This window comes from Lactuca virosa, chromosome 8, assembly GCF_052849685.1.
Source record: "Lactuca virosa cultivar CGN04683 chromosome 8, Lactuca_virosa_CGN04683_v6, whole genome shotgun sequence".
NCBI lineage: Eukaryota > Viridiplantae > Streptophyta > Magnoliopsida > Asterales > Asteraceae > Lactuca > Lactuca virosa.
The window spans coordinates 23,489,584-23,561,672 of record NC_136433.1 but is presented as its reverse complement, the minus strand read 5'-3'; the positions used below and the strand labels follow the sequence as shown (position 1 = coordinate 23,561,672).

Sequence of the window (72,089 nt, the reverse complement as noted above, 5' to 3'; positions counted from 1 at the left end):
TCAAATGGTGTACCCTTGCAAGTGAGAGAAGTAAGCGGTAAAGCAATCTTTGAGAAATTTGAAATGAAACGCCGGTAATAGCCGGCTAAACCAAGGAAGGACCGAATTTCCTTGGGGGTACGGGGGGCTTTCCAATTCTGGACTGCTTCAACTTTTGCGGGATCGACTAAAATACCCTTGTCACTTACAATATGACCAAGGAATTGTACCTCATTTAACCAAAACTCGCATTTCGAAAATTTGGCGTAGAGCCGATTTCCTTGCAACGTTTGGAGAGTTAGGCGAAGGTGTCTTTCATGCTCTGCCCTTGTCTTTGAGTAAGTGAGGATGTCATCAATAAAGACGATAACAAAACGGTCGAGATAAGGTTTAAATACCCTATTCATCAAGTCCATGAATACGGCAGGGGCATTTGTTAGGCCGAAAGGCATAACGGTGAACTCGTAATGACCATAGCGGGTTCGGAAAGCAGTTTTGGGGATGTCTTCTTCCCGTACTCGAAGTTGGTGATAACCCGAGCGAAGGTCAATTTTTGAGAAGCATGAAGCTCCTTGAAGCTGATCAAAAAGGTCGTCGATCCGAGGTAACGGATATCGGTTCTTGATGGTTAATTTATTTAACTCCCGATAATCGATACACATACGAAACGAACCATCTTTCTTTTTAATGAAGAGAACCGGGGCTCCCCAGGGTGAAGTACTAGGGCGGATAAATCCCTTATCGGTTAGTTCTTGGAGCTGACTTGCCAATTCTTGCATCTCGGTTGGAGCCAACCGATATGGAGACTTGGCTATGGGAGTAGCCTTAGGAACAAGATCGATGCGGAACTCTAGCTCACGTACTGGAGGGAGTCCAGATACGTCATCGGGAAAGATGTCGGGAAAGTCTCGTACTATCGGAATATCTTCAATCTTCTTTTCTTTGACCTTTGTTTCCACTACATGGGCTAAGAAAGCCATGTATTCTTTTCGTAGATATGATCGAGCTTGAGTACATGACATAAGACTAAGCTTTTTCGAATGAGTCTCGCCATAAATACGAAGACTTTGACCGTCGGCGAGAGGAATACGAATGAACTTATCGTAACATACTATTTCAGCATGGTTTTGGGATAGCCAATCCATTCCTACGATGATGTCGAAGCTACCAAGTTCCATAGGAACTAAATTGACAGAAAATTTATGACCGGAAAAATCGAAAGTGCAATCTTGGATGACTGCATTGAGTGAAACGTATTTTCCATCGGCGACTTCTACGGTAAAGTACTCATTAAGAATCGTGCGAGGTGTGTGAAGTATGGGCTCAAATTCCAAAGACACAAAACTTTTATCGGCACCTGAATCAAAAAGTACTGACGCGTAGCAGTTATTTATGAGAAACGTACCATTTACGACCTTGTTATCGGTCTTTGCTTGGGTTGCGGTAATGACAAAGGCTCGGCCTTTGGGAGCTGGAACCTGCATTGTTGGATTTGCCTGGGCTTGGGTGTTGATGATATTGACTAACCTAGGACACACGTTTTTGAAATGGGTGGGGTCACCACAGTTGAAGCATGTTCCAGTTGGATACCGGGTTTGTGTTTGCTGATTTGAGGGTAGATAGAGTGGTCGCTGAGTTTTTGGTGCACGACATGTGTCCGCCAAGTGGCCATAGCGACCACAATTCGTACAGAGGCGACACAGGCTAGTGGTCATATGGTGATAGTTACAGTGGTTACAGAGGGGGTGAGGTCCGGTATACGGCTTTTTATTTGGTTGGGCTGGTGGGGTGACTTGGGTGATAGGTGTAGCAGGGGTAATAACAGCATGGTTGTGGTGATGACTTTTCCGCTTCTTTTTGTCATGTCGGTGGGAGGACTCGGACTTGACAATTTGGGGGGTCTCAGGGGTCGACTTTTCAGTTGACATCTTTGAACCCTTGCGTGGGAGGACACCATCGTTCACATTGTCCTCGTTGAGTTGACCTGCTAATTCAATGGCGGATTCTAGGGTAGATGGCCTGCTGCTGGTCACCGAATCACGGATCTGGCGTGGTAACCCTTTGATGTAGCGGCGTATTGCAGTTTTCATAGGTTGAACCATGTGAGGTAGGAGTCTCGAGAGATCATGGAATCTATTGGTGTAGGTCGCGTTGTCGCCTCCCTCCTGTTTGAGATTCCAGAATTCATCCTCGAGAGTTTGCAATTCGCTGTCAGGGCAGAACTTCTCCATCATGCGTTCTTTTAGTTTTGACCAGGTTATTCCCAAGGTAACAGCCTCTCCCTTTGCCCGTTTTTCTAGGTTCCACCATGTGAGAGCATGACCTAGGAGGCACCCTGTAGCATGACGGACCATCAGGTCCTCAGGACACTCGCTATGGATGAAAGTACTCTCCATTTCTTCAATCCATGTGAGGAGTGCGGTGGCACCATCGGTGCCTTTGAAGTAAGGCGGATTGCAGTTACGAAAGTGCTTGAACGAGCAACGAGGAGTTGTTGCTGGAGCTTGTGGCTGAAGAGAATGAAGTTGGGTTGCAATTGTTGGGATGACGTTTGCTACCTCCTTGGCGACCAGGGCAGCTAGCCTTCTGTTGTTGCGAGCAGCGTATGGGGGTCGTAATGCCATCTACGAGAAACACGCATATGGACTTGTGAGTTATTTGTAAATTGATTATGGAAATAAAGTTTTTAGACATTGTTGGGTAAAATAATTGTAAAACACTTGTTGGGCCATGGTTAGGAGTGTTGGGCACCTTTTGGGCTTTCCATGGTTACTAAATGTGAAACATGTAGCACTTGCGTGGGCCCCCACAAAACTAAGTTTTCACATTTCTTTCCCACTTCTAGGCCCATTAGGGAACTTAATAGTCCAATGAGTTGGCCATTTTGGAGTGTATCCTTTCAGATACGTTTGATAAGGTCGGGTATTTTGATGGCTCAAAAGTAATGTGAATGACGCGCTTTGGCCTATAGGTTTGGGAACTCTCGCCTTTGGTCCCCAGATAAGCAAACTGGTCCCTCGGTTGATTGGGATGTATACGAATGCTTACCTAGTCAGGACTTTCGGGCTACCGGCACCTCCCCCTTCCAGTTACTATGCGTCCATTACTATGATCCTACCCAACTAGAGTGGATGACTTTGAATTTCCTATGAGCTCTAAGGAATACATATATGTATATACATTTTGTTAAACAACTTGAGTATGTGTGTGATTTTCAGAGAAAGTGGACAATATTCACAAGTGTATGCACACATATAAGTGTCAGGAGTAATACGTATGCACATAAGGGAGCAATTAACACACAAAGGTATTCCTAGGATTTTCTAAGTGCGAATTGCATACAGTTGTGTGTGCATTTTATAAACTAGCATACGAGAGGACCCTAGAGGCTATAGACTAGGTCAAGGCAATTAACCTAATTCCCTATAGTCAAGGGCTCTGATACCAATCTGTCACACCCCGATCCTTGTCGGAATCGATCAAGGCGTGATATATTGTTCAAAGTCTCATGACAACTAGGTTATAATGTGATTAGATTCAATTAAGTACTAAGTATGCAAACAAGATCCACAACATACAAGTACAAATACAAATGCAAACCACATTTATTACATCAAATTTAAATTGTCTTGTGGATTTCTAAGGCACAACCTATTTTTCATCATTCTTCATTCTTCAAATCTGCATCATGGGTAAAAACAGGTCAACTACGAGAGTTGGTGAGTAATCAAATTTTAGTAGAGAAAATTGTGAAGTTGAAACATTTATAATTTGAAATCTGTTTTCTTTTGAAGTCGCCAAACAATTGTATTTGAGATAACGGTTTATAAATCAAAAATTGATTAACAATTGATAACAACAACAATAAGTCCTCACCCTATATATATACATATGTATATATATAAATATATATAGGATGGAGCATCTAATCATCATACACACTCAACCACGTGTGATCAATCACCTTAGCGTCCCAAGGCGGGGTGGTCAACCCAATAGCGCTATTATTGTCCATAACGTACCTCAAGAATACGGGCATAGTCATGGAGATTAGACTAAAAATGATAATGCACTACAAGTACATGTAGCGTAAACGAACAATAGTTATACAATTAATGACTCACGTATAAATGTCCCAACAATGTCTCAATTGTGATAAAACAATAAAATGAAGTTGGAACATATTAGAACCACATGATACACCCCAAAAGTATTGAAAATTATAAAGTATGGGGTAGATTACTCACTTTAGTCCCAAAACGAAATGTGTGTGTCGTACGATAGACGATTCGGGTCAAAATGGCGTAGAACCTAATATAATTAATAGTTTTGGTTTAGGAACTGCTAAACAAGAATGGAGTATTAATACAAATAATTAGACACGTATTCTTATATTAGATGAATTAACAATAATTCATTTTGATTATAATATTAAGGTATTTATTTGTTAAATGAATTTTAAATTGAATTACTTACTTTGCATAATTAATTTATATTTTCAATTTAGGCCAGATTTTAATAATTTCTTATTAAAATAATAACTTGCCCAATTATAATTATTTACAGATTTTAACAATTATTTATATGAAATAATCATTAAAATGCATTTTTACATGCTTAAATACTTAGGAAAATAGTTTTAAATAGTAAACAGTATTGAAAAATTATGAAATTATTAGGAAATCATTATTTCATACAATATGAATTACTGTAAAATTTGTATATTTTTCTGAATTGTTTTAGTATTTATTTAATATTTTAATGATTAAACAACACAAAATTTGGGAAAAATAGTAAATGATTCTCAAAAAATCTGTAAAATTAACCATAGTTTTATAACATGATGTAGAGCCCAGTGTATAAGTTTCAGATATTTGTGACTATGGGAAGTATTTTTTATATATTTCATTATTAATTAATCAATAAAATCATAAATAATAGTAAACAGTAATATAAATGCATGAAACTTCATATATCATGTTTAATCAGTATACAGGTCATCCCAGAATTTTCTCAGAATTTATTGAATGCAACAAGTATTCTATGTGAATTATTGCCCTACTTTATTGAAATAATTATGATAATTCAATAAAAATAAGTTATTTTCTGAAAATTTCCAGAACTTCTTATTTTATTGATGGTATTCTGAGAAAAATCAGGTTTATGAAAAAAATGGGTTTTAGATATTTTGGTGGATTTAATTTGTTTCTTGTATGAATTTGAAACTTTTAACAACATACCTTGATGAATGCTTCAAGAGGGATGAAGATTTGAGTATAATAGATTGTTCTTGGATGGAATATGAGTATTCTTGGAGGAAATTTCAAGATTGAGAGTGAGAGCAAGAATAGAGAAGATTTAAGTGGTGAAGAGAATAATGTGTTGGGAGAAAAAGGAAAGGAAAGTGGATGGGAGGTGTGAGTGGGAGACCATGGGAATAATCTTTTTGCTTTTGGTGGTCTTCATAATTTCCCACTAATACAAGCATCTTTTACATAATTAATATATGAGTTTTATAAAATTTAAAGTAAAGTTTATAAAAAATAGAGTTTTATAAAATTTAATGTAAAGTTTATAAAAATGGAGTTTTATAAAAGATAGGTTATTATTTGATTATAACAATCTACTTTGATTTGAAGTTTAATTAGAGAATTCAAGTTTGATTCTTTTAATTTAATTAGAGCATTATACTTTGATTTGATTTTAATATGGTATCATAATTTACTTTGATTATAGTTATAACGTTGTACAATACTATGTTGCTATTAACGTCAAGTTATATCGTATTGTATGGGTTTTGATCCTATTAGCGTCAAGTAATCTTGAGTAGGGTTTATTAAATTTCCAATTGGGTTGGGTTGACCCGAATCCATTTTAGGCGGATGTCACATCAATATCCTTATCCCTAGGATATAGGCAGCTTCCCCAAGGTCCTTCATAGCAAAACACTTCCGAAGCCAGGACTTAACCTCCTGCAAGGTTGGGATGTCATTTCGTATGAGTAGTATGTCATCCACATACAACACCAAGAAGCTAACTATACTCCCACTAGTCCTAAAATATACACAGGACTCATCCTCACTCCTCGAAAATACAAACTCTTTGACTTTCTCATCGAAGCAAAGATTCCATCTACGAGGTGCTTGTTTCAATCCATAGATGGATTTCTCAAGCTTACACACCTTATTACGGTACTATGTGCTGACAAAACCCTCTGGCAGACTCATGTAAACATCCTTAGCCAACTTTCCATTAAGGAAAGTGGTTTTGACATCCATTCTCCATATTTCATAGTCATGAAATGCAGCAATGGCTAACATAACCCTAATAGACTTAATCTTTGCTACTGGTGAAAAGGTCTCATCATAATCAACTCCCGGAGTTTGAGAATAGCCCTTTGCAACCAGTCGCGCCTTATAAGTGTGTACATTACCATCCATGTCGGTCTTCTTCTTGAAGATCCATTTGCACCCGATTGTCTTACGACCGGGTACATTGTCAACCAAGTTCCAAACTTGATTGTCATACATGGACTGTATCTCGATGTTGATAGCCTCTTTCCATTTAGCCGCCTCAGGGCCTGCCATGGCTTCCGTGTAGCTGTTAGGTTCATCCAGACCTACCAGTGTACTATCACTGATAAGTGTATCACCTTCTGCAGTAATATGGAAACCATAGTAATGCTCAGGTGCATTCCTAACTCTCGTGGAACGCCTCCGAGGTATGGGCTCATCAGTCGGATCAACAGGAGTTTCGTCCTCAGGTTGATTACTAGGGTTTGAGGTTCCTTCACCACTTGACTCTTGAATTTCTTCAAGGTCAATTTGCCTCCTACTGTTTCCTTGGCTTATGAACTCTCTCTCACGAAAGACTCCTCTTCTAGCTACAAAGACCACATTCTCACTAGGTCTGTAGAAGAGGTAACCAAAGGATCTTTGTGGGTAGCCGATGAAAATACACCTCTCACATCAAGGTTCGAGCTTATCATGAGACTCACGCCTCACGAATGCCTTGCAACCCCAAATCTTGATGTGGTCCAAATTGGGAACTTTCCCAGTCCACATCTCATGAGGTGTTTTGGCAACCTTTTTAGTAGGGACTAGATTCAGGATATGGGCGGCAGTCTCTAAGGCATACCCCCAGAATAAGATTGGTAACGAAGCTCGACTCATCATGGAACGAACCATGTCCAATAAGGTTTGATTGCGCCTCTCAGCTACACCATTCAGCTGTGGTGTCCTAGGAGGTGTCAATTGTGAGACAATCCCACATTCCTTAAGATAGTCAAGGAACTTGATACTAAGATACTCTCCTCCCCCATCGGATCGGAGCATCTTGATGTTCCTGCCCAGTTGATTATCCACTTCCTGATTAAACTCTTTGAATTTCTCAAAGGTCTCTGACTTATGCTTGATTAAATAGATATATCCATATCTACTATAATCATCAGTAAAAGTCACATAATACCGATTAGCATCTCTTGTGGCGATTTTGAAGGGTCCACACACATCAGTGTGTATGAGGTCCAAAAAACCCTCACCCCTCTCACAAGTACCAGTGAAGAGTGACTTTGTTATTTTTCCAAGTAAAGAATACTCACAACTATCATCCGACTTTAGGTCAAATGATTCCAAAACTCCAGCCTTTTGGAGCTGGCCTATGCGCTTCTTGTTGACATGTCCAAGACGAAAATGCCACAAGGATGCTTTGTCTAAGCTATTTGAAGAATCAATACACAACACATTATTTCCTAGATTATCTACAACATTCACAACTTCATAAACACCATCACAAGGTAATGCTTTAAAGTAAAATACATCATTGTAATAAACATTAATAGCACCATTATCATTATCAAATGAAAAGGAAAACCCTTGTCTGTACAAGCCATGAAAGGAAATAATATTTCTTGCCATTTTAGACGAGTAACAACATTTATTCAAATCTAACATTAACCCATTATTAAGCAATAAATAAATAACTCCTATCTTGGTAACAGGTGATGCTTTCCTATTCCCCATGATTAAGTTTATCTTCCCGTGCTCCACTTTCTCACTTCTTCTTAGGCCCTGCGAATCAGTACAAATGTGAATACCACAACCTGTATCAAGCACCCCAAGAGTTAGTTTTCAATGAGTTATTAGACAATATAGTGTAAATACATGCATGGGTGGGTTTAACTTTCCCATCCTTTACATCCTGCAAGTATTTGGGGCATCTTCGCTTCCAGTGCCCCTTTTCCTGGCAGTAAAAGCATTGAGCTTCCTTTGGGTTTGAAGAAGGAGGAATGGAACCTTTATTGGTTCCACTTGAAGAGGAGCCATCAAGATACTTTCCCTTGGTACCCTTCGAAGGGGTCTTTCTCTTCTTCCCCTTTCCCTGCCCAATTGCTAAGACAGGAGCAGTAGTAGGAGTAGGAGTAACAGCTGATTTAAGGCCAATTTCAGCGATCCTTAAAAGTCCTTGAAGATTACTTAGTGTGACTTCCTCCTTGTTCATATGATAAGTCATACGAAACTGATCATAACTTGGAGGTAAGGAATGGAGACCGATGTCAATCGCCATATCCTCAGGAAAGTCCACATTAAGCTTCAATAACCGGTCCACGAACCTTTGCATTTTCTGCAAGTGGCCGGTGAGGGATTCTCCCTCTTTCATCCTAGCTGTTATCATGGAGGAAATGATTTCATACCTCTCCTGACGAGCACTCTGATGGTACCTATCCATCATATCCATGTGCATCTCAAAAGGGTAGAAATCTTCATAGGATTTCTGGAGTTCTGCTGTCATTGTGCCCAACATGATGCAAGACACCTTAGTGTCATCTTTCTCATGGATAGTGTACTCAGCAATCTCCTCAGGAGTAGCAGTTGACTCATCGATAACCTTTAGCTCCTTATCGAGGACATACTCTTTGCCCTCATAGCGAGTAATCATTTTGATGTACCTAATCCATTCATTGAAATTTGAACCATCAAAAATGATTTTCCCACACAAGTTCATTAGGGAAAAGGAGCCTGTAGGGTTTGAGCCAGTAGCAGTGTTGGAAAACATCTAAAAAGAAAGAAAGACAAGTTTTATTAGATAAAGAGTCCTTAATAAGTCACCCAAATGAAGTATTAAGGCTAGGACCCAACAAACTATTTATAGTTGGAAGAGGGATGTCGTAATCCAAGCTATAAAATATTTGAAGGTAGGTAAATGACGATTTACCAATTTCCACCACAAAAACGAAATAGATTATTAAGTTTTATTGGATTTGAAATTCCTAAATCTTTTGAGATACATTGAACTTTCAATGGCATGTTTGAATCTCGATTGTGCCCTCTCAAGTTTGTGACTGGGATGCCGAGGATCACAAACAAGGTGTGAATAACCATGCAAATTGACTTGGTACCCTTAACCTTTTATCACCTAGTCGATGTGCCGGTTAACCACACGCGCTCTACCGATCTATGATAAAATTATGTTACCATTTGCCACTCTTACTAGTCCTTGTTAGTGTGCCGGTTAACCACACACGCTCCACTAACGACTTGGTAAGGTACAAAGTGTCATCTCATGGGTTAGCACCTATTTCACATTTTCCTAAAGTAACTAAGATTGGGAATTATTAAAGTGTAGTTACTTTATAATTTCATTATACTTTTAATGAAGATTTAAAGTCCTTGTCCTACCCGTTCGGCTAACGACCCTCCACCAGTCAAGGAAGCGGTGGGTGAGAGTGGACACCCATTAAGTTGTCATTTTATAGGCAACAACCTTATACCCCCCCTTTATAGACCGCTTTCGTGAATGAGGCCTACTAACGGTAAGACTGACTTATTCTTATACATATCTATATATTTAAACTTTTAATATAATAATAGTATAAGGGTTGAATTTTAAACTTTTAAAATTCTAAGGTTCAATTTGGAAATTAAAGTATTAGGGTGTAAGACTTTACAAATTCCAAAACTTGAGGGCAAGTATTGAAACTATTCAAGACCTTTCATTTCATAACTTATGAGCTTAATGGTTCATTAAAATGAAGACTCTTCATTTTTATGTAACCTCTTATTCTTTAATGACACTTTTAAAGAAGTGACTTTTGGTTATCCATAACTTGAGGACAAGTTATGGACTCCATGATTAGCCATTAAGATCAAGAATCATACTTACAAGCAAGTTACACATAATTCCTATGATCTTCTAAAACTCATAAGAACATGAACATTCATATCAAAATTTCAAGAATCATATTAACACATATAAAACATGGAATTTTTTATATTAGCCATTGTAAATGGATTAGCATAAGCATTACACCATCTAAAACAAGTTTTAAAACACCAAAACAGTTTAGGGTAATGTTTCTAGTCCTTTTCCAGCAGCAAAACTCGAAAATCTGCATTCAGGGGCTCCTACTCGTCGAGTGCAAGAACCTACTCGACGAGTAGGATGAATTTCCTCATGGGCTCGTCGAGTCCCCCCATGGACTCGGCGAGTTCATGCTGCAGAGTCCTATTTTTGTGAGGTTTTTCAACAAGTTTGCATCAAGTATCAAGAAAACAAGCATAGGCTCTGATACCACTGTTGGGTTTTGAGCATTCTAACACTCATATGGTGTACATGCAACCCTAGAAACCTTGGATCTGAGTTTTCTCTAAATACATGCAAATTTGATTTTCCAAGGTTTACTTCCTATCTAGCATGTTATGGGGAACTTGTAATACAAAATTCAAGTAGAATAACATACCTTTTAGAAGCTTGGATTCCTTGATGACTTTGTGAGCCTAGCACCCCAAATGTGTTGCCTCAAATGCTTCACACAACACCACAATTCTTAGAATAACCTTGAGAGAAGTTCACTATACTCAAAATTCGGCTAGCCCTCTTACTTGTTTGTAGTAGTGCCCATTTTGCTAGACAAGTAGTCCTTATATAGTTGTGACACAATTTGGGTTACACCATGTAAACCCTAATTGTCTTGGCTTTCCATATTCCATGATCCATGGGTTTGTAACCCCCATGGACTATCCATGGAGCACCTTATGGGTTTTAACCCAATCCATACAAACCATGGATCATTAGCCCACTATACAAGAAAAGATTATTTACATAATCAACCCCATATATTTAATTAGTCTCTTTTTGATCACTTAATTAATTCAAGATTAATTCTTTGATCAATACTAATTAAATAATATTATTAATATATTAGTACTTATAATATATTAATAAACCTTAAGTGTCCTTTCTCTCATTTTGGTCTATCTAAGTATTGCAATGCCATGCAACCCAAATGGACCATGTAGGGTCGGGTCAAGTACATACCAAATATAGTTATGGACTTAGACACTATATCCAACATGTACGCCCAACGTACTCCGCTACCACCTTTTTCAAGTAAAGGAATTATCCTGCCATAGCTTCAAACTTCCATTGCTTCCTCAATATAACTATGTTTCCAATGAATCTCATATCCTCGGAAAGGTGTCGAGATGCTCTACGCTTCCAGCAACTCTTCGCAACCCCGAGAGTTCCTCATGCTCGGGTTGTAGCCAACTAACTCTAATCTCAGACGATCTGAAACAGGATGTTACAACTCTCCCGTCTCCCCTACTTGAATTTGATTTCGCCATCGAAATCGCTCCTTATCAACACATTGATCGAACCCAATAAAAATTCCCAATACTAAAAATGGACAGGCCTATCTGCCGCTGCGGTACTCGTTCTGTCTCTTCAGAATTTGAAAATCTTAGTGGTCTGTCCCCCTGCCATACCACCCTCGCAAATATCATCTTGTTAACCGCTCATTGATTAACAGACTCTATGAACACTCTACAACTCTGATTCTCTAATCGACCCCGGTCGTAACTCAAAAGGAACGGAAAGGTCATATCCACCAAGGACCCACCGCCTGAGAAGCTATCAGAACTCTTCTGAAGGAGTGATCCTCAAACTCCAATAATCATATGCCCCAGTTCTTCTCAAATGTTCCTTCCGACACTGAACACCAGGTTAACCCCCGACCCGACGGTTGGACCTTCAAGGCTACTCATTGCATATCAAGGACGTCTTACCAACTTCCTTCTCACAATAACTATCTCGTCTCATTGCGGCACACAAGTCACGAAGTTCGCTTTACCCCAAACAAATACTACAATTCACCTGAAAGCGTTTCACTTTCGACCTCTGTTGTCTACCACTTACTAGTTCCGTGTGTCTCGCGGTCCTTCCCAAACCAACGAACTAGCTCACTCAAGTCTAAAACATTAGATGGAAAAACATCCCCCTCAGAATGAGATCCACCCGCAATCTCAAACTGCTCGTCCTCCACACAGATAGAACCAACTCACCCACCAGAGTCTGGGCCGACACAGAATTGGAACCACTCGTCCCAATCTAGCACTCAAATCATGACCCATGTTCCACGATTATACGCATGCCTTACACCTCGATCCGACCGATTTGCGACAACCCCGTTCTATCTCAAAACACAACGGTTCTCGATCACTACTGAGATCCCATTCTCGCCTTTGGTTCGGTCACCAGGTTCTCATAGACTCCTCTGGTAAGGCTACCCATGCCTAAAAGTCGCTCTGCGTCATACCCTGACTAATAAGCTTGCGGCTCCCCACAGTTATACAACACTTTCTCTCACTGACTATCACGTGTTACGGTTCCCCGTAGTCCTATGGCACTCTCTCATTGCCTCGCAAATGCTATGCCCCCCCCCCCCCGCAGTCTTGCGATATTCTCTCTTTCTCTCTCGCTAGCTCACGAATGTTTCCGCTCCCCGCAGTCTCACAATACTCTCTCTGACTCATGTATGCTACGGCTCCCCGCAGTCACACGATACCCTTTCTCCCACTGACTCATGGATGCTACGGCTCCCCGTAGTCTTACAACACTCTCTTACTCACTGACTCACCATGGGCTCACTTCATGGGTTCTCCCTAATAATCCTAAGTGATTACCCCCACTCAGATCCACTCGCTCTCTTATCACCTCATAATCTCATCATCAAGCCATCACTACACTGAGTGCACTAACTCATGCTCCACAACCCAACATAGATAGGTGCACACACCCACTCAGCTTATGCACCACCACTCCTGACGTAAATTTTCGTAATCCATACACTTTTCTCAACACAGGTACACCCTTAGACGGTCTTGCTCTGGCGACAATTAGCTAATGGGTTCCCACTGGAACAACAGTCACTCGGTACTCCACTTGCAAACTCAAACCTCAAAAGAATCCAAAAATTTAAGGCGTCATACTCAGATACCCCGGTACACCATCACAAAATCTCACGATGTCTTGTCTCATACACTGATCTTCCACTCACGGCATCATACTCGGATACCACAATACGCCCTCTCAAAATCTCACAATGTCTTGTCTCATACACTGATCTTCCACTCACGGCATCATACTCGGATACCACAATACACCATCTCAGAATCTCACAATGTCTTTTCTCATACACTGATCTTCCACTCGCACAGCTCGGAACCTCGAAATACTCCAACTCACAACTTGAAACACGGAGGAATCGCCAATGTCAAGACCACGTTGACGACCATCCGATACCCCATCCTCTTACGGCTCAAAACCCATGCGGGAATACTCATACCGACTCTAAAGTTGACTGCCAAACAACTGTTTCCCCTTCCTGGAGTGCATATAATAACCCATATATTGAACTAGAAATTCTCCGCATTCGAAACCGGACCTCAACGAGCAAACCGCCTCGAATCTCAACCACTACCACTTGAAGAGCTCCTAACCACGGTAAAATCCCTAGCCAACGGCTACTTACTGTGGTTGCATTATCTCACTCTGCACCTCATCTCATCCATAAATGAATCAAGTCTCATAATTCCTGCATCGCAGATCTCCATAATCAGTTCTCAGACCGTAACTGAACAAATCTCTAATCCTCTTAATAAAATATTCAGTTCTCCCCCACTAAGGGTTCGAACCATCACCAATTGGCACACCAACAGTCTACTTCCACAAACTGTTTCACCAGGCACATCACACTTGACTCTTGGATTCGTACAACGTAACACTTGATGATCTTCCGATGAAAACCAAACAACTCTAAGTATCCCGTAACTCAAACAAAAATCTCAGAATCCTCTCAACTTGACTGCCTCTATTCATCTCGAAGCCTCAGACCGACACACCGCCGGATACCCCAACTGTTCCGAGACAGTCGTGACTCTCAATCTGGAAATAATGCACTATCACACACCTCGTCTCTGATTCCTCGACCAGCCTCCCATCGCAGAAGCCATCATAAAAGCAAGAGACCTCACTATCACAGTCGATATACAATGTAGACAATGAGGGCCACCGCCCCAGTATACTCATCTTGATCACTTGAAACTGCTGCTAAAAGTATGCCTGACTCGACTAAGGAATCTCCTTGTCCTCATCTTAGCCTCCACTAATAGCTCTCTCGTGGTATATGGAATACCTCACAGCAATATACTGCCTAAATACTCTGGTGAAAAGGTTGCAACCCTATGCTACCCCACGGGGTTTACCTCCAACTCTGAAACCGGAATCTCAATATCTCATTTTGCTTCTCCCAGGAAACGGAAACAGCGCAACTCTTGTCACAGAAAGTGATATCTCAACTATCAGCCGATTGCTCAACTCAGGCCGCAATTCTCCATAAAGTTTCATCTCTACTCATCCCTGTGTCTTGCGACTCCAACTGGCATCTCACCAATGATAATCTCTCAAAACTAACTCGATTTCCCTCTCCAGGTATGTCCTATTGAAACTCGTTCAACATGGCCCTTTAGCCCCACACTCTATGACATCTGATCCCAGTAATCACAACGGAACAATTGGAAAAGTCGGAAGTACTATCCGCTACGAATCATGGTGCTTGAACCATGTTTTCTCTTCTCAATCTGCTACAATCATGGTACTCGAACCATGTTAACTCTCTTCTCGATCTGTTATGAATCATGGTACTCGAACCATGTTATCTCCCTTCTCAATCTGCTACGAATCACGGTACTTGAACCATGCTATCTTTCTTCTCGATCTACTACTTAGAACCTCTGGGATTCTCCCTATTTCGAGTACGGGTCCTCTGCTTTCAGTAGTACGGGCCCATACTACCTGCCACATCTACCCATTCCTTCCACACGGATCGTCCCATATTTCCTATGTAGCTGCTCAACCTCCTCGATCACCAATCCCGATATACCTAGTCGCTATCCAGCGCATACTCTCCTCTATCAGCGTACTCTTATGACTAAAGTCACTCCCCATGCTCTTCCTAGGTTCTCACACTTCTCTGCCATCAGCTGCTGAAGAACTGCTCATGATACCAACCATCTACCTCCTGAATTTCTTCATATTCACTCGGTAGCTGACTCCTATCATCAAGAGTTCCACAAAGCACAAAGCAAGCAACATTCGAGCATCGAATAATCTCCACCAACACGTAAAACCACTCTAGGTTACAACTCCACTTGCTCTACTCATACTCAAAAGGTATCACCGCACTCAAGCAACTCTACCTCTCGCAGGTATCTAACTACTCCCTCAGTAGGCTCCTCAATGCTCATCTAGGTATCCCTCCTAGATTATCACTCAACTCATAACTCTCTCTAGGTGATTCCTGCTAAATACTCTTACTCAACTCATACTCAAAAGCACATCTCAAATAGCAGCAACTCCTAGACTAAGGTGGTGTTTGTTTTTTGTCTGCAGATTTACGTGGCCTCTTCTGTCTGCGCCGCGCAGACCACGCGCAAACATTAGCCTTTGCAGACTGTTTGTTTTTTTTGAAGACTGCAGACCTAAAAATGTATGCGCGCCCTCTTCTTGGCGCAGATGTGGACCAGAGTCTTCTAACATCTTCAGACATCTTCTAGCTTAAAAAAAACACATATATCTTCATTATTTTTAAGTTTTTTTTTATTTATATTTTTTCCAACTTTATTAATGATAAACAATTTGAAAAAAAAAATTACAAAACTTAAAAAAAAAACGTTCGACAATATCTCGAGAAAATATTTATGGTATGTTTTTAATGGATTTAATTGAAAAAATCGAAGTTTATTTCCATCCATTTATGTATCAAATTTTTTGATCCCTAATTATAATGTTTAGTTATAACTTGACAACCAAAGTTGTTGGTTTTTATCAAATATATACGTTAATTCATACCATTTTTATTTTTATTTTTTATACAATAATTGATAAAAGTTGATCTAGATTTGTTAATTATTTATAACAAAGTCATAAAATTATTAAAAAATCACTTTGAAGTTGATCTAGATTTGCAACCAAAGTACTGGAACTTACGCTTCGCGTACGCCCAATTTTGCTTAGTCCATTCTCTTGGTCTTAACCCGTTAAGACCTTAGCTCATTTCTCAGATCTAGTCTTCCTAATAGCTCTTACTCAATAAAGTCAGTGACTTTAAGCCTTTGCATGGCTGATAAGGTCACAAACATACAAAACTCTTATTCTTTTAACTTAAAATGCTCATATCTCATGCATGGGCTGATTCTCACGTTCAAGACCTCATTTTTATGGATCCTCTCCACTAGAAATACTTAAAAGGACAGATATTAAGCTCTGGAGTGAAACAACTCATAAAGCCTCAAGCTTTGGGACCAAAAAACCTAAAATGGACCATATCATGCACAAAACAAAGCAATGAGAAAGCTTTAAGCTTTATACCTTCAAATGAAGCTCCAACCATAGGAAAGCTCTGATCCAAAGCTTGGACTCCAACTCCATTCTCTTCCATGCTCCTTCTTCACTCCAATAATCCCACAAGAACACTTAAAAGCTCACAATGGTCACACACAAGCTCAAGAACGAGGATTAGGGTTTGAGAGGGTTTATTGACTGAGGATGGTGGCCAGGAATGAGGCCATCTCATTCTTTATATAGGGACACTCCTCACAATTAGGGTTTTCCTTCTGTGCCTAGTACGCCCAGCGTACCCTCTGGTACGCCCAGCGTACTAGGTGGCTCCGCTTAAAAGTCACGCACATGAGTACGCTAAGCGTACACACATGTACGCCCAGCGTACTCCGCTGCCACCTTTTTCAAATAAAGGACTTATCCTGCCATAACTTCAAAATTCCATTGCTTCCTCAATATAACTCCGTTTCCAATGAATCTCATATCCTTGAAAAGGTGTCGAGATGCTCTACGCTTCCAGTAACTCTTCGCAACCCCGAGACTTCCTCATGCCCGGGTTGCAGCCAACAAACTCTAATCTTAGACGATCTGACACAGGATGTTACAAATGGTCCATGTGGTATAGGCTAATTTAGTCCTATTGTTTCCATGGTCGCAACTTATTTAGCACTTGGACTTTTTAATATGTGAAATTTACAAAAAAAAAAGGTCCCTTAGAAAGCAAAAAATAAATGAAAGATACCTATTAAACGAAATTCCGAAAGTTAGTTAGGCTAGAAGGCCCCATTAAATAGAGGGTTAGACTATCACTTTATAGAAACTTAAAGGCCTCATTTTGACGCCGTCTGACAGAGGCACCATTTGTAATTTCGAAATAACACAAGGACCGAGTTTTTCTATTTTACTAAAGTTGTACTATAGCTGCCTATTATGCCATACCACAGGAACCATTTTTGTAATTTTCTCTAAATTTAATTAATCCAATGTCATCTTCTTAATTGTCTTTATCATGTCTACAAATATTGGATCTTGAGGGAAAAGCGAAATGTTGGGATCAAAATAAGAGAATAACATTGATATGAAAGCCTTTTTTTAATATGAATTCTGCTATAAATCACTTATATATGGAATAATATAAAAAAAACTTCTTTGGAAAACTCAGATTATCATGCAATGTAAATAATTAAGAACCAAAGAGGGACGAACAACTACACTATCACTTACTAGTTCAATGGGATCTCCATTCTCACTCAGTCTCAGTTGCAATACGTGTACATGAAAGGCAATGAAACAACATGAAATAGAAAGAGGATTGAATATCTCACTTCAATACCGATCTATCGGACTATATACCTTCAATATCGAACTTCTTCGAGTAGTTCTAATGTCATACCGATGGAAGTCCTATCCAGTAGTAAACTTCGATAGCAAAGACCATTTCACTTGTCTACATGGCCACATCTAAACTTGTACTTATATGCAATACCGAAATAAGTCAGGAAGTGCCCGCGATGGACTTGCCTTTTCCGGCTAAGTACTTGGCTTTAAAAACATCTAGCTAGTTTCATTCAAGAAAGAGGATTTATACCAAAAGAATATGCTTTCTACCCATCCTAACGAGTTATTAGCATCTGGGAGTTCTAGCGACTGACTTGCCCACATCTCTTGCTTTATAGGTTTCACTACTCTAACTAGGGTATCGCGCAGAAAGAAGTCAACGAGAAGGCAAAAACCACCTAGTTAAAATGGAAGTGACTGACTAATGTACTTGATCCTATTTTCTTGATCGAGAAATGGCATTCTTTTACACGCTTTCTCGCTAACAAGACAAGCAGTCCCTAGTGAGTTATCCATCATTAAATCGAAGAAGTACAACAAGACAAACATCGAACTAGGATTGCCTCTCATTCAATCTTTGAAATTTACTTTGTATCCCTTTCTAATGCAATACCTTCAGTCAGATCTATATGAGTGACAGGAATAATTCATCTAGTTTCCATCCGCTCTGTCCTAATGTCCGGTCAATGATTGAGTCCGAACTCACCTAGAATAGTGTAAAAGGGAAAATCTACCTAGTCAAAACTCTTGTTTAGAGGAGCCCCTGAAATTTTGAAAGCTTCCTCGCCTTCACCCTCTTAGTTCAGGGTGCTTTCCTAGCTTGCCTTCACTTATATCATAGGGTTGTGTAGGACCGACCTATTAGTTCAGGGTGCTTTCCTAGCTTGCCTTTACCCTACCATGCCAGCATAGACCGGCCTCTCTTTGAGATGCTCTATGGAAGGAAGTGTAGGACCCCAATCTGTTGGGGTGAGGTCGGTCAGAGGGTCATGGGGAGTACGGTGGTAGTACTTAAGACCACGGGGCAGATTCACTAAGTCCGGAGCAGGCTTCAGACTGCTCAGAGTCGGCAGAAGAGCTACGCCGACAAGCGGCGTTCGGACTTGGAGTTTCAGGTGGGCGATATGGTCCTCCTGAAAGTGTCGCCCTAGAAGAGTGTTATCAGGTTTCAGAAGCGGTGCAAGCTGGGCCCTAAGTTCATTGGTCCGTTTAGGGTTTTGGCCCGGGTGGGTCGGGTTGCTTATCGATTAGATCTTCCAGCAGAGCTCATCCAGATCCACAACACGTTCCATGTTTCTAAGTTACGGAAGTGCTTAGTGGATGATTCAACAGTGGTACCCTTTGAGGTTATTCAGGTTGATGACAACCTAAACTACATCGAGAAACCAGTGATGATTTTAGATCACAAGACGAAGGAGCTGAGGAACAATAGGGTAGAGTTAGTGAAGGTGCAGTGGCATCACCGGAAGGGTTCAGAGTGGACATGGGAGCCCAATGAGGAGATGAGTGAGCACTACCCGGAGTTGTTTTTAGATTCAGCAGACTTCAAGGACGAAGTCTAAGACAAGTGGGGGAGAATTGTAACGCCCCGTTCCTGGTACGTATTTATTTCATTAAATGCTCATTTTATAAGAGCTACTCGACGAGTTGGTAGCCCTAACTCGTCGAGTAGATGTCAGCTGGATCGCGGGGTTTAAGTGGTCTACTCGACGAGTCGAAGAATAGACTCGACGAGTAGGTCCATCAGGAGGAAACCCTAATCCATAGGGTTTGCACCCTATTTAAGCAACATTATGGGTCTCCACCCCAGCCCCCATCACCTCCACAGCCCATTCTCGAAACCCTACTTAGTTTTGGTGAAATATTTAGCTAGTTCTTGCCATTTTATGATCTTAAGCTTGAAGAAGGAAGCAAAAGCTTGGAGTTGCAGAAGGAAGATTTGAGATCTAGAGCTAAGGACTCATTTCTGTCTTCGTAAAGGTATAAAGCTTATACTGTAACACCCAAATTTTCAAAACAATTTTTCACATTTTATAAAACACATTTTCATTCATAATCGTTATAAAAACACCATTGTATCACATAGTCAATCATAACATCATATCCCAAGATCATAATAAAAATCTCCCCGTGTGTGTACTGATCAAACCGGCGCCTTCCCGCGATCCTCGCTGGTACCTGAGACACATAACACAACACTGTAAGCATAAATGCTTAGTGAGTTCCCCAAAATATCACACGCAACACATATTAGCCACTCGAGGCTATAACTCTGATGACCCTCTGGTCAAGGTGTCTCTGTGGGACCCTCCAGTCCCATAACTCTGTGGGCCCTCTAGCCCTAACTCTGTGGACCTTCCGGTCCTAGCTCTGAAAACTCTGTAACATACATAACATATAACACATAGAAATCACATCATGCAAAAGCATACATCATACTCTGTCTCATAGCTCTAATTACCACTCTAGGTAAAGTATAGTGAGAAGACTCACCTCGGGTAACTCGGTAAAGCTCGAACTCTGTAAAATCAGGTCTAGCCTCCGCCTAATCATGTAAAATAAATACTCTCAATCAATACATCTCTCAAGGCTAGACTATTCCTCCTCTTAGTACTCTCAGAAGGGTAAAAGACCATTTTACCCCTCTCATAACTCAAAGGCCCCACTATAGACCAAACCCTAAAAGTCAACCAAAAGTCAACCCTCCGGGTTACGCTGGGCGTACCCGGCAGTCTCAGAATCGGGGAACACCTCCCCGTACGCCGCGCGTACTGGGATTACGCCCGGCGTAAATCCCAGTTTCAGTCCCTTAGCTCTTGAGGTCTTAAACAGTTAAGACTCACGTCCAACTTTTAGATCTGACCATTTCTAAGCCTCTTAATCCATAAAGTCGATGACTTTAAGCCTTTGCATGGCTGAACAAGTCACTAACACCCAAAATATACCATTTCCTAACACTAGAAAGCCCAATACTCAAGCATGATCTCATATCCACGACCAAGATGGGAACTTTATGGATCTATAACACAAATACCACTGAAATGGGACAGATCTAGGTCCATGGAGCTCATTACACTCATAAGGTCTCCACCTTTGGGACTTTTAACCCTAAAATGGTCCATGAAGCAACAAACCAAATTAAGAGGAAAGTTTTGAACTTTATACCTCCAAATGCAGCTCCTTCCTCTGTAGATCTCAGATCCAAACTTGCACTTCAAGCTCTAGTCTCCACAAACTCCTCTCCTTCTTCTTCACTGAATTTCGGGATGTTACAATTCTCCCCCACTAGAACTAGACTTCGCCCTCGAAGTCTCACTCAACAAATAACTCTGGATACTGCTCGCGCATCTCTAACTCCGGCTCCCAGGTCATTTCAGAACCCTTCCGATGTTGCCACTGGACTTGAACCAATGGCACCTCCTTGTTTCTCAAAGTCTTGATCCTTCGATCCACAATCGCAACCGGTCTTTCAACATAATTCAGGCTCGCATCCACCTGAATGTCCTCTAACGGAACCACTGCCGACTCATCAGCGATACACTTCCTCAACTGAGACACGTGGAAGGTATCGTGAATCTGGCTCAACTCCGTAGGTAGCTCCAAACGATACGCTACCCTGCCCACCCTGGCAGTCACCCTGAAAGGACCAATATACCGAGGTCCCAACTTACCCCTCTTCCTGAATCGGATCACCCCCTTCCAAGGAGATACCTTCAGGAGTACTAAATCACCAACCTGGAACTCAAGCCCCGAGCGACGTCTGTCCGCATAACTCTTCTGGCGGCTCTGAGCGGTCAACAACCTCTGTCTGACCTGCTGAATCTGCTCAGTCGTCTGAAGTATTATCTCTGTACTACCCATCACACGCTGCCCGACCTCTCCCCAGCAAATAGGAGTCCGACACCTCCTCCCATACAACAGCTCAAAGGGTGGCATACTGATGCTCGAATGATGGCTGTTGTTATAGGAAAACTCAGCCAAGGGCAAGTATGTGTCCCAACTCCCTCCGAAATCCAACACACATGCCCGAAGCATGTCCTCGAGCGTCTGAATCGTCCGCTCACTCTGCCCATCTGTCTGGGGGTGGTATGCGGTACTAAAATGTAGCCTCGTACCCAACTCCTCATGAAACTTCTTCCAGAATCTGGAAGTGAAACGCACATCTCGATCTGAGACGATCGAGATCGGCACTCCATGCCGTGATACCACCTCCCTCACGTACAACTCTGCCAACCTCTCAGCGGAGGAGCTCTCACTGATAGCAAGGAAGTGAGCGCTCTTCGTCAATCTGTCCACAATCACCCAAATTGCATCGACGCCCCTCGCAGTCCTTGGCAATTTGGTGATAAAATCCATGGTAATCTGTTCCCACTTCCACTCGGGAACCTCCAACGGCTGCAACTTACCATGCGGCCTCTGGTGCTCGGCCTTAACCCTGCGACAGGTCAAGCACCTCTCAACAACCCATGCTATATCCCTCTTCATACAGGGCCACCAATAATCTCTTCTCAGGTCCAAATACATCTTAGTGGCCCCGGGATGGATCGAAAACCTCGATCGGTGTGCCTCCTCCATCAAAATGGTACGTGCCCCGCCCACAAATGGCACCCAGACCCGACCCTGGAAGGTCATAATCCCTCCGCTATCGGTAACAAACTCCGATACATATCCGATAACCCGCTCTCTCTTGCGGTTCTCCGGTCTCACGGCCTCAGCCTGGGCCCCTCGGATGGTGTCCAACACCGGAGTCATCACTGTCAATCTCATAAAAACGTCCCGTATCGGGGCGCTCTCCGCCCTACGACTCAGGGCATCGGCTACAACGTTAGCCTTGCCCGGGTGGTACAGGATCTCACAATCGTAATCCTTTACCACATCCAACCATCTCCTCTGGCGCATATTCAGGTTGGGTTGATCCATCAAGTACTTCAAGCTCTTGTGGTCCGTGTATATGGTACACCGAACCCCATACAGATAGTGACGCCAGATCTTGAGGGCGAACACTACAGCCCCCAACTCCAGATCGTGGGTGGGATACCTCGTCTCGTGAGGCTTCAGCTGCCTCGATGCGTATGCTATCACATGCCCTCTCTGCATCAGCACCGCTCCCAGCCCCGATATCGAGGCGTCACAATACACCACAAAGTCCTCCATCCCCTCCGGAAGGGCTAACACTGGGGCTTCGCACAGTCTCTGGCGAAGTGTCTCGAAGGAGGCCTGCTGCTCTGGTCCCCATGAAAAAGCAACACCCTTCCGGGTCAACCTGGTGAGTGGCACGGCGATCTTGGAGAAATCCCTGATAAATCTCCGATAATAGCCAGCCAACCCTAAGAAACTCCTGATCTCGGTGGGGGATCTCGGCACCTCCTAACTCATAACCGCCTCAATCTTGGCCGGGTCGACCAAAATCCCATTCTGGTTAACGAGGTGCCCTAGGAACTGGACCTCTCGTAACCAAAAATCACACTTGGAGAATTTGGCATAAAGCCTCTCCGACCTCAAAACTCCAAGTAACTCTCTCAAATGCTCCTCATGCTGCTCTCTGGATCTCGAATACACCAGTATATCATCGATGAACACGATCACCGAACGGTCCAACATCGGTCTGCATACTCTGTTCATGAGATCCATGAACGTCGTCGGTGCATTGGTGAGCCCAAAAGGCATCACCACGAACTCGTAATGCCCGTAATGAGTCCTGAACGCTGTCTTCTGGATATCCTCATCTCGTACTCTCATCTGATGATATCCAGACCTCAAGTCGATCTTGGAAAACCAAGACGCTCCATGCAACTGATCGAATAAATCGTCGATCCTCGGTAAGGGGTAACGGTTCTTGACCGTCAGTTTGTTCAGCTCCCGGTAATCAATGCACATCCGGTGTGAACCATCCTTTTTCTTGACAAAAAGGATCGGCGCTCCCCACGGCGAGCTACTCGGCCGTATAAACCCCTTCCCCAGCAGCTCCTGCAGCTGCGAGGATAACTCCTGCATCTCTGGTGGCGCAAGGCGATAGGACGCCTTGGCGATAGGCGCTGCCCCCGGAACCAAATCAATACGGAACTCTACCTGCCTCTCGGGAGGCACACCCGGCAACTCCTCGGGGAAAACATCTGGGAACTCGCGCACTATCGGGACCTCATCGATCGACCTCGGTCTCTCTGCATCTACTCTCGTATCCACCACATAAGCCACAAACCCACTACAGCCCTGCTGTAAACTCTGCCTCGCTCTGGCGGCCGAACAAAATGCTGACCCAGAACGGGAACCCTCTCCGTACACCGTAAGTACTCCCCCACTGGGGTCTCGTATCGTCATCAACTGTCGCTCACAGTCAATCACAGCTCCGAAACGGCTCAACCAATCCATGCCCACTATGACACATACGTCCCCCATAGCAATCGGGACCAGATCTATCGGAAACTCGACACCGAAGATCTCGAGTACACATCCTCGAATCACATCAGTAGCATACACCGTTCGCTTGTCAGCTATGGAAACTCGTAGAGGTCGACTCAACGCCTCACGCTGGATACTGATGTGCTGACTAAACGCTAGTGACACAAAAGACCGACTCGCACCCGAGTCAAATAACACCAAGGCAGGTACAGAACACACAAGAAATGTACCTACGCATATCACAATATAAGCATAACACTACAAACTCAAAATGAACAGAGGAAAGAATACATACCAGCTACCACATCGGGTGCTGCGCGGACCTCCTCCGTTGTCAACTGGAAGGCTCTCCCGTGAGCCTTCGGTGCCTCAGCCTTCGCCGGCCGACTCTCTGTAGCTCGAACAGCAGCAGGAGCAGATCCCTGAGAAGCTCCCTGAGCTGACCCTCGTAACTGTGGACACTCGGCCTTCCGGTGTCCGGTCTGGTTGCAGTGAAAACAGACTGCAAACCCCTTGGGGCAATCCTTGGCCATATGCCCCTCCTTGCCACATTTGTAGCAAGACCCTGCTCTGCACACTCCATCATGACTGTTGCCGCACTTGCCACAAGTGCGGCCCCTCTGGCTCCCTGATCTCAAATCGGCAGGCTTGGCCCGCTTGGCTGCCGGCTGAGACTGTGTCGGTCGCCGATCCCTCCCCTGAGACTCCGCCTCCTCCCTAGCTTGAGTCTCCAGCTCTATCTCCCTCTTCCGGGCATTTGCCTGAAGCTCGGCAAATGTCCGGTACGTCGAGTTTGCCATGAACTCTCGTATATCCCTCCTCAAAATGCTCAGATATCGGCTCATACGTGCCTGCTCGGAGGACACGTGTTCTGGGCAGAACATCGCCTGCTCATGGAACATCCTGGTGATCACTGTAACAGACTCTGTACCCTGCTTGAGGGTCAAAAACTCCTGGGCCAAACGCTCCCTCTCCACCTGGGGAACGTACTCTTCTCGGAACATAGCAGTGAACCTCTCCCAGGTCACTGCAACAAGCTCAGTAGGCGAATAGTGCGCCATCACAAACTTCCACCAGTCCTTCGCTCCCAAGCGAAGCTGGTTCAACGCGAACCGGACTCTCAAATGCTCTGGAGATGAGCAAGTAAAGAAACACCCCTCAATGTATGATATTCACCTCATCGCTGCAATCGGGTCCTGGGTCCCATCAAACTCTGGTGGTTTTGTGTTGCTGAACTCACGAAACAGCAACGCATCACCACCCTGCGGCCTAGTCGCAGCTATAGTTGCAGTGGCCGCAGCAACCGCAGCCTCAGAAAGAGCAGCGTATCTCTCGTCAAATGTCTCTATCAGTGTGGTCTTGATAGACCCGAACATCTCTGGTATCTCTGCCCTGATGGCCGCAGCCACCTCCTCATGAATGATCCTACGGATCTCCTCATCACTAGTACCGCTGCTCTCTGGTGTGTGGCGTGTCCCAACCATGATGTCTCTGAAATACAACATAACAAATATCAGGGACTCGCTCGAGTATACTCGCACTCGATAACTCCACCCTACTTGCTCCTTAGTACCCAATGGATTCTTACTTAGGGTGCGCACTGCTCCGGTGTCTTCAATAGTACGGGCCCTATACTACCGTCCACACCGCATCAGCATCCACTCTAAGTCCTCCTCCTTGGATCCCAAGTCCCAAGTACTCTACTCTCTTTAACCATATGCTACTCACTAGCAGCTCTCTCATAAACTCCTCGCTGCTATCTAAACACTCTCAAGTATCCCTAGCAGCAAAACTCCTAGACTAAGGCATCACATATCAGGCCACTCTAGTCCTAATAAGAATACCTAGTCTACTCTAGCATGCATAGCATAACTCATCATATATCATAACATAATATATCTCATAACACTAATTACAAGGGTATTTTGGGAAATCACCGTTCGGGCGCTGGCTGATCGTACACACGGCTCTGCTCTGTTTGTCTCAAAACTCTTTTTACTCTTTAAAAAAAAGTTTTTAGTCATCAAAATTTCTCTCAAATCCTCAGTTTGAGTTCAGATACGCCCGAAGATGAATCCGAATCCCTCAAACCAAGGCTCTGATACCAACTTGTAACACCCAAATTTTCAAAACAATTTTTCACATTTTATAAAACACATTTTCATTCATAATCGTTATAAAAACACCATTGTATCACATAGTCAATCATAACATCATATCCCAAGATCATAATAAAAATCTCCCCGTGTGTGTACTGATCAAACCGGCGCCTTCCCGCGATCATCGCTGGTACCTGAGACACATAACACAACACTGTAAGCATAAATGCTTAGTGAGTTCCCCAAAATACCACACGCAACACATATTAGCCACTCGAGGCTATAACTCTGATGACCCTCTGGTCAAGGTGTCTCTGTGGGACCCTCCAGTCCCATAACTCTGTGGGCCCTCTAGCCCTAACTTTGTGGACCTTCCGGTCCTAGCTCTGAAAACTCTGTAACATACATAACATATAACACATAGAAATCACATCATGCAAAAGCATACATCATACTCTGTCTCATAGCTCTAATTACCACTCTAGGTAAAGTATAGTGAGAAGACTCACCTCGGGTAACTCGGTAAAGCTCGAACTCTGTAAAATCAGGTCTAGCCTCCGCCTAATCATGTAAAATAAATACTCTCAATCAATACATCTCTCAAGGCTAGACTATTCCTCCTCTTAGTACTCTCAGAAGGGTAAAAGACCATTTTACCCCTCTCATAACTCAAAGGCCCCACTATAGACCAAACCCTAAAAGTCAACCCTCCGGGTTACGCTGCGCGTACCAGATGTGTACGCTGGGCGTACCCGGCAGTCTCAGAATCGGGGAACGCCTCCCTGTACGCCGCGCGTACTAGGATTACGCCCGACGTAAATCCCAGTTTCAGTCCCTTAGCTCTTGAGGTCTTAAACAGTCAAGACTCACGTCCAACTTTTAGATCTGACCATTTCTAAGCCTCTTAATCCATAAAGTCGATGACTTTAAGCCTTTGCATGGCTGAACAAGTCACTAACACCCAAAATATACCATTTCCTAACACTAGAAAGCCCAATACTCAAGCATGATCTCATATCCACGACCAAGATGGGAACTTTATGGATCTATAACACAAATACCACTGAAATGGGACAGATCTAGGTCCATGGAGCTCATTACACTCATAAGGTCTCCACCTTTGGGACTTTTAACCCTAAAATGGTCCATGAAGCAACAAACCAAATTAAGAGGAAAGTTTTGAACTTTATACCTCCAAATGCAGCTCCTTCCTCTGTAGATCTCATATCCAAACTTGCACTTCAAGCTCCAGTCTCCACAAACTCCTCTCCTTCTTCTTCACTGAATTTCGGGATGTTACATATACCTTGGCTGTTAATCAATTAGATCTCTCTTCTAACTTGAATGTTGTGAGTTTTGGGGCCATTTCCAAGGCTATTCCGAGATTTGAACTCTTGGGGATGTAAAGACTTCAGATATGGGCTCTATTGAGCTCCAGAGGCTCAAAGTTGCCACCTTTATTCAGCCATGACTCCATGACATGTTATAGACCTTCATTTTGGCTTGGAATGAGTGTTTTAGCTCCATAACATCATGCATGAACGTAAAGTTAGAAACTTTACGTCTAATGCTAGTCTAAGGAGTCCAGATCTATGAGTTAGAAGCATTGGAATGGTTTAGAACCGACTGAATGAATATGTCACAAGGAGGACTTGGCGAGTTGTTCATGGACTCGGCGAGTCGGGCCGTGAACCCTAACTCCTTTTCTGAGTGTGAGTGGAACCATTGGTTTGGCGTGGTGACTCAGTGAGTTGGAAAAGATTAGGACACGGGAGCTAAAGGACTCAACGAGTCCAATGAGGGACTCGGCGAGTAGAGTCGAGATGTCCCGATTATTATTACAGAAAGAACTCGACGAGTCAAAAGAAGGACTCGACGAGTTGACCCAGAGGACCACGAGTTGGGTTGACTAGGGGTTGACCTTGACTTGACTTTGACCAGGGGTAGAATGGTCATTTTACCCTAAGAAGGATTATCAGTTTTTGATTAAGTGTTGTTATGGAATTTAAAGCCGGTGAGCCGCCGGAGTAGCATATAGGGATCCCTCACTCAGCTTTTCAGCAGCCAGTCATACGAGGTGAGTTTCCTTCCAGTAGGAACGAGTATACGGCCATAATGCCGACCCATTTAGATGATAGTAGTTCTGGACTTCGGTCCGATACCGGGGCGGTCCCGAGAAGTAGTTATGTATCCTTGATGTCTTTGTGATTCATGCATGTTTATGATATGTGTTATGTGTTCCAGACTTCGGTCCGATGTCGGGCAAGCCCGATGCAGTATATGTGATTATGTTATATGTTCATGTTTATGTTATGTTTAGTTTATTCCGGACTTCGGTTCGATGTCGGGCGGGGCCCAAGTTATTCCGGACTTCGGTCCGATGTCGGGCGGGGCCCGATGCAGTGGGCGAGGCCTAATTTATGCCGGACTTCGGTCCGATGTCGGGCGGGGCCCGATGCAGTGGGCAAAGCCCAGTATGTGTTATAAGTGTTATTGTATGGTATGTGATAGTTTGGGGGAGCTCACTAAGCTTCGTGCTTACAGTTTTCAGTTTTGGTTTCAGGTACTTCCACTAGCAAAGGGAAGGGCTTGGGATGATAGCTTGACACACACCACAGTCACAGCTTGGGAGTTTACTCTGATGATTTGTTATGAGATTTTGATTTGAGACTGATACTATGATGTTTTATGATACATGATTTACTTTTTTACTTTTGACTTGGATGGTTTACTAGAGTAGCTGATCTAGTTCATAGTAGGCCTTATTGAAAGCTTCCGATTGGCAGTCCTCAAGATCCTTCAGAAAGGAAGCTTCATTAAACTGGATCCATGTAGCACCTGCTTCCTTCAACGCGACAATGACTTCCCTACAGGGTAGTTCTTGTTGTAATGAAAATGGAATTCCACTTAATTTGTAAAGAACATGAAAATGATAAAAGAAAAAGAAGATACTTGTAGATTGGAAGGATTTTATCGAGAATGGGACAGGAAGAGCAAAATTTTTCTCAACGCCATTTGTAGGTTTTGATAGCAATAAGTAGCTTACTAGGCCAAAAAAGACTGGTATTGAGAAGAACTTTAACTTGGATAAGACAGGGAGCAGTTCAAGAATGAAGGAATGTTTTTTGAGAATTCAATGGTGGCATCTGAACCAAGGTCCTTTGTGAATAATAATCACCGATCATCCACATCAACAACGATGAGCTTGGGTGCTCTAAATGCACGGTGGGAGAGAGGAACTAAAAATGACCAAAATAAAAACGTAAAATCAAACTCGTATGAAATTTAAGCTTGTTGGTGACAACATACCATAGATCTAGAACAGTGGTCAAAGAAGAACCAAGATCGGTGGCAGATATAGATGACAGTAGGCCGAACACGCGTCGATTTGGATTTCTGGATTTGGAAACAAATAGTGGGAGTGATGGAAGCGGTTGTGGTGATGCGATAGTGATGCGGGCTCGAGCCATAGATGTCCTATACGGTAAAACATGAGTCGATTGAGATCAGAAAATCGAGATATGATGATACAGAGAACACAAATAGGTGAAAGTCAAATTGAAGCACCAAGAGATTAAATAAAAATGAAGGATGGTGCAACGGTGGATTTGAATGAGGAAAAAAAGGAAGGCAATTTGTAGGCGGCGACGGCTAATGAATTCAAATGAGAATGCCAGGTCAAAAACCGAGATATTTGCCAAAAAAATTTGGTTAATTGAACCCATTTTTCTTGACCTTTTCAATCGTTGACCAGATAGATGCTAAACTTTAAATGATTGTACAAATTGCATGATGAGCTTGTACGACTTAATTTTCAGCATTTGACTAAAAATGATTTATAAGGTATAGTATATATATATATATATATATATATATATATATATATATATATATATATATATATAGAGAGAGAGAGAGAGAGAGAGAGAGAGAGAGGAAGGATCATTTGAGAACTCATAGTTTCCCGAGAACCCGAGAACTAAAAGTCATCCGTTAGATAAAAAAAAAGGATGGTCAAGATACTTTGTGGCATTTTTGTAAATAAATGAGAAAGTAAATGAACGGGGGTACTGAAACAAAATGGAATTGGGGGTATTTTAGGGATATAGATATTGACCCCATTTAGAGAACGTCAATCCAGACACCTCGTTCCGAGTTTTGATGATGATACCTTCTGGTGGATGATTCCTCTGTAAACCCTTACATGATTGCCATGGAGTTCGTCAATCTCCCCTAGAAACCACATCACCGTCATCACCTCCTGTAAGACTTACACCATCACGATCGTCTCCTATAAATTGACGATCTCTTCTTGTTTCTCCCTACATCGGTCTACTACTCTTTCAGTCAAAGATCTTCCACATCAGCCTCCCTCCCTCTCCGTCGACCATCAACAATTCATCATTAATCACACTGTGAAGGTAATTTTCTTCTGATCATTGAATTTTCTAGTTTTTGTTCTTGAGATCCAAAAATGACAGCTAGGGCATATATCAGGTTTCAAAGTTTTGAATTCTCTACCTTGATTTCTGCATATATCACGTTTCAATTAATCGATTTCCTTCCATGGATCAACTGATCTAACCCATTCCTGAGTCTCCTTCATCTCCTCGAATGGAAACATTCTCCACTGAAGGTTCGGATATGGTTTCCATGTCATGTGCTTTGACACTTGGTTTGGATCTCACTCCTCCTGCCCGTCTTGTTGTCATATCTTATTAGCATCGCCAAGATGTAACAATTGAGGTGAAGTTCATGTAGATGAATCCACTGCAACTCAAACAAATGCTTCAATTGACAGGTTTTTTTGCCTAATTTGAAAAGTACCTATCACAAATGAACTAACTGAGATTATTTATGGAGCGTCTGCATTGACGGGTTAATTATTTCTTTTACTTTTTGTTGCAAAAGCCTGAAATAAGTTTGTTGGAAATTTGATAATAATATGGGCTTGATTGACTGACTCTTTTCATCAGGGGCAAATCTGTCCCTTAGTGGTTGAGTTTGTTGAGGTTTTCTCATTCTTGTATTGAATGGCTTTCAGCTAATTTCGTTTACAATGTCAATGTATTTTGTTGGTTGATACGAGTGTGACGGTTATACCCTTTGCTAGTGGATAATGGTGAAAATGGGGACATTATCTAATCGGCTTGTTTTCTTTTTCCTTTATGGATATAGTGGTTGGACTGGTAATGATGTCTTATTCCTTTATGATTTCCATACAAATACTCTTTGAATTTTCAAATTAATGAGCCACTAAATTAATTGATTTATGGATTTGTTCAAGATATGCCTTATGCTTACATTCATGAATTCACAAGAACTTCAATGGATGATAAAATAAGACAGTTTAAAGGTGGCTACATGGGATTCTGGCAGAAATTAAGCAACTCTCTCCCCATAGAAGTTCAATGCAACACAGAAGTATTAGCCATCAGACGCACCTCCTCAAGTGTCTGTGTAGACACCATGAACAGTAGTAGCAAAGAAGTCAAAACCATGGAATTCGATAAGATCATCATTTCTGGATCGTTTCCTTTTACAAATGGGAAAATATACAGATCACCAACCTATGTACCACAAGGTAGGTGCATTACAATATCTATATATTAAAAATTTATTTAATTCATATGTTGAAACGTGAAATGAATGTTTTTCTTTCACAGATACTGGCAATGGGTTGATGGATTTGAGTGATCTTGAGAAGGAGTTGCTTATGATTAATGATGTCTTAATAATTTCTTTAAAATTGAATTTCCTCGATCTAGTATTGTGAATAATTAGGTTGACTCGCAATTGAAAAATGTTATTCTCTAATCCTAATTCTTCCTTATGAGGATATGATTAATGGCTCTTCTGGAGCATTTGATTTCATAAATTAGTAAAGTACGGAGTTGATCAGGTTTGATTTCATAAATCTACCTCTATGGTTCAGGTTTGTGGGGCACATGATGATCAACAGGAGCTTCCTCACAATTTCATGAAGCTGGAAAAAGACGTGTATACCCCTGATGTCATGGCAACATCTGACTGCATTCTTGGTCCGTGATAAAAATATATAATTTTTTCTCTCCTTTTGCAATCCAAACTAATTTGACATAAATAGTTTCAGGAAAAATTGGATATGGAACTTGTAGTGAAGCTTTGGCATACAAATTACCTTCTGTGTTTGTACGTAGAGATTATTTTAATGAAGAACCATTTTTGAGAAATATGCTTGAGGTACCACAACTATCTTCCACTTCAACTTTTTAAAAGTTATTACAAGAAATTTTAACATATATTGCTTTAAAATTCTGGAGTTAGTGGAGCAGGTTACTTATATAACTGTTTCTTTTTTGCTTAATGAGCTTAATGGATTAAACATTTAATCTAGACTATATATGCCTGTTTCTTTTTTACGCAATTTAGACAGAACGACTTAATAATTTAAGCCAAAAACTCGGATTAACTTATTATGAAATCTTTTTGTTGGAAATCAAGGATAAAATGATTACTTACTCTCATTTAGACGATTTTTTTGTAAAATGACTGAAAATTTGTAGAAGGTTAAGACATAATAGGGAAAATCTTATTTTGCTGACTTACTTCATCTAATAATCCGTTCTTCATGTATCAATGGAAAAAGAAACATCCATTATACTTAACATATCTAAAGGAATATTTATGTATTATGTAAATGTTTGGTGACCCTTGCAGGACGTAGTGCAAAATAGGCAAATTTGTATTTGTTAACAGAGATCAGAGATCAGGACGCATTGATAAACAAATAGGATTGCTTCAAGCAAAACTTAAGCATATTGAAGAAGCTACTTGCATGAATGGGAATCGAACTAAGCTTGCTAGATCACAAGGGAAGAAGATTCAAATCACAATGGGACAAGAGTATTCAAGGTAGAAACCTAGAAATGTAGAATCATAAGTCATCTTCAAAATTTAGTTTTAATTTTTTGATGTTTTGGAATTGAATCAGGTTATTAGGGAACTTGGCGTGGGCTCACTTGCAGCAAGACAAGTATAAATTAGCTGAAGAGATATATAGGTATGAAAGAAGCAAAAATCCATATGCAGTTGTTCAAAAAACATCTAATTGCAAAGGCTTATCTTTTTACATGAAGAAAAAAAAGACTATGTTACTACAACTTATGACATGTTTTCAAAATATTTGACAACAAAAATTGCCACAGTTACCTCTCATTATTATTGCAATACATGTAAATAATAAGTGAATCACATATGAATTACATGTGATTCACATGCGAATTACAAATAAATTACATGTGAATTACATGTGATTCACATGTAAATCACAAGTGAAACACATATGAATTACATGTGATACACATGTAAATCACAAGTGAATTATATATGAAATACATGTAAATTACAAATGAATTACATGTGAATTACATGCGATTCACATGTAAATCACATATGAATTACATGCGATTCACATGTAAATCACAGTGAATTACATGTAAATCACATATGAATTACATGTGATTCACATGTAAATCACATATGAATTACATGTGATTCACATGTAGTTTACATATGAATTACATGTAAATCACATGTAATTCACATATGAATTACATGTAAATCACATGTGATTCACATGTAAATCACATGTAATTCACATGTAAATCATATGAATTACATGTGATTTACATGTAATTTACATATGAATTACATGAGATTCACATGTAAATCACGTGTAATTCACATATACATCATATGTAATTCATACGTGAATCGCCTGTGATTCATATGTTAATCACATATGTATTTTTGTGAGTGTTTTTTGCATCAATCAATTTTTTTTAATTTTCTTCTAGATTTGGAAGAAATTGTGGTGAATATTGAAGAGGTGAAGATGATAAATTGAAGAAAAAAATGGAAATATTGACACGAAGACATAAAAACGCTTTGAAATTTTGTACAATTTTTTGTTTTTAATATTTTTTTGTATCGAATAAAATACTTATTCTATTGTGTTTATAGATTGGTAAATAAAATGAGTTTTTTTATGATCTACTTACGAATATTATAGTATAAAAAATATGAATATATGTATTTGAAAAAATATGCATATATGCACCTAAAATTTTATTTTTTTTAAAAAAAATGCAGTTTTTTTTAATGCAGTTTTTTTTTGAAATGCAATTTTTTTGTTTTGAAAAAAATGTAACTTTCTTTAAAAAACTTGCAGTTTTTTTATTAAAAAATGCAGTTTTTTTTTTAAAATATTGCAGTTTTTTTGAAAAAAAAATGCAGTTTTTTTGAAAAAAAAATGCAGTTTTTTTGAAAAAAAAATACTTTTTGTCAATTTCAAAAATACATGTTTTCTATAAAAAATTAAAAAATCTACATTTAAAAAAAACCGAAAAATACTATTTTTAAAAAAATCTGAAAATTTGATATATGATGTAAATTTTTAGACATTTTTATTAATATATTAAATAACAGAAAAAAATTAAACATTAAATGAGATTGGTAAGATGACGATCATGTCCTTAACGAATTACTTTTGATCCAACGCTCCACTTTTAGTTCTCGGGTTTTCGGGAAACTTTGAGTTTTCAACCGATCTCAACCCTATATATATATATATATATATATATATATATATATATATATGAATGTTAGAAGCAATTTAACTCAATGTAAAAGATGGATTTTGAATATAAAAATACAAATGAAGAACTAATATTATAAATTAGTTTTAAAAAATATCAAGAAAAGATGAAACGTTAAATGGTTAACAGGGCCGGCCGGGAGATTTTGAAGGCCTTGTACAATTTAACAAAAAATAGGCCTTACAACTTGAAAGATCTAAAGATTTAAGCAAAAAAATATAAATTTTCATTTCTATTGAAAAATACATAAAAATAAATTTTCATTTAAAATAATATACACTTTTTTGCTTATACTTGAAAATATTTATCATTTTAATATTCATTAAAATAAACTTTTTAATAACATCTTTCAGTAACTTTATCCAAAGTGGCACTCAGTCGTCATCAAAACTAATCCAATAAGTTGTTCTTTGGCCAATGTAGATAGTAAGTATGACTTCAAAATCTTCAATTTTTGGAAAAACTCTGCAATGCTACAAAAATATCAGATTTCATTTCAAATAAGCAAGATATATAATTCATTATCAAAAAAATGGAACAATGATATAATTCTAATAAAAAATATCCAGAAATAAGAAAATTACTTTCTGATTTTCGACAATTCAAATCAAAAAACAAGGGTATAAAACTGTAAAAAAAAACAAAAAATCAAAATCCAATCAATAAGCCATATTTCATAATCACGAAAAAAAGAACATTGATATCCTTCTAATAAAAGAATTCCAGAAATCAGAACATTAATACATTGCCTTTGGATTTTCTGATTTTAAACACTTCAAAAGAATCTGAAATAAAAAAAAACATTGATTTACTTCTTATAAATCAGAAATCGTATCACTTAGCAGAAAAAAAAAACAGAACTAGATTGACTTGTACCTTAAAAATTCAGAAATTGATTTCCTCAATTCCTTGTTCTTTCTGATTTTCGAAAGTAGTTTCCTTATTCCTCCAACTTTGCAAACTGTTTAGAGAATAATTGAAGAAAGAACAAGTGAAGAACGATTGTACTTAACTGATTAGAGAAAAAAGAAGTGAAGAACGATTTTGGAATCTGATTTTCGGAATTGGTTGCAGCCTTCAAATTTTCGAGAAAAAAAAGATAGAATTAACTAGTAAGATTGCTGATACCTTGATTGGAGAGAGATTTAATCCATGCCCCATGCATTATCAGCGAAGATGAAGGAATCGAAGCGTTTTTGCTTTTCACAAAAATTCTGATTTTCCCGCTCCCTGTTGCGTCGTCTGATACTTACAAAACCTAATTTGTTTTCCGTCCTGTACATAGTATACTTTGATCGCTGAAAATAAATTGGACCCTAAGATTTTTTGGGCCCTGGGCACCTTCTGAACTTCCCATGGGCCGGCCCTGATGGTTAATGTTATAATTCTTTTTCAAATGAATTCATGCAATCATCAATGCACAATATATCATCCATGGTGTGGTGTTTGCCGCACATTTGCGTTTCATGGCACTAACCGAACTATACGTTGTGAGATCACACTCATCTATCTTAATGGTTTACTAGTCTTTTACTAATATTACCGCTTAAAAAGTATTATTACTCAACTTTCATAATATAACATACATATTCTAAAAATCTTCGCTATTACCCCACTACGAACAAGTGAAGTTATATATGAACCATTAATTGAAGATACCGTTTGGCGGAACGTGTGCCCCCCTCATTAAATACTAGTAAATTAGTGCGACTATAAATCTTGGATACCAAGATATATATATATATATATATATATATATATATATATATATATATATATATATATATATATATATATATATATATATATATATATATATATATATATATACTAGGTTATAACCCGTGGAATCCACGGTTGACAAAGTAAAATAACATATATAATATAAAAACAATAATCATTAAAAATAGATTTACATAGATTGATTTTTATGAAAAGTTTAATGTGTTAACCGATTGTAATCTCCATAATTGTCAAAGATTTTGGCTAAAACAACAAAACTTCAGTTCTCATAAGCTTTTATATATAGCAACCTATTTTCAAAAAATCATTTTTTTAGATAAAAAAAGCACTCTGTGCTTTCATCATAGTTCATTGCTAATATCATGTAGTAATTAATATGTATGACAAAAATGTAGGTTGGAATGTCTTTAGCACAAATAAGAGAGTTTGGTTTTGTACTTCTCAATAGTGCTTCTAATCTTTATCTCGTTGCGGGTTGTTTAATGGAAAAATATATTATTACATAAGGGAAAAAATTTATTCACAGAATGACATAAATTGTAAACGATGTTACAAAAAAGGTCCTTGTCATCGGAATAGTGATATTGAAAGTATCGTAATTTTCCGTATAAATGGTTGACTTTCTATAAAAATGTCAATGTACTAAGAAAAAGTTACAGGAAATGTACATTAAAAAAAAGATACAAAAACTTTCAGAAAGCGTAAAAAAACATTTACAAAGAACATACAAAGTATTATGACAAATGCCAATGTACAACAGTATTTTTTCAAAATTGAAAAAATCAACGGGCCAAAAATGTAATTTATGTATGTTATATTTATATCTTTACAAAAAAAAAAAAAAAAAAGAAGAAGAAAACTTAGAATTGAATTTTGTTTAGTTTATTGATGCTTATACGAAATGTCTTCACTACTTTGGTTCTTGCAAACATTGGGATGTTGATTTATCTCCACTGCCCATACACTAACCACATTGATATTTTGATGGCATCTGTTTTATTAGTTGTCATTGCCAAGACAATTGTAATCTCTAACGACAAAGGTTTTGGCTACAACAAAACTTCAGTTCTCGTAAGGTTTTATATATAGCAACCTACTATTGAAAAATCATTTTTTTAAATAAAAAAAAAACTCTTTGATTTCATCATAGTTCATTGCTATTATCATGTTCTTATGTAGTAAGTAACATGTAAGAAAAAAATGCAGGTTGGAGAAACAGAAGGGTAGAACGGATAATTTTAAGGGTAGTAATGATAACATATATTTTAGTTATTTTATGTCACTTTGTTTGCATTAATTTGATTTACTGCATGTGACTGGTAAACAATATAAAACAAAAAGTATAAGTTTTTTCTTTTTAAAAAGTAATAATAAATACAGATTCAAAAACAATTAAATAACTTTTCAACTTTATAACAACTTGAATATAGTAACTAAGTAAAAATAAAGTTGTACATAGCTTGATTAAAGTAAATGAAGTAAAAAATGAAGTTGTGCAAGAATAATGGTTATGGTAATAAGAATAAAGTTGTCCTTTATTTTATTAAATAAATATTAAAAATAATATATGGAAAATCTTGCATTTCATTTTATATTTTAGCATGATACAGATCCACAAATTTCCAAAACCATTTTGAATTGCTTCTAAGTAAACCTATCCAGAACACTCTCCCTTCACTCTTGAATTAAGAAAACTTAATCCAACATGTATGATAATAAAAAATCAAATCAGAAAGAATGTTACAAATTTTAAAAGGGTATTATTTAATTATGACAGAAAATGGCCCAAAATATGAGAAAAAAAATGAAGAAATAAGACATTGATGTTACTGTGCCTTGGCATCACACTTGTGTTCAACCTGTCATCTTAAAATTATTTCGTCTCGTCTCCTATTTTGTGAAACATCATGACCAAAGATTAAAATGATTTTGATTACATCAATTAAGAAATATAAGATAGCAACTGAACTTGACTATTTCATACTTGAATGTACCTTAAAAACATGTTTATGTGCTTATCTGATTGGGAGTCATATCCAAGAGCATTCCTTTTATTTCAAGTTCAAACAAAACGAAAACTGCAAATGTTAAGAAAAAAATCAAATTATGGCTCAAAATAATACGCATATACAAAAAATGGTGGGTCTGGTAAATATCAAAACAACATATGTGATCAGTACATGTTGCATAACTTTTAACATCAATAAAAATATCCCAATAACTGAAAATTGATAGAGAAAACGAAATAAAAACAAATGGTCTGTTTATAATTAACTTTGAACTTTGTATTGTCATCAAAATTGTAAAGAACCAAACAGGCGATGAAAGAGTTATTTGAATGTGAAGTTAGGAAAAGATAGCTGTTGAAAAAACAGAGGAGTTTTTTTCGATGAAGTCATGTCACAAGATGAAAAAACATGATGCAAAAAGATAGAATCTGAAACATATCTACTTTGTTCCAGGAGCTGGTTGCTAGTGCGTAGAAAATGAGGGGATGATATTATCTATACCCTAATCGCATAAGAATACTTCACATAGATTTAAGGATAAAAATTAATTTAGTGCTAAAACTAAAAATCAATGTCGTCTCCCTCCATTTTTTCTTAAGTAAGTCATGGAGATTGTTCGTTGGTGGTGGTTGCAGTGGATGGTGGTGATGATGACATAGCAATGGTGGAAGTGTAGCAGTAGTGGTGAGAGATTCCTATACGTGATAATTATAGGACTTAACATTCAAATATGGATTATATTTGATTGAGATAATGGTCAAAGATTTTTAGCTGATTTTATGGGATTGATTAAACCTTAATTTCAAATTTCCAATTCAAAAGTATATAGGATGAGATTCAAATTTCCGAGTCAGGAGAGGGTATAAGATGGGCGGGAAAACAATTAACTTATAGTCTAGAAAAATGTCACGTGACAAAGCAAGAATCTAAAAAGAGGACATGTGGCAATTTAGGTTTCATTTATATATATATATATATATATATATATATATATATATATATATATATATATATATATATATATAAACTATGGTACAATGAGAAACGATAAAACGCTAAATAAAAGAAGCATCGTTGCCGCCGGAAAGAAAGAACCGCTCACCGGAAATATCTCATGCACCAAAGTGCTTACCTCCACCAGATTTCTCACTAGACAATTGCCGGCCGACTACTGCCGCTCAGCCTTCATCTCCGTCCAGTGAATACTTCTCTGGGTCTCTATCTCTTAATTGGCCTCTATTGCGATCTCTATCTCTCCTGATCAGTACGTTTTGTGGTTTCTTGACTGCTACTCCAACAAAGACCTTCGTCGGCGCCGGCAGTGCTTTATTCCGACATCTCCTCTCGATCAAACCTTTATGCTCTTTATATCCGGTGTTTCCTATTTCGAATTGTAAGCCTGTCTCTTTCTCTTTCTTTAATTTCTTTTTTGTTTCTCTGTTTCTCTCATCAGATTTTACCTAGTGATATACGTAGATTAAAAAGACATATTACTAGGATACCTAGACTAGGGTATGTGTTAAAACATGAAAGAACACTACCATTCTAATTTATTTATGAATTTTTAGAAATGTTAAAATAATTAGTTATCCTTCACTGGACTTATAATTTTTTTTATTTGTTAAATATTAGTTTAAATTGTGGCATTTAGTTTATAGTAAAATGGTAAAACAATCAACCATACTTTAATCTAGATAAATTTTTGGTTTTTGTGTTGCCGTTTGATTAAATCAATTAGTTTAATGACTCATTAGCTATTTCCTATTTGTATATAATATTAAGTTTTCATGGTCCAAAATACTTCAAATTTATGGTCCCATTTTAATGGGGCATTATGTAATTACGTGGTCCCAAGTTACATGCATGTCCCCTCATCGTATACTTAATTACTTATGCAAGTTTGATATGGATGTCATTAAACATTTTATCTACATTATTATTTATAATCTTTTATATGTATATTCCACTTGCCGTTCTAAAGAAAATATATATTCCACTTATACACTTGTCACGTTCTTCTTAAAAATTCATAAATTATATATTAGGTGTATGACCCGTAGACTACACCGGCTGATTAAAAAAAGTATATATGTAGATATAAATATTAAGTATTTTTTTATAGAATATATTAAATATCAAGATGTAAACATTAAGTACTTTTTATAGTAAAATTTCAAAATAAATGAAAACAAAATGATGAATAAATAAATAATTCAATTTATACTAATAAAACAAACTATTGTGAAATAATTATATGTTGGTCATATAATCTTTTTTTAGTTTTAGCAATGTAAAACAATAAAGGTTTAATTATTTTTCCTATGTAGATCATTTTGTCTAAAATGACAATAAACTTTTAAAGAAACATATCAATTTTGAATTATATACATTGAAGAAAACATATTAAAATTTAAAATATAAGGAAACAAATTAATGACACAATTACTTTTTATAACCTAAAAGTTAGAATAGTTAATTAGAAAATCGAAAATTACCACAAAATAACAAATGACAATTAATTTCTAAGAATTAACCAAAAAATTACATCGGTCAAAATGCATAAGAATATGACAAGTGGCATAAATGATTTTTATTTATAGAGTATATTAAAAAGTCATATGATATATTGATATGTTTTTCTTGATTCTTCAAGTTATATATGCACTATATTTGAATTCCAAATCTATAACTACACAATATCTCAATTAGAAATGACAATGGATCAACATGTGTTGGTTCATATTCAACTCAATTACTAGATAGGTTGAAATCTCAACTGACCCAACTGAATCCAAGAAAAAGTCTGTACTTAAATAGGTTGAGATTTCCAACCCAATACAACCTTTTATGAATTTAGGAGAAATCAAATATTCTCCTACTATCTTCCTACAAACCGAAAATTTTGACACTTGTCATATTTAATAAAATTAATAAATTTTTATTACACTTATTATTATCTAAAAGTAATATGAAGATGAGTAAGTAGAATAAATAGGAGGATATTTAATTTCTCCTTAGATATATGACTTCTCATTAGGTTGACATTTTTATGTATTTCCTAACCAAACTTATGAAATAAATTGGTTGAACACAAGTTGACCCATATAAAATTAAAAATGTAAATAGATTAAAAGTTACAAATACTTAAACAACATAACTTGGAAACAAGTTAAATTTGACAACTTAAATACGTAAATATATAATATTATAATTATTATTATGGAGTGAGATCATATAAATAATATTATATTTAATAATAATGGTTAATCTTTTCGTTATAATATTATATTATTATTTATGTTTCAAAAATTTGTAGCCTTGGTGCTCATCTCTATCCTTGGTACCAATAACAACTAACCCACTAAATCTCACTCCTCAATCTCATCTTCCATATCTACAATAGAGCACAATAACAAATGCTAATAAGGTTCCTCCTTTTATCTTACATTGTCCCCATTTTGAAGCAAACCTGATTATGTCACCGACTTTCTGGAACTTATTAATTGTTATACCACACCAGTTAAGAATCCACTCCCAAACCATTGCTTCGAATTGCCATTTAATTAGAAATTAATATAGTCATTATGATATATTTAATTTATGGAAACTAAATTAATTATATATTGGAAAATGAAGTAAAGGACAAGTGGAAAATTTAAAATTAAAATTGAAATTTGAAATTTGAAATTAATATAGTCATTATAGTATATTTAATTTATGAAAATTAAATTAATGATATATTAGAAAATGAAAAATGAAGTAATTGACAAGTGAAAAATAAATATCTCAAAATTATGACGAAAGAACATTTGGTCAATTGAATGAGAGAATGACATGTGACATAATGGATCTTTATTTATTAGTGTGTGTGTGTGTGTGTATATATATATATATATATATAGAGAGAGAGAGAGAGAGAGAGATAACCGTAGAGTGGTTGTTAAGCTGAGATGTAATCACAAAAAAGTAGAGCATGACCGGTTGAATATAGGGTTCGAGCTCGACAATTTGTAGTTGAACAACGTGATGCATGATTGAGGAGTGTGATTTAGATAGAGCTGGCAATGGGTCGACCTAGATTGGTGTAACGCCCCGTTCCTGGTACGTATTTAATTTATTAAATGTCTTTTATAAAGAGCTACTCGGCGAGTAGTAGCCCTAACTCGTCGAGTAGATGTCAGGTTGGACGCGGGTTTTAAGTGATCTACTCGGCGAGTCCGCGCCTGGACTCGACGAGTAGGCTAGTCTGGAGGAAACCCTAATCCTTAGGGTTTGTACCCTATTTAAACGTCCTTATAGCCCCCATCCCAGCCTCCAGCACCCTTAAAGCGTTCCCCCTCAAAACCATAGCCTCCATTGGTGAGCTTAAGTGATTCCTTCTTGATTTTGAGTGTTTTGGTGTATTCTTGGAAGGGTAGAAGTGAAGGAAAGAGAGAAGGTGCAAAGGAGAAGAAGGAGATTCAGAAGCTAGCTTCCATTTGCTACTTCATCTGGTAATAAAGCCGCTACCTTGTTCATTTTCCTAGTAGATCTTCATGTATGCTTGTTTTGCCACTTTAGGGACATTTCAAGGTCCAAACTCGAGATTGGAGCTCCCTTAGGGTAGTGAGCTATAGATCTGGACATCATTGAGCCCCAGAAGCTCAAAGTAGCTACCTTTATGCAAAGCAAGGTCTTGTTCCAAATCCTAGGTTCCCATTTCTAGCTTATTTTGGTGTTTTAGCTTCATACCTCTATGCATGCACGTAAAGTTGGCAACTTTACGTGTTATATCGGCCCTAGAAGCTCATATCTATGAATTGGATGCACTGAAATCGATTAGAATCAACTGTTTAGTGAGGACATGCATAGGACTCGACGAGTTGTTCTTGGACTCGGCGAGTCGGAGCGCAAATCCTCCCGATTTCTCCGATTTTAGAATTGTGAGTTGAATCAGCGAGTGGAAGAGGACTCAGTGAGTTAGAACAAGGACCTGGAAGTAGAGGGACTCGGCGAGTCCACATCCCGACTCGGCGAGTCGAGTCGCGAGTTAGAGAAGTGTGAGTCCGGGAACTCGGCGAGTTCATAGTAGGACCCGGCGAGTAGAGTCAACCAGGAAGTTGACTTTGACCAGGAAGTTGACTTTGACCAGGGGTAAAATAGTCATTTTACCCTGAGATTAGTTATCAGTATTTGATTTAGTGTTTATGAGATTTGTAGCCGGGGAGTTCCGGAGCAGCAGTCAGACAGTCTCAGATTTAGCACCTTAGCAGCCAGCGTTACGAGGTGAGTTTCCTTCCAGTAGGAATGGGTCTATGGCCACAATGCCGGTCCGTTTGGTTAGCAGTAGTTCCGGACTTCGGTCTGATGCAGTAGTTTAGTGTGCTTGATGTCTTTGTGATTCAAGTATGTCTTTGTGTTATGTGTTCCGGACTTCGGTCCGATGCAGTATGCAGTATATGTGTTTATGCTAGTAGTTATGATTATGATATGCTATGTTCAGTCAGTTCCGGACTTCGGTCCGATGCAGAGGGCAAGGCCCTGGTTAGTTCCGGACTTCGGTCCGATGCAGTTTCCGGACTTCGGTCCGATGCAGAGGGCGAGGCCCTGGTTAGTTCCGGACTTCGGTCCGATGCAGTTTCCGGACTTCGGTCCGATGCAGTGGGCAAGGCCCAGTAGTTGCTTTATATGTTATTGTATGGTATGTGGTAGTTTGGGGGAGCTCACTAAGCTTTGTGCTTACAGTTTCAGTTTTCGGTTTCAGGTACTTCCGCTAGTAAGGGGAAGAGCTCGGGATGATGGCATGGCACACACCACAGCTTCAGTTAATCCTGGGAGTTCTATTCGGATATTTTGATATGTTTTGACATCAGTTGATTTGATAAATTTATTATGACATTTTGAGACGCATGATCCATGGATTTATCTTTTAATATTTGATATTATGGTTTAGTAGAGTTTTCAAACGAAAATTTTTGGGTTGTATTTTTGGGATGTTTCAAGTTGGTATCAGAGCCTTGGTTTGAGGGATTCAGGCACACTTTTGGGTATGACTGGACTCAAACGAAGGAGCTGGATTGCCCACTTGAGGTTGAGATAGCTGATGACAGGACCGTCAGGGTCGCGAGAGTACATAGGGCGTGTTCGCCGCAGTTATTTGATGAGCAGTTTTCAGTGGACTTGGTTCCCATTCCCCTGCGAGGGAATAAGGTTATAGTGGGTATGGATTGGCTGAGCCCCAATGGGGCAGTGATTGATTGTGAACTGTAGTTAGTGAGGGTTCGCACTCCTAGTGGGGGAGAGTTAGTGATTCAGGGCGAGAGGCCACAGCGCGGACCGATTCTGTGTTCAGCAGCGAGAGCGTGGCGCTACGTTCAGCAGGGTTGCGCAGGATACGTCGCCTATGTCATAGATGCCCGGGAGAAGGGTAAGGCGACAGTTGACGATGTCCCAGTAGTACGAGAGTACCCGGACGTATTCCCAGAGGATTTTCCTGGAATACCTCCAGAGAGACAGGTTGAGTTTCGGATTGACCTGGTCCCGGGTGCGGCTCCGATAGCCAAAGCACCGTATCGGTTGGCTCCCCCAGAGATGCAGGAGTTGTCTACGCAGCTGCAGGAGCTGCTAGACAAGGGTTTCATCAGGCCGAGTAGTTCACCATGGGGAGCCCCGATCCTGTTCGTGAGGAAGAAGGATGGGTCGCGCCGTATGTGCATAGATTACCGGGAGCTAAACAAGGTGACGGTGAAGAACCGTTACCCACTCCCGAGGATAGACGATTTGTTTGACCAGCTTCAGGGAGCATCTTGGTTCTCCAAGATTGATCTACGGTCAGGATATCACCAGATGCGGGTCAGGTATGAGGTTGTGCAGAAGACCGCTTTTAGGAACCGCTATGGTCATTATGAGTTTGTGGTGATGCCGTTCGGACTCACCAATGCTCCATCCGCGTTAATGGATCTCATGAACCGTGTATGCAGACCGATGTTGGATCGGTCTGTGATAGTGTTCATTGATGACATCTTGGTTTATTCCAAGACTCAGGAGCAGCATGAGGAGCACCTGAGAGAGGTGCTAGAGACGCTGAGGAAGGAGAGACTGTTCGCGAAGTTCTCCAAGTGCGAGTTCTGGTTGCGCGAGGTGCAGTTCCTTGGACACCTCGTCACGAAGGGTATACTAGTAGATCCATCCAAGATAGAGGTCATGATGCAGTGGGAGGTCCCGAGCTCTCCAACTGAGATTCGGAGTTTCCTAGGACTGGCAGGGTACTACAGGAGATTCATCCAGGATTTCTCCAAGATAGCAGTTCCGCTCACCCGACTGACCAAGAAGTCGGTGGTGTTTCGCTGGGGGCCTGAGCAGCAGGCAGCATTTGAGACCCTCAGACAGAGATTATGCGAGGCGCCGATTCTCACCCTGCCAGAGGGAGTAGAGGATTTTGTAGTTTACTGTGATGCTTCGATCATAGGTATGGGAGCAGTGTTGATGCAGCGAGGGCATGTGATAGCTTATGCCTCTAGACAGTTGAAGTCTCACGAGGCTAACTATCCGACGCACGATTTAGAGTTGGGGGCGGTGGTGTTCGCCCTCAAGATTTGGAGACATTACCTCTATGGGGTCCACTGTATCATTTACACGGATCACAAGAGTTTGAGGTACCTCATGGATCAGCCGAATCTGAACATGAGGCAGCGCCGATGGTTGGACGTGGTAAAGGATTATGACTGTGAGATCCTTTATCATCCGGGCAAGGCCAACGTAGTGGCCGACGCCCTGAGCCGCAAGGCGGTAGCAGCCCCGATCAGGGATGTATGTCTGAGGATGACAGTGATTACTCCATTGTTGGAGCAGATCAGAGAGGCACAGGTTGAGGGCCTGAAGGAGGAGAGGCAGAAGTGTGAGAGGATTGTGGGCCGAGTAGCTTCCTTTGACTATGACAGTCGAGGATTGTTGACCCTTCATGGGAGAGTTCGGGTACCGTACTGGGGAGGAGTACGGCAGGTACTGATGGATGAGGCCCACAAGTCTCGGTTCTCCATTCACCCAGGGGCGACGAAGATGTACAGAGATCTTCGACCCGACTATTGGTGGCCCTGCATGAAGCGGGACGTAGCTTGGTACATGGAGAGATGTCTGACCTGCAGGAAGGTCAAGGCGGAGCATCAGAGACCCCACGGAAAGATACAGCCGTTAGACATTCCCGTGTGGAAATAGGAGGATATCACTATGGATTTCATCACTAAGCTTCCCAGGACCGCACGTGGAGTTGATTCGATTTGGGTCATAGTGGATCGGCTGACCAAGAGCGCGCATTTCATACCAATACAGGAGAGCATATCGGCCGAGAAGCTAGCCGATATTTATGTGCGCGAGGTAGTGGCACGGCATGGAGTGCCTGTATCAGTAGTATCAGATCGAGATGTCCGGTTCACTTCCAGGTTTTGGAAGCGGTTTCATGACGAGATGGGGACTCGTCTTCACTTCAGCACCGCTTTCCACCCTCAGACGGACGGGCAGAGCCAGAGGATGATTCAGACTCTCGAGGACATGCTGCGGGCATGTGTTCTAGATTTTGGTGGCAGTTGGGATACGTATCTTCCATTAGCGAAATTTTCGTATAACAATAGTTACCACGCTAGTATTGACCGCCCTCCTTTCGAGATGCTTTACGGGAGGAAGTGTAGGACCCCGATTTGTTGGGGCGAGGTCGGTCAGAGGGTCATCGGGAGCACTGAGGTGGTGCTCAAGACCACAGACTTGATCCAGCAGGTCCGTAGCAGACTGCAGACTGCGCAGAGTCGACAAAAGAGTTACGCCGACAGGAGGCGTTCGGACTTGGAGTTTCAGGTGGGCGATATGGTCCTCTTGAAAGTGTCACCCTGGAAGGGTGTTATCAGATTTCGGAAGAGGGGAAAGTTGGGCCCCAGATTCATTGGTCCCTTTAGGGTTTTGGCCCGGGTGGGTCAGGTTGCTTATCGTTTAGATCTTCTAGCAGAGCTCAGCCAGATCCACAGCACGTTCCATGTTTCTCAGTTGCGAAAGTGCTTAGTGGATGATTCAGCAGTAGTACCCCTGGAGGACATTCAGGTGGACGATAGCCTGAACTATATCGAGAGACCAGTGGCGATCCTAGATCGCAAGGTGAAAAAGCTGAGGAACAAGTCAGTAGAGTTAGTTAAGGTGCAGTGGCAGCACCGCAAGGGTTCGGAGTGGACGTGGGTGCCCGAGGAAGAGATGAGGAAGCACTACCCAGAGTTGTTTCCAGAGACAGCAGACTTCAAGGACGAAGTCTAAGATAAGTAGGGGAGAATTGTAACGCCCCGTTCCTGGTACGTATTTAATTTATTAAATGTCTTTTATAAAGAGCTACTCGGCGAGTAGTAGCCCTAACTCGTCGAGTAGATGTCAGGTTGGACGCGGGTTTTAAGTGATCTACTCGGCGAGTCCGCGCCTGGACTCGACGAGTAGGCTAGTCTGGAGGAAACCCTAATCCTTAGGGTTTGTACCCTATTTAAACGTCCTTATAGCCCCCATCCCAGCCTTCAGCACCCTTAAAGCGTTCCCCCTCAAAACCATAGCCTCCATTGGTGAGCTTGAGTGATTCCTTCTTGATTTTGAGTGTTTTGGTGTATTCTTGGAAGGGTAGAAGTGAAGGAAAGAGAGAAGGTGCAAAGGAGAAGAAGGAGATTCAGAAGCTAGCTTCCATTTGCTACTTCATCTGGTAATAAAGCCTCTACCTTGTTCATTTTCCTAGTAGATCTTCATGTATGCTTGTTTTGCCACTTTAGGGACATTTCAAGGTCCAAACTCGAGATTGGAGCTCCCTTAGGGTAGTGAGCTATAGATCTGGACATCATTGAGCCCCAGAAGCTCAAAGTAGCTACCTTTATGCAAAGCAAGGTCTTGTTCCAAATCCTAGGTTCCCATTTCTAGCTTATTTTGGTGTTTTAGCTTCATACCTCTATGCATGCACGTAAAGTTGGCAACTTTACGTGTTATATCGGCCCTAGAAGCTCGGATATATGAATTGGATGCACTGAAATCGATTAGAACCAACTGTTTAGTGAGGACATGCATAGGACTCGACGAGTTGTTCTTGGACTCGGCATATTAAGTAAATGGGTTAAAACCTGGGTTAACCCATTTAAAATAAGAAAGTAAATAAATTAACTAAAATTTACACCACTTAAATTAGTTTAAAACTTAAATAAACTTTCAAAGTATAATAAAAGCACAATCTCAATTCACAAATACAAAAAACTTATTCAAATAACATTAAAGATATGTAATTCTAAATGATTTTGAAGAGTAACTAGTGTTGTCGGCGCAAACAAAAAAGATAGCAATTAAGATTGCATTTTTTAAATATAAATAATAATACAGCATTGTAATTTGTAAATTAATACTTAGATTAATACATGGTAATATTTAAATAATTATTAAATTAAATATATATTAAAGTTAAATGGGTTTGTGGGTTGAAAACGGGTTGAAAACATTTACCCAACCCAACCTATTTAAATAAATGCGTTAGACGGGTTGACCCATTTATCCTAAATGGATTGAAAAGCTCAACCCAACCTGCTAATATTTGGTTGGGTTCGAGTTGGGATCGTGGGTTGGGTCGATTTTTTCCAACTCTAAATTTAGAGGGTTTAGTGTTGTTGAAACAAAGGATAGAGATGTGAACCATGGTTGTGTTTTTTTAATACATAAATAAATAACAATATAAATAAAAGATTATATATATATATATATATATATATATATATATATATATATATATATATATAATTAATTAAAAGAGTAGACGGATTAAAAACAAATATATAATATTTATATGACCCAACCCAGTGATTTAAATGGGTTGGACGGGTGACCCATTTAAATTAAGTGAGTTAAAAATCACAACCCACTCCCTAATTTGTGTTCGGATGATTATAATCTTAAAATCATTAAAAGACCAATGAAACTTCAGTTATATGGTCAGGTGTTTCAAGCACCATATTTCAATAAGTTATGAGTTATGATTTATATTGTGTTATCAAAATTTTGTTTTTAACAACCAATGAAAGGTTTTTAATAAAAAAGAATTAGTTTGAAAAAAATTAAAGAATAAATATTGAAATCGTCTCTATGGTTTGGGTAAAGTTGTGTGTTTCGTCCCTATCTTTTGTTTTGCACTTGGACAATCCTCACCTTTTGTTTTTACTGCGTGTCTGGTTGTGCATCGGTTTTCCGTCGATCCCAAACTTTAAGACCCTCTATGCTAGGCATATAAGGGGTATTTTCATCCTTTTAGTTCAAAAACCTATTAGAACGGTAACACCCCTCATTCTCTTTATCTTCTATTCTACCCCCAGACTCTATCTCTTTCTTTTTCTCTTTCCTATAAGTGCCAATCAACCCTAATGGCAAAAACCCTGGAAGAGTATTCTATTTTTGCACTAGGAAGGTAAGGTTAATTTCTTCTTAACTATACCCCTATATCACATACCTCTAAAACACAACATATTACTTAAATTGTAGGGAGCTAGATGTGTTTTTATAGCTTGGGCTAATGAGAAAATGTTAAAGATGAAAGCATTATCTCCCCTGGTTTGCAGAATTCAATGAACGAGCTTCAACATCAAAATAGGAACTTGAGGTTAGTACTAGTGCTCAGTCGAGGGTTTTTTTTTGTCGATTTGTGACATCTCCTATTTTTCATAACCGCATATTTTTTTCTTTACACGTTATACTATCTTTTATTAGGAAAATCTCAATATATTAAAATATTTTGAATACAAATGATTGTCTCAAAAAATAAAATCCTAAGGATATGTCACAACTAGCCTTTTTTTAGCTAATAAATTATGTCGTCATGTAAAGATCAACTCTTATATAACTTGTAATCTAAGCTGATGTCAAGTGCTATGTTCATTCAAAATCAACCATTTGAACCAAAAATTCTTGAGTGAAGTTCAAAACCTAATTCAATACATCTCATATACTCAGCTATGGGTTTGAAACCCTAATAACCCGGTTCAAACTCAGAATGGACCAGGATCCTCTTGTTGGGCCTAATGGGCCAGCAAACTCTCAATTTGACTATTTTGGGTCAAGGAACCCTATTTGGACCTTAAATAGACCCATATTCATTAAATAATAACATTTTGGGCCATAAGACTTCTCATGGACCTTATTGGGCCTAAAATGTCTCACCTTGTCATCATGGGCCTTAATGGGCCGTAAATGGGTTCATAAGCCCTATTGGGCCGTAAACCCCATTCCTTCCTCATTTTGGGCCGTAAACCCCATCCCTTCACCACCTTTGGCCCGTAAACCCATAAGAAAGGCCCAATGGGCCGAGAACCTTCATATTGGGCCAAAAATTTTGAATATGTTCAATATAGGCCCAATCACTTCTTTCTCTCTTCATTCCTCCTCATTCACGACCCACACCCATACAAAAAAAAGGGAAAAGGTGAGGATTAAACATGCATGTGACACCTCATGTTTATTTATTGGATATCTAGGCTAATTACACCACAAACATCCAAGTTAAGCATTAATCCTCCATGTAATGACCTCCTTTCAAATCACTCTCCTCCTCTCTTCTTATACTAGGCCTAAGGCCATTTTTCCTTACCAAATTCATTCAAGCTTTACTCTTCTCTAAAACTTCAAGAATCCCCCCACATTTACTTCAAGAAAATCGTGAGGAGGTGTAGATTTTTCAACAATTTGTCATCAAAGGTTCATCCTTTTGGTAAGCTACTTTCACCAAAAAGGTTTAACTTCATGTTATGTTAAACTTACTTCTCTTAACACTCCATTTCGTGATTTATGATCTTAGGTCTTCTTAAGTTCGAAAAACTCCACATAAGAAGCTTCTAGGGCCGAGCTCTCATCTATCCTTCATCAAAAAAACCGAAATCTCCAAATGAAAGTGAGTTCATACCCCCTATTTTCGGTTTTTACTATGTTTTGGGGAGAATACAAGTTGTTTTGTGTAGGTCTATGTGTGTATGCATGATTTGTGTGTTTTTCATGATATATGTGTGATTAGGTGTTATAAACTCCATGAACTTGAAGACATGTTAAAATAATTATAGAACATAACATCTATTGCAAACTTATTTTGTAAAGAAAGGTTTTAAAATACTTCAAAGTTGCTTAAAACTAAGAAAATTGCATAAGAGGGCCAAAAATGACAAAATAACCAAAAATGAGGTATTTTTATGTAACTCATGGTTTTAAGGGACCAAAAAGGATTTATTTTGATAAATATGAATCTTTATGGTATTTGTGATCTTAAAAGGGCTAGAAGTGTAAATGTTCATAAATGGGCTTCATTTGGGCTTTTACGAGTTTTGGGCCAAGATTGCAAATTTTTGGACTTTTGTGGGCTTAAGTGTCATTTTCAACAAAGTTGTGCCAAAAATGTAAATTTTTGATAAGAAGAACTGAAAATGTGAATTTATTAAAACTTGGGCCAAAAAGATGAATTTATTTATAAATGGGCCGAAATGCACATTTTCATAAAACTAAGACAAAAATGATATTTTTGACAAAAGTGAGTTAAAAATGTTATTTTTACTTAAAACTAGCCTTAAATGCAAACTTTGGTCTTAAAAGGACCTACAATGTTATTTTTACAAAAAATGTGCCATAATTGTAAATTTTCGGTTTTTAGGACCAAAAATGACCTTTTACAAAAAGGTGGGCTTTTTATGTCATTTTGTTAAACCACGAAGCTTAAACAACCAACGTAACAAACCACAGATCAATTTCGGCATTCACATCCTTATTAGGCCTGGAAATAATATACCTGTTTAATGTGCCTTCGTTGTCCTTTTACATGTATATTGGGCCCGGGATATACATTCGCATTCCTGTTTAGCCTAGAAATAATATACATGTTTAGTGGGCCTTAGTTGTCAACTTACATGTTTATTGGGCCTGGAATATACCTTATATGTTTATTCACGTAAATTCGATTAAGGATCTAGTGAGACGTTTCGTTTGGCACCAAATGAGTGTAGAAACGTAGTTTGTAGTTATAACCAGAGTCTCCCGGAGAGAGAGCGTGAGTTTGTGTATAGATCTATACGGGGGTGACGCCCCACACCTGAGCTGTTCGCTACAGTTAGACTAGGCCAGTCTAGGGTGACAAACCGTACCTTAAACAAGTCGGAGTCTAATAGACGTCATGATAGGCGAAATTGTCATTATCAAGTATGGTTATAACGGCTCACTTAGAGGAATTAACATTATAAAATTTACGGGAAACCATCTTTTGTTGGAAAACACGGTAACCTACACGCGCTGGTACTCAACCTCGGGTGTTGAGATTCCAACATTCTCATAAGCCGACAACATCGGGATGTCTGAGGTCATTCTCTTTATACTCTCACGAACATTAACACACATGCATTAATACAAGATCGGGCACAAACATTTCAAACTATTTTTCAGAAAATATCGGATTTTCTGGTGTTTACAAAGTAATACAAAACATTTTCTCAAACATGCTTATGAACTCACCAACATTATATATGTTGACCTTTTAAATTAACTTGTATTCTCAGGAAATCGTTGAGCAGGTCGGTCAGCAAGAATACTTGGACATTTTGTTATGTTTTGTTTTTATCATACTTTGGATATTTTAGCATGTAATATTGTAATACGATACTTAATGTTGTCACAACTAGGAATTCTAATGCTTTTGTAAACATTAACAATGATAACATTCGTAACTAAAACTTGAAAGTATGCATGATGTTTATTCAATGACACCAAAATTCCATCAAACACTCTATACAAACACTCAAATAGTCAACAAAAGATTGGAAACCCTAAAAATCTCGGTTTAAGTCCAATATGGACTAGGATTTTCTTATTGGGCCTAATGGACCAATAAGTCTTCAATTTGACTAGTTTGGGCTTAGAACTCTTAATTGGGCTCTAATTCAACCCACCTTCATGAGATTGAACATTTTGGGCCATATTGGGCCTAAAATGGATTAAACTACTCCAATAAGCCTTGTTGGGCCATAACAAATCTAATTAGCCCTAATGGGCCACAAACCAAATCTTTTAATGCTAATTGGGCCGTGAACCACCCTAAGGGCCTAATGGGCCGAAAAACTTCTTTATGGACCTCAAAATTTTGAACCAAGATAAGAAGTGGGCCAAATTAATCTATTTTCTTCCTCCTAGCCCAAGAATTCGGCCCAAGATAAAAAAAAAGGAGGAAATAAGACTAATGGGTGTTAAGGGGGGGGGGGTGACACCTCAAAATTGTATGGGGGATATACATGCACCCTTCTCACATCCCCATGCATCCATCACCTCACCACTTCTCTCCTCCCCCCTCTTCTTCTTATCTTCGTCCGAGGATCACACACACACACACACCTCACTTGAATTTTCTCTCAAACACTCACAACAACAACCTCTCATTTCCTCTCAAAAATTTCGAGATCTAGGGCATTCCAAGAAGGTTTTTCCATAAAAATCATCATCTTTGGTAAGTTATTACTTAGATCCATGGCTTAGTTTCTTTATTTCATCAAAAACCTCTTCCTAACTCATGCAATTTTCGTGATCTACTCCTTAGAAGCTACCTAAACCAAAGTCCTCTCAAGAAGCTTACTAGGGCCGAAAATAACATCAACCTCTTCCATTTATATCTCCAAAACCGAACCAACAAATCCAAGGTGAGTTCATACCCCCTTGTTTTCAGTTTTTACTTGTTTTTGGGGGGAGAATACAAGTACTATGTGTTGATCTATGTGTGTATGCTTGTTATATGTGATTTCTTTGGTTTATGTTGTGAAAATATGATGTTATTTGCTAAATCTTGAAATCTATGGCTAAAGTGTGAAGAATACATAGACAATGTACATAATAAACAACTTACTTCAAAGATCTAAGGATCTTTAGGCTAAAGAAGTGAAAACAAAGTCAAAGTACTTTTAAGTGTCATTTTTGCAAAAATAATCAAAGTTTGGGTAAAATATGAAATTTTCGGTTTTATAAGGACAAAATGGTATTATTTACATAGAAATCTAACTTTTATGAAAATAACACTTTTCTAGGGGTCAAAAATATAAATTTTAGCTTATTGGGCTTTAATTTGGGCCTCACGAGTTTTTGGGCCCAAAGTTGTGAAAAAATGAAAGGTTGAGGGGCTGAATTCGAAAACTTAACAAACTATGAGTCTAAAACGTGAATAAACTATTTTTAGGGGCTGAAAATGACTTTGATGTAAAAATTGGACAAAAAATGCAAAGTTTTCGACTTTGGGGTCAAAATTGTAAAACTTGCGGAAATTGAGCCAAAAATGTAAACTTTTTTTCAACTAAGGGCTGGAAATGGCAAATACAATAGTTTTGGGCTGAATTTATTATTTCAAATAAAGTTTGGGTCTAAAACGTCAAGAAAAACGGTTTAAGGACCAAAAATGTCAATTTTCATAAAAGGGGACTAAAAGTGCCATTTTTATAGATAAAGGGGCTGAGATGGTCAAACTAATTGTTTTTGGGCCAATTAGACGAATATTAAATTATTGGGTCAATAATATTAAGTTTATAACGCATGGTTTTAAAAAATATATATGTATATATACGTATAACCAAGCTTCGTTATAAATCAAACGTCAAAACATTTTAATACTTCGAACAAACATCGAACTTACAATAAATACCTACATTGCGAACTTAAGATCAATGAACTATAGATGATTCAATGGTTGGGCTCAAACATTTTGTATTCGTGCTATTGGGCCTTTGTGGCCCAATATCATGATTATTGAGCCCAATATATTCAAACATGTTTATTGGGCTTCCGGTGACCCAATTACATACCTAGTGGGCCTTTATCAGCTTTAATATGCTATTGGGCCTTAATGGTCCATTTGCATTGCTAATAAGACCCTAAACCTTTATAATATGCTTAATGGGCTATAACGTGTCCGTAGCATACTCGACAGCCTGTAATAACATACAAAGTTAGTGAGCCTTCGTTGTCCTCTTTTATTCGTCTGTTAGGCTTACCTTTTATACAAGTAAACATAAATCGGGTTGTAAAACAATATTATTCAATTTCATTTGGATTTAGTGAGAAATAACGGGTGACACCAATAAGTGTCGGTCGTAGTCTGTAGTTATAATCAAAGTCTCCTGCAGGGAGAGCGAGAGTTTGTGTATAGATCTATACGGGGGTGACTCCCCCACACCTAAGTTGTTTGCTACAGTTAGACTCGGCCAGTCTAGGGTGACAAAATCTTAATTCAAGACCGGCATTCGATAAGATGCCAAGACAGGCGAATTAGTCATTATTATGCATGGTTATAACGACTCACATAGAGATCTATTACCATCTAAGTAATCATGGGAAATCATATTCATATGCTGTGACAATACAATAATACAAAACTATCATGCTATTTATATCGGAAAACATCGGGTTTTTCGGGGGAACAACATTATTTACTTTTACTTACAACAACTATAATACAAGAAACTGTTATGAAAGACATTTCACTTTTACATGTTTTGAAATCATATACACGTATACTTATGGATCATCACACCTTTTTCGTAAACAATTTTTGTTTCAGAAAATATCGGATTTTCTAGGTTTTACAAACAATACAAAACATTTTCATATCAAACCTGCTTATGAACTCACCAACATTATATATGTTGACCGTTTTCAAAATAACTTGTGTTCTCAGGTAACCGTTAGAATGAAGAATTATCAAGCTTGTGTCTGAATGTCTTTTGTGATGTCATTTGATAAACAATTTATGTTTTGGGATTATGTAATGTAAACAATGTACTTGATTTTAATAATGACGGTTGTAATGTATTAATACATGGTGATGTTTATGTTATGTTTCATGTATATTCATTGTGACGATATTTCAATTTAAGTCACACGAGCCCTCAAACGTTTCCGCCGTCTGGTTCGGGGGTGTGACATCGTTACACTTTTTGACTTAGGGTTTTAGATATTGGCTTCTATAGTTTAAAGAAGGGATCAAGTTGGAAACTTTATCCATGCATGACCTTAATCGATCCAGATCTGAGCTTTGGAGCTCTGAAAATAAGGATTAAGAGCTTAACAAATTAATTTGGTCAGGAAGTTACCATGACGTGGCATTGTTGCTGCCGCGGCGTGGCAGCGAGGGAGTTTGCGACTGTTTTGGCGTTTACCCACCCCGACGTGGCCATGGTGTTGGCCACGACGTGGTGACTCGACTGTTGACTTTTGACCGTTGTCTTTTTGACCGAGTTTGACTTGAGGTCAAACTTTAGTTGGGTGTGATACCGGTTTATTACGTGTGACGATTTGTAGGGATTTCTGCTTTTCTCTGTGAGGTGAGTTTTCTCACTATACTTTGTGTTGTAGTATATATCCTTTGTATGTTAGGATGTTGATATGTTGTAGCTATCTGTTAGACTGGTAGATCTGTTATGTTTACCTGTTTTTGCTTGTTATTGTTATTTGCATATGTCGACATATTGTGGTTGGGTCCTACTTTGTGTTGTAGGTCAAGATACCCGAGCGGTCCAGTTCATACTATAGGCCCAAGGGGAGCGGCCCGGCTTGGATGTTGTAGGCTCCGGATAGCAGTCCAGCCTTGTGTTGTAGGCCTTGCATGCAGGCGTTATATGTGTATTGTTGTGTGGGGTATTTTGGGGAAACTCACTAAGCTTTGGCTTACAGTTTTGGATTTAAATGTTTCTGGTACTTTTGAGGGTCGGGGCAAGGTGAAGGTGTGACTGTGTACATCATCAATTGGTCATTATGTTTTGAGAGATGTTATGACTTTGATACTCTGATTTTACATCATGTGGTGAAACAACGATTTTGATGAATTATGGTTTCATGGAAAACGACTTTTATTTTCTTTAAAATGAAAAAAAATTACCATGGTTTTTGGGACGTTACAGCTCGATTGTCTTTGTGAGTTTTGTATGAAAGACCATGGGGGACCGTGACAATTGCATGAAAGACTATGAGGAGACCAAGTAGGAAAGACTAGAGCTTGGTTGTAGAAACGAAAGTGATTGTAAGACTATGGGTGGACCATATCATTCACATGGGTTGAAATATACCCCTAAGGTATGGCCCATTTTTATGTGTTGTATATGGTATCTTAGGTAACTCACTAAACGTTGTGCTTACGGTTCTAAGTTTAAATTGTTTCAGTTTTTGTGTTAACTAAAGAAGGGCACGGATTGACTGTATCGCATCCACCGGAGATTTTAGCACTCAATAACTTTTATGTTTATACTATGATTAATGTTTTGAAACAAATGAATTCATTTAGATCTTTGAAGTTGGAATTGAATATAGTGTGTAACACTTGAAAGACGTCTATGATCACATGTAAAACTAAACGAAATTAATTAACGTTCAGATAATTTTAAAGGAGAGTAATGTCGCCACCCTTAGTACGATGAAAAGTTACAAGGACATGAATATAGAAGATAATCATGAGGATCTTTTGGGGGTATATCACCACAATGTTATTGAACTCACTATTTGGCATTCGTTCGGTCAACTAGGGAGTAGCGGGTACTCGACCTAGACGGAGAGTACTCGGGGAGTAGCCGGATATGGTATGTTATAAAGAAATTAATTTTTGGGAAATTATATAAATGAAAAATAATATGTTTATCAAAATTTATAATAAAGTATGTGAAGCATCAATAAAAAAGATACATGTTTCAATATTAAACTAGTTCAAAATAGTAAAGATTTTAATAATGAAAACAATGAAGATGAGAATGAGAGAGAGGAAAGCATATACAATTTCTTTACCTAGTGTTTTACTTTAGTATTAGGATTAGTATGTTAGATAAAGTATATAATATACATATTCATCTTAAAATTCTTGATTTTTTCTCTAATTAAGTCAATTTTGACCATTTGACCGAGTTTAACTAAATTGGCTGAGTTTAACCGATTTGGCCGAATTGACAGAGTTGGTCCGAATTTGACCGAGTTGATCCGATTTTGACCGAATTTCGAGTTATTTTCCCGAGTTCGCTTAACTCTCAGTAAGAGGTCGGTTCTAAGTACTCGGTCGAGTTGGCCGAGTTTTACAACACTGCAACAACACCCATGACGTCATATTTGTCTGTGTTACTGCGATACTGATTGGGCTGGGCTGGATAGCTTCATTTTAGGATGCATTATTTCAAAGTAGATGGTCATTTTACAGCAAAAATAATAATAATCAGTTTCTTCAAATTGCCTTAAATATTTGGTTAGTTTAAGTTTTCCTTTATATATATATATATATATATATATATATATATATATATATATATATATATATATATATATATATATATATATATTCAATGAGAAACACAATTATTATGTAAATGTGAGAATACTCTCACACACACAAAATTAATAAGAAATAATGGATAGTGTATAGGTATATATGACTGGTTTTAATTACAATAAATATAACTGCAATCTCACAAAATTATGTAAATACACAATACTCTCACACACACAAAATTAATAAGAAATAGTGGATAGTGTTATATATATATATATATATATATATATATATATATATATATATATATATATATATATATATATATATAAAGATATGTTCAAGTATTCTAAATAAGTATTGTGTGGATGTAAGAATGATTGTGAGTCAATCATTCCAAAAGGGCAATTTGGTAATGTTAGCAATAATTATTTTTGGTAATTGTTAAATGAATTGATAACCTCTTTAATTGGAAAATAAATTGTAAATCACCGATTGTTCATCCCTTATTAACCCTACGCGTCTAGAAGAAGATCATTCATCACTCCACCACCAGCCGTTAGAGCCTCCTCCTCGTCTGCAGCAGCCGTGCAACCAAACCCCCTATTTTTAGTTGATGGATCCGTTACAGATCCTTAAAGCCCTTCGTGTTTGCATCGTTCCTCTGAATGGCTTTTACAGACACGAAGCCCTTTGTGTTTTGGTCTAACTTTGTAACACCAGTAAAATTTAGGTCAAAAATAAATTGATCAATAATCGTGATTGGGATGAACAAAGTGGTAGAGATTGTAACAAGGTTTCCAAAAATATAAAAAACACTGAAATCCGAGTTATAACGAAGAAGTTATGACCAATCGAAGATCCGCGACAAAACCGGCAAAACACTGTTCAGTGTAAAATGTGAATTTTCGATAAAAGGCTTTTTAGCCTTAACAATCTAAATGAAAGTTGTAGAATATGTTAAACCGAGAACTTTCATAAAAAGAACGTAAAAATCTGACTTCGTTTGAGGAAGTTATGATTTTTCTAAGTTTCGGTTTAGCAGGAGACAGCTAAAAATTTGAAATATAAATCGATCGATATTTAGTCGACACAACTTAAACGAGAATCGAAGGTCTCGTCAAAAGTAGTACAACGGTAAAAAGACAGACGAAAACGGACGTCGGATAAAGAAGTTAACGGAATTCCTGTCCCGGTCTGTTAAAAATAATAATATTAAAAATAAATTCAAAATTAGCCGACTAAGTCTAAAGGAAAGTCGTAGAGTATAATTTTACCTACGCGTGCATATAAAGAACGTCGAAAACAGAGCTCGTATGCGAAAGTTATGAATTTCGCAAGTTTCGGGCACAAAAATCGAAAAATCTTGAAAACCGGGAAATTTCGCATGGCTGGCATCCGGACACTTCACCTCGCATGCGAGACCTCCCCGTGTCGGACATGTGTTCGCTGCTGATTGGACCGAAGTACTCGTGGCACCTCCTGATTGGACCGAAGTTCGGTCCTCTCCTGGTCCGACGCGCATCCGAGACCGCCTCCAGCTTCGCTTCTCCTTCTGACACGTGGCTGCTGACTCCCCTTCGCCCTCGCCAGCTTTCCGAACCGAAGCTTCTCCCCTCGCCACCTGTCCGAACACGCGGCAACTTCTCCCAGCCTCGGACCGAACCCTCGCACCTATATAAAGGGTGCGAGACTCTCCGGATTTTTCACCATTTTTACACCATTTTTGGTCCTTTTTCACCCCTTTCACTTCCATAACCTCACAAACAACCCCCAAGGCCCCGGTATTGTATCTAAAACCCGAAGCAAGCCCTGAAGCCGCAGAATTTTTGAGAAGTTAACCTCTTTCCAGTCGAAGTGCTGCCCGCATAAAGCCTTGTTTTTAATCAAAAACTCGCGGTTTCTTCAAAAAAGATCATCTATAGAAACGAAACGCTGCCCAAATCACCACTTATCAAGTGAGTTCCTACCCATATAATATACCTTTTTAAATGGTTTTAAATGCTTTATAGGGGGGAATAGAAGTTGAACACAATCTAAATTGTGTAACTAATTGTATGTGATAATAATCACACAAAGGGTTTCCTTATGCTTTTAAGGATTACCAAATACTTCCAAAATGACTTAAAGCCATGTTAAATCTTTAAAGTCATGTAAACTTCGTTAAATTCTTTGAAAAAGGCTTTATAAACTATTTCAAATTATAATTGCCAAAGTCATGTTTATATATGTATAAATATATAAATAAGATTTGAAGGGCTTAGGACTAATGAATTATCTTATTTCCTTTTCCTTGTTTGGATGTGGAATTAAGGTGGTGTTATTTGTCTGAAGGTCGTTTCCTTCTTAATTATATATATTATACATATATGAGTATAAAAGGTTACTTCATTCAGTATCATTACCTTTGTATCATGCTGAGCAAAGGTGTTCATCCATGAGAAATCATGCTAATCAGATAGAACATATAAATTATAATAGATATATTTTATGATTCAAAACTAAATATACAAGTATGATTCACGATTGTATACTTTCCAATGAAATTACCAACAATTCATTTATCTATACCAGCATATGTATAATACTTTTAGTATAAGGATAATATATTAAAGAAGTAATAGTACATCATACCGGGTTTGCATTAACAAGGGTACAATATAACGTACCAGGGTTAGCAATCACGGGGTAATAATACATCATACCGGGTTTGCATTAACAAGGGTACAATACAACGTACCAGGGTTAGCAATCACGGAGTAATAATACATCATACCGGGTTTGCATTAACAGGGGTATAAATACAACGTACCAGAGTTAGCAATCACGGGGTAATAATACATCGTAAGCTCGTTGAAACAATAAATTTGTGAGACTCTTCATGGTGTACTTATGTAAGTACGACCTTAAGTCCTGACTTATTAACCAGAATCTCCTGTAGGGAGGGCGTGAATTTGTGTATAGATCTATATGGGACTGACAATCCCGCACCTTGACTGTTCGCTACAGTTTGGCCGGCAGGCCTAGGGTGTCAAATGTCATATCGTTTCCGACGCCTGAAGAACGTCGCATCAGGCACATCAGTCATATTAGTATGGTTAATAGAACTCACATGGATAAATCAACGAGTAAATTACTTAGTAATATACTTCTCTTAAAACAGTAAGAAAAGATAATTACATCCTGACCAAATATACCTTCTGTTAGTTTTTACTTACAGTAAAAACTACGTATCATGAAATCAAGTATGGCAAATATACTTGTACTTCTGGTTTTGGAACATTTAAAACCACAAATCAGTATTATGGATAATACAATACTTTCCAGGATTAATACCAATGTTTTACTGTAGAACGGATATAACTAAGAACACTTTTACAAATGAAACGGTTTATGGGATTAAACTACTTTTAAAAATGGAACGGTTTTATGGGGATTTAAAACTACTATTCAGAAACGGTTTTATGGGGATTTAAAACTACTATTCGGAAACAGATTTATGGGGATTTAAAACTAATTATCAAATGGAACTTAGTCATTCACTCTCTTTAAACTAGTATAAATGACCTTTAGTGGTTAATTCTATAATTCCTTAGTTTTTACATCAGAGTTATACATAAGTAATATCCGATTGACAGTGAAATGTGTGACTTCTGCCTTACTTCCTGTTCCTTGTTTGGTTGTGGGCTTAGGGCAGATACACCCATTTAACTGTCCATTCGATATTAGGTTATATATAACTAGTATAAACTAAGTAATTTTGCAGAGGGAACTATTGAGGTTATCAGTTTATCACCTCAGGAAACATAGGATTTTCTGGAGGAACCAGCGAACTTTTCCAAAGAACTTAGAGTATACTTTATAGAACTAAAATACTTATGAACTCACCAGCTTAAATGTTGATCTACTCTTTCAAAATAACTTGTATTCTCAGGAATCCAGTAGACATGTACACTCCCGAAGCTTTTGAGAAGACTACCTAGTACCGTACTGTGACTCTTGTCTTCTACTGTACCTACTTTGGTGTTTGAATATGTAATGTTTAAACACTTATGTAAAACTTATACTTATTAATGCAATGGTTGTTTGTACTTTGATTACTATATTGCATGTGTTGTGATACTTACATGAAGTCCTACGCCCCTGAACGTTTCCGCCGTTCTGGTTTGGGGGTGTGACAGATTGGTATCAGAGCAGTGTTTATAGTGAACTCAGTATATCAGTCATAAAAGATATACAACTATAAACCCATTGGGATAAAAACACTCTGACCAAGAGTTATACTTTAAAAATATAACAATATTTTATAAAAGTATAAGTACATGCAGAATATATATATACTAGAATGAGTATCACAAGAAGAACAAAACAAAAGTATTTGGATGTTGGACATTACATTTAAACCTAGACAGTGACGTAATCATATCTGGGATCAATATAGCATGATCAACTATATTCATTTGAGATATGACCAACATGTATTTGGGAGTGATTGTAGTGTTGCAACAAGTCTAAAACTTACCTAGGTACCAGAAGAATTCTAGAACCAAACATAAAGATTAAAATACTATGGGAGTATTTTAGGATGCCCTATCAAGAAAACTGAAAACTTGTCAAGTTCTTATATCTAGAAGTCCAAGAATCAAACTTATAATTAAAATACTATGGAAGTATTTTAGATACCATAAATAACTTTGGGGAAATGTTAAAAAGATCTTTTCTGATAAGACTATAATTACTAAATGGATATGGTAAGGTTATATATAGTTGAGATTTTATAGACTTAGAATATGTGATTTTCACTCTACTTCCTTTTCCTTGTTTGGATGTGGTTTTAGAGTAGGATTACTTATTCGAATGTCTATTTGATCTGGATTATATATAATCGGTACACACCATATGATTATAGAAGGACCATAAAGGATCACCTTCGTAAAAATTTAAATTTTCTCATAGATTCTTTAGACATTCCCATTCTCGTATAAACCCCTTAGATAGATGTAGTCACTCCAGCAACCAACATAATTTCATTAGGAGAATTCCGAGAAAGAAACAGATGAGAAGTAAATAAACTATAGAAATCATTTAGTGCCCTTACCCTATTAAGGACACCAATGAGAGATTCGCATGAACTTCCGAGATTCAAAATCTTCATTACGAAATAATGGGGATCAGTGTCAGAATCGGAAGTAAGATAGCTCAGGAATTCAATATACCTATGGAGGAGAAGGACACCCTATAGATACCAGGAGAGAACAAATCATTACCACCCAGAATAGAACAGAGAACAAAAGAAAACCACATGTGATTCATGTGAAGTGTTTGAGTGCCTTTTAATTTAAGTAATAACTAATAAATGATACAAGCTAGTGAGTTAGTGATTACATTACTCACATTAGGTTTTGAGCTTATCCTCTCTTCCTGTCACGGCTAATAACAATAAATCAGATCACGAAATCTCAATTGATAGTGATTACTTCTCAAATTCATAAGTCTATTTTATGTAGACTTTATTATGAATTGTTTTCAAATCATTTCGAAAGTTGGAAAACGATATCCACCAATCGAAGGTAACTTAGTTCGGATGATACTCGGTTCATAACCATTCTAGAAACTTATTTATGTTCCTTACCAGGACTGCATCATAGGGATGCAGGTCGAATCATTGAGAACAATATAACAAAACGAAAGATTTATACGTAGATACAAATGGTTAGAATACATCTAGAGACAACGATAGTCGCTCACGAGCTCATTTTCTTATCATGAAACAGAATCATGCCTCCGAAGGAACGTAACCAATCTACCAGCAAAACACCAATCCTTCAAATAGAGGCTACGTTTCAAGCTGCAGTCACAGCAGCTGTAACAGCTGTCATGGCACACCTTAATGCTAACAACACAAATGTTACTAGTAATGCTATCAGCAACCCCGATCGTGGTGATGACCAAGTACAGCAACGAGTACCTATTTGTAAGGACATTTCGAACCTTAAGCCTAATATCCTGAAACGAAAGTTCGAAAACAGGAAAGGGAGTTGTTCAAATCAAGAACCTAACAGAGGGCAACGAACTGGGGCAGTCAATACCCCCATCAGCCCTGTTATTCCAGCACCGACCAGGCCGTACTTAGGAAACCTCCCCCACTGCAGCAAGTGCAACTACCATCATCATGGAGGTTGCCGAGAGCTGCATTGCAATAGATGCAACATGAAGGGGCATACCGCCCGCATCTGTAGAATTCCGGTTGAGTTCATCACTTCAACTACCAATGTTGGAACCATTCCCATATGTCACCTTTGTGGTGAAAGAGGACATTACAAGAGGGACTGTCCAACAGAGAAGAACGACGAGGGAGCAGGAGGGGTTTGACCCCAATGCATGGAAAGGCATCAAAGAACCCTGCTATATTTTGGTACACTTCCAAACCCCGATAATTATCTATAATTATGATTACTCTCCCGTTTAAATTAAATCACAGCATTCGTATAAAATTTGAAACCCTAACATGTAAGCTATGATGACTTAGTGTATACATAAGGGTCATTTATAATTAAGATTTGTAGACTTAGAGTGAGTAATCCCGCCTCATTTCCTGTTCCTTGTTTGGTTGTGGATTTAGGGAAGGGTTGCTCAGTCAAAGGTCATACCAATCTTAATTATACATAACTTGTATACACCAAGCGATTATAGAGAGACCTAGTAAGGATCATTTCATGGAAGTTCATAATTATCAGAACCCTCGTATTGGTAGTACCCGCCAATTTCGAATCAAAAAGGGGATTCGTAACAGTAATAACAAAATAAAACCTGAAGCACTGAAAACTTAGGTACATAGGATAGTTCATTATCCTAAGTAATCATTCTCCCCAGAACGACTTAATATCTATTTCGTCAAGAAAATTCCGACATCCTCATTCGACATGGTTTGGCCTGGCCCTTACCATGTGAAAATTCTTATGCTGTGTAAGAGAACTTTTTCCTTAATCAGCCGTAAGATGAAATTCTTCGAATCCATAACGCAAACCCTTAAGTTGTCTCTCATTTCAAAACTTCAGAAGTACCCATGCGAAGGGTACCACGCCCTTCTAGCCTACTCAGTAGGCAGGAAACTTCAAACGAAAAGCACCGAAGTAATTTTAGAAGTCAGTAACCACCGAAGTACCCCAATAGATCTCATAGGAAAATCATTGTACCGCATGTCAAGTTCAAGAATAGAGACTAAGAACTCATTAGGTTAATCTATCGCTGCTAAGCACATACACGGGAGTGGTATATAATTTAGACTTAACAAGATTTAGGATGTGTAATTCCGCCCTATCTCCTGTTCCTTGTTTGGTTGTGGACATGGGGCAGAGTCACCCATCTGAACGTTTTGTGAAATATAAATTATATACGACTCGTATACACGAGGTGATGATAGATGAGCCAAGTATGAGTCTTATCGAAGCAAAAGCCTCAAGCTTACTACAACAACCGGAGATACCTGAGTGGAAGTGGTAGCGGAGTACAATGGGCTTTATAATCAAGTTGCCAAGGCAACAGGTGGACTTGATGCCATTTTTGGTGATCGTCGACAGATTAGCCAAGTCCGCGCACTTCCTACAATTTTGAAGAAACAGGCAAGTAGAGAAGATAACTATAATGTGTGTTGGAGAGATTAGTCATAGGGCACGGTGTTCTAATATCTGTTATCTCCGTTGAGATAATAGAATCATCTCCCAGCTCAGGCAGTCACTTTAGAAATCCCTGGGAACTAGAGTAGTCTTCAACATATGCGATCGACTATGGTAAAGTATGGAATACCCATTTACGAATTAGTTGAGTCCTTTACCATGCTAGCATTTTAAGTTGCTCCATTCGAAACCTTCTGTGGTCGCAAGTGCAGATCCTATCTGCACTGGACTAAATTAGGTAATACGCAACTAACTAGAGGTTCAATTTCCACACAACACCTTCGCTGATCTGGAATTCATCCGAGAAACTACCAAAAAGAAAATACGAATCAGGAAGCGACATAAAGCGTCCAAAGTTAATCAGAGAAGCTACGACTTCGATAAAAGAAAACCCTTGGAATTCCAGGTTGATGACCTTGTCATATGAAGGTCTCACCCCGGAAGGACAAGATACACTTGAGAAAGCGTGGAATACTAAATTCAAGGTACATAGGACCATTCGATATTCTTACCAGAATCGGTCTTGTAGCTTATAAACTTAAACTACCACAAAAACTTAATAACATTCATCCCACCTTTCACATATCTAATCTAAAGAGGTGTCTATCCGATGAAACACTTGTTATTTTACTCAATGAAATCAAGTTAAATAAAAGTCTACACTTAGTAAAAGAACCAATAGAAACCATGGATAGGGAAATCAAAAGAACCAAGCAAAGTCTTACCCCGATAGTGCAGGTTCGCTGGATTGCAAATCGGGGACCTGAATTCACTTGGGAAAGGGAAGATTATATGAAACGAAAATATCCACATCTTTCCCCTAGTCCATGAGTATCACTTTAGACTTAATTTCGGGACGAAATTCCCTCTAACGGGGGGATAATGTAACACCAGTCAAATTTAGATCAAAAATAAATTGATCAATAATCGTGATTGGTATGAACAAAGTGGTAGATATTGTAACAAGGTTTCCAAAAATATAAAGAACACTGAAATCCGAGTTATAACGAAGAAGTTATGACCAATCGAAGATCCGCGACAAAACCGGCAAAACACTGTTCAGTGTAAAATGTGAATTTTCGATAAAAGGCTTTTTAGCCTTAACAATCTAAATGAAAGTTGTAGAATATGTTAAATCGAGAACTTTCATAAAAAGAACGTAAAAATCTAACTTCGTTTGAGGAAGTTATGATTTTTCTAAGTTTCGGTTTAGCAGTAGACAGCTAAAAATTTGAAATATAAATCGATCGATATTTAGTCGACACAACTTAAACGAGAATCGAAGGTCTCTTCAAAAGTAGTACAACGGTAAAAAGACAGATGAAAACGGACGTCGGATAAAGAAGTTATGAATTTTTAACGGAATTCCTGTCCCGGTCTGTTAAAAATAATAATATTAAAAATAAATTCAAAATTAGCCGACTAAGTCTAAAGGAAAGTGGTAGAGTATAATTTTACCTACGCTTGCATATAAAGAACGTCGAAAACAGAGCTCGTATGCGAAAGTTATGAATTTCGCAAGTTTCGGGCACAAAAATCGAAAAATCTTGAAAACCGGGAAATTTCGCATGGCTGGCATCCGGACACGTCACCTCGCATGCGAGACCTCCCCGTGTCGGACACGTGTTCGCTGCTGATTGGACCGAAGTACTCGTGGCACCTCCTGATTGGACCGAAGTTCGGTCCTCTCCTGGTCCGACGCGCATCCGAGACCGCCTCCAGCTTCGCTTCTCCTTCTGACGCGTGGCTGCTGACTCCCCTTCGCCCTCGCCAGCTGTCCGAACCGAAGCTTCTCCCCTCGCCACCTGTCCGAACATGCGGCAGCTTCTCCCAGCCTTGGACCGAACCCTCGCACCTATATAAAGGGTGCGAGACTCTCCGGATTTTTCACCATTTTTACACCATTTTTGGTCCTTTTTCACCCCTTTCACTTCCATAACCTCACAAACAACCCCCAAGGCCCCGGTATCGTATCTAAAACCCGAAGCAAGCCCCGAAGCCCCGAAATTCTCGAGAAGCTAACCTCTTTCCAGTCGAAGTGTTGCCCGCATACAGCCCGGTTTTTAATCAAAGACTCGCGGTTTCTTCGAGAAAGATCATCTATAGAAACGAAACGCTGCCCAAATCACCACTTATCAAGTGAGTTCCTACCCCTATAATATACATTTTTAAATGGTTTTAAATGCTTTATAGGGGGGGAATACAAGTTGGACACAATCTAAATTGTGTAACTAATTGTATGTGATAATAATCACACAAAGGGTTTCCTTATGCTTTTAAGGATTACCAAATACTTCCAAAATGACTTAAAGCCATGTTAAATCTTTAAAGTCATGTAAACTTCGTTAAATTCTTTGAAAAAGGCTTTATAAACTATTTCAAATTATAATTGCCAAAGTCATGTTTATATATGTATAAATATATAAATAAGATTTGAAGGGCTTAGGATTAATGAATTATGTTATTTCCTTTTCCTTGTTTGGATGTGGAATTAAGGTTGTGTTATTTGTCCGAAGGTCGTTTCCTTCTTAATTATATATATATATATATATATATATATATATATATATATATATATATATTATACATATATGAGTATAAAAGGTTACTTCATTCGGTATCATTACCTTTGTATTATCAAGGATATAGAGCCCGATCCACAACATATAGCATCGGATCCACAGCAGCCCAATGCATCATCATAGCCCATCACAATATACTCACGTTTACAATGTATTTACTTATTCAATTGTATAGTCAATAGATCCAATAATATCTCCTGTAGAATAGCTCTTGAATATCTTGTAATCTGTTTGTAATTGAGACTATATATGGCGTGTTAATATTGGAATACAAATCAAGTCATTCGACCATATTCATTACTTCTCTATATGGTATCAGAGCTACAATACCTCCTACGAGTTCTTCACACACACTCGATCCAATTCATCTTCAATTCTCGATCACACACAATCAACATGTCCAGCATCACCGAAGTCACAACCCATACCCACTTTCCAATAAAACTTACAGCCAACAACTTTGCAGTTTGGAGGAAGCAAGTAGTAGCAACCCTAACTGGACTAGGGATCGAAGGTTACGTTGATGGATCCACAGAAGCTCGGGCCAAAACCCTAGCCGCCGACAGCACATCCAAACCAAACCCAGCATACACGAGCTGGTATCGTCAGGACCAAATTATTCTCGGTGCCCTATTAGGAAGCTGTGCTGAAACAATCCAGCCGATTGTCTCCTCAGCCAACACAACTTATGAAGCTTTTAAGCGTCTGACAGATAGCTATGCAAGTGTCTCCAGGTCTCGTATCATCTCCTTAAAATCAAGATTAGCCAACAATCCCAAAGGTACACGCTCTATCACTGAGTTTCTCCATGACATGAAGAATATTGCTGATGACCTAGCTCTAGCTCAAAGCCTCGTTGATGAAGAAGACCTAGTAGTACACGTACTAGGACAACTAGGAGATGACTACACTCACATTGCATCTGCTCTGAAAATTCGTGAAACCCTTATCACGTTCCCTGACCTCTTCGATAAGCTTCTTGATCATGAGCGATCTCTCAAAGAAACTCAGCCTACACCAATTATTGCTACTTTCAATAACACCCAGAAATACTCAAATCGCTACCCATCAAAAACAAACCAGGAAAATCGCAATCAGCCACGATTCACCAACAACAATAACACCACTGGCAACAGGAATCTCCGCTCCCCTGGTTCCAACTATGGAGGTAACAACAACTACCAGAGAGGTAACATAAATAACAGTTTTTGTCAATTTTGTAGTATACCAGGGCACGAAACCAAGGATTGCAGGAAGCTCTCTCGGTTCCTAAGAGAAAACAACATCAGCATATCCATGTCTTCCCCTAGTCCCACGGTGAACACTACAACCGCTGCCTCTACATCAACCACGCCGCCTTGGATGCTTGATACCGGAGCCTCTCATCATGTCGCATCAAATCCTGGTTCCTTCCATACCCTATCAGAATACGGAGGCCCTGATGAGATCGTGCTAGGAAACGGTAAAGGACTGTCCATCTCTCACACTGGTCATTCTATTCTTCCTACCTCTTCCTGCCCTTTGAACTTGCATAATGTTTTCTATGTACCTCAGTTGCGTAATAATCTCATATTAGTAGCCAAACTCTGCAAATCTAACAAAGTTTCTGTTGAATTTTTCCCCTATTTTTTCCTTATCAAGGACCTACGCACGGGCACCATTCTCATGCGGGGAGTGAACATCAATGATGTCTACTATGCAGCCATTTGCTCTCTTCGTAATATTCCAAGCATCAACTCCACTGTCTCCTCCAAGTGCACCACCAACTCTTGGCATCACAAGCTGGGTCATCCTTCCATCAAGATTTTTAAATTTCTGTCCAGTCGTTTAGGTCTCTCTTGTAATAAAAATTCGACTGTTTCTTTTCATTGTGAGTCATGCTCTATTAATAAAAGCCATAAGTTACCATCTGGTTCAAACTCTTTTACAGCCACGAAACCATTGCAATTAGTATACTCGGATGTATGGGGCCCGGTCCAAACCTCAAATGATGATTACAAATACTATGTCACCTTTATTGATTACTATTCTCGGTATATCTGGCTATACCCCATGAAACGAAAATCTGATGTGTCCATTTTATTCCCTCAATTCCACACTCTAGTCGAAAAATACTATAACACTTCCCTCATTTCTCTTTTCACTGGCAATGGCGGTGAATTCATCAAACTTACCTCCTATCTCCAACAACATGGCAACTCTCACTTCACCACCCCACCTCATACTCCCAAGCAAAATGGAATTGATGAACGTCGCCATAGACATATTGTTGAAACCGGCTTGTCTCTACTACATCATGCCAATCTTCCCCTTACTTTTTGGACCCATGCTTTTCAAACCGCAGTCCATCTCATTATTCGCCTTCCCACACCAATCCTTCAGTATCAATCTCCATATGAAAAACTCCACAATACACCACCAGCCTATCATAAACTCAAGCCATTTGGTTGCCTTTGTTACCCATGGCCTAGACCATACTCTCTCACCAAACTTCATCCAAGATCCGCCAAGTGCATTTTTCTTGGCTATTCCTCATCAAAATCAGTATACAAGTGTTATGACCCCACATCCCACAAACTATACCATTCCCGTCATGTTGAATTTATCGAACACATTTATCCCTTTCATACTGAACAATTTACCTCCTTACCCTCGGTTGATGCTCTCTGTTCCCCC

The 72,089-nt window shown here is 38.9% G+C and overlaps 1 long non-coding RNA gene across 1 annotated transcript; it reads left to right on the top strand.

The window, feature by feature from the left end:
* The first annotated feature begins 39,916 nt into the window (after window positions 1-39,916).
* On the top strand, window positions 39,917-44,814 carry LOC145133082 (uncharacterized). The gene is made up of 2 exons (XR_013718386.1): window positions 39,917-40,276; window positions 44,627-44,814. It is a non-coding gene; the product is annotated as an uncharacterized LOC145133082 (long non-coding RNA).
* The last annotated feature ends 27,275 nt before the right edge of the window (window positions 44,815-72,089 follow it).